The following is a 72089-nucleotide window of genomic DNA, read 5'->3' on the forward strand; positions in this document are numbered from 1 at the left end:
GTGCCAGAGTGTCTATGATAGGGGCTCGCCACCGGTGGCTCCCGACCTCGGATCAAGCTGAGAGGGGGTCTGGGGCGGTTGGTGGTCGAAACTAGGCCAGCGGCTTGCGAGAGTTGGAAGCATCGTTGGTCAATGGGGAAACACGCAGGGAAGTGTGTATGGGGTTTCGGGATTTTGGCTCAGGATTTTGGGTGTCGGGAGTGTGTATGGGGTGCGGGGAAGTGTTATCCGCGCTCGGCTTGGCCGGTGGGGCATCAACGATGGCTGGCAATGGAGATGGAGCCTAGTGGGCCATGCGTGTGAGCGGCGAGAGTAGGAGGAAGACGATGGAGATGGTGGGCTAGGCTAGTCAGAGGTAGTGTGGTTGGCCAGGCTAGTCAGGAGAGCAGGCCGACTAGACTGGGCCGTCGTGTGGGAAGGACAGAAAAGAAAATGGAGGGAGAGCCAGAGATGGGTTGGGCCAAGAGAGGGAGCTAGGCCGTGTGAAGGAAAAGGAAAGAGAAAGGTAGAAAATGTCAACTATTGAGTCCAAGAAGAGGGAAAAAAGATAAATATTTTGAATTTTGGATTTTTTTTCTCTGAAAATTGGGATGTTACATAGGCTAAGGAGAAACAGGCTGAGTGAAGTCATATTTGTTAAAGATAAGAGAGCTTGATTGGTTGTATCTGTCTGGATAGGCTGAACTGAGTTTCTATTTAGTAGATCAAATCTGAGACCGCATTAGCGGATGCAAGAGTAAAGATTGTGATTGGTTGCTTATATAAAGATGATTTTATGACATTGATAAGTAGGGCCGCCAGCATGAAAGGATGCGAGAGCCTGCATCTGCTGGGCCAGGCTACGGAGTGAAGCTTGAATCTCGAGCTTCACTCTTGTTTCAGGCTGAAGGCGTATATTTGCATCTGCCGGCTCAGACTAGAATAGTAGATAGGGTAACCAAACATGTTTCTCCCTGAGATTATATGCATCCACCAGACTAGTTTGGAGTAGGAGTGGAAACAAGGCAAGCCTAGCCAGACTTGGCTCGATAGAAAAAGCGAGCTGTAATATGGGCTCAAGTCGGGCTTGTTTTAGGCTCGAGCTGACTCGGTTGACTCACGAGCATGGGTCCTCTACTATGGAACCGGCTGAAATTGAGCATGTCCCACTTGTCAAGTGGGGGTAGCTAGGTAGCTCTCCTCCATCGCCTCTAGCGTGTGGTGGCAGCGCTTAGGGGATGCACACTTTGCTAGTGTTGGAGCTCAGGGCCCCTAGTGGTGCGCCTAGAGGAGGCCCACTCGATCGGCAGCGGAGTGTAGGTCCACAGTGGCAGTGGAGGATATAGGGGTTCACACACGTGGGGGCACTCGAAGGAGGTGTACTTGGGCCTCGGCTGGTGTCAGAGCACGAGGTCCCTTGGTGACGGCTACGAAGGATGAAGGGGCGCTTGCAGAATGGCAGCACCTAGAGGTGGTGCACTCGGGCCTCGGTCGGTGTCGGAGCATGGGGCCCGTGGCAGCTACGAATGATGAAGGGGCACGCTATGACAGTGGAGGATGAAGGGCCCTGTGGTGGTGGAGGAGGATGAAGGGGCAGGAGGCAGCGGGCGGGTGGAGAGGCAGCGTCATGGCGGTCGCCGTCACGGCGGTCGCTGTCTCGACGGTGGGAGTCTATTATCTACGTCTATGTGACTTCAAGCAAGGGTGGCGCTGGGCGGTGACTCGAGGAAAGCAAGATCCACTCGAGGGGACTCAGCTCTGGCCTCTGTGACCAAGGCTAGGCCAGCAATCGGGCCAACGAGCTGCTCGTGAGCCAGCTCGTGCTCGGCTCATTAGGCCACCGAGCTAAGGAGACGGCTCGGGCTCGACTCATTTGGCCTTCGAGCTGAGCCAAGCCTTTTCAAACCTGAGTTGGCTCACGAGCCTCGAGCTTTATTTCCAGCCCTGGGTGGAGTAGAGATGGAAATTGGACTCGTGGGTTCAAGTACCCGCTGGTTCTGCACCTGCTGGGTCCGGGTTTGGGTCTAGATTTTTGCCCATGGGTCTGATGGGTCAGTTACCCAAAATGGGTCATGTCAAGCTCGAGTTTTCAGTTTCGCCTGTGGGTGCCCACGGGTCGCCTGAAATCATAGCCCAACTCACCAATCAGGCCAGTGTAGCGAAAATGGCCTCACTAGACCACAATTGTGATTTTGGTGATTAATGACAATATAGTCGATGGGAGTAACATGTTTGTCAAGAATATATGTTAGTAGGTCTCATAGATGCAATACATGAAGAAGCCACCACAGCCGGGACAAAGTTGAACTAAATTAGAGAAGTCCTAGAAAGATTTGCCTCACTGGATGGTCCGATGCTCTGGGTGTTTAAACTCACCAAAGTATATTTGTCAAATGGGAGAGAGGCCTAAAGACCTCACCGGAAGGTCTAGTATTTAAGCAGAGTACTCACCGGAGCAATTCTTGCAGAGAAGGTGTTGTGCTGAAGAAAGAAGGTTAAGCCTCACCGGATAGTCCGGTGATCAGTGGGAGTTGCACCGGAGCATTTCTAGAGAAAAGAAGAGAAGGCTCAACCCACCGAATGGTCCGGTGTTTAGAAGGATGAATGCACCAGAGTATTATTATCAGAGAAGGATGCAGCTGCTGAACATCGAAGGTTCAACCCATCGGATGGTCCAGTGTGGATGGAATGAAAACCAGACAATACACTGGACAATGAACAGTACAAAAAGGCAGAACAAAGTTCAACGCAATGAATGGTCCGATGATGAAGGCCATGTAACACTGGAGCATTATTTTCAGAAAGGGTTGTATTGACTCGGTTGGCTGAAGATAACTCATCGGATAGTCTAGTGATGAAGTGATATGCACCGGATATATACACTAGAGCAATTTACATAGAGAAGGAAGAAATGCTCAGATAGCTTAGGATAACCCACCGTATAGTCCGGTGATAAAGATGAAGTATACACCAGAGTGCTAGGTGTTCACAAAGGTATGTGTGGGGTTCCAACAGCTAGTTTATGAGAGTGTACTCACCAGATGATCCGGTGTTAGTACTTTTGTTCTTACCGGATCATCCGGTATTAACAACTTTTTAGAACCGTTGGGTTAACAGCTAATGCGCGAGTTTGAGGCTATAAATACCCACCCACTCGGCCATTTGAAGGTGCTGGAGTCCAGAGAAGTTTATGTACACCTGTGTAGACATTCAAGCCACTAAAGTGTTTAAAGTGATCATCTAAGGCAATTAAGCACAAGATTAGAGAGTGTTTAGTGCTTATAGGCCTAGAAAGAGTGTTGCTAGGTGATTGCTGCCTAGAGAGTGGATCAATGAGTGATCCAACCTTGTATCAAGTGGTACTCGGCACCTTAGAGTCTTAGTAATTCGCCAGTAAGCTTGTTGACCCTGTGACTTGGTGTGGAGCGACGATAAGACGATTGTGCAGGGATGCGGAGACCCTTGACTTGGTGGCTCAAGCTCTCAAGTGATCACAGCGGCAAGGAATCGGAAGAAATGCTAGTGATGAGCTTTTGTCTTAGTGGCTTGGTGGCTCATGCGGGTGGAGGTCTTGTCTTTGTGACTTGATGGCTTAAGAGTTGTGACCGAATGCCGACCGAGAGTATATCTTTTGTGGAGCTTCAACGTGAACTAAGGGTGACATTCATATTATCGATACTATAGAAAAAAAATTATTGTACCAAATTTACTCTCTTCCTTATTTACGTTTCCGCATTTATATTCTCATAATTTACTTTCTTAGATAGGTTACAAGTGCTTTAATCGGTAGAATAGACACACTATATAAACTAGAGCACATCTAAATAAAATTTAATATAAATTTATCTTATATAATTTTTAAAACCAAAATAATTCTAAACATTCTAATTCACCCACTAGGATATCACCGAATTTTATTTGGTTTCCCACCGTCCTGCCACCCCATGTGGCCTCTTTGTCAGTTAGCTCCCTAACTCCAAGGTCACCGATGGATGTCAGACGGGATTTTGCTCCACTGACTCCGACCTGACATGTTGCCAATCTCTAGGCTAGAGCAAATTTAGCAACAAAAACACGTGGTAGGTGTTCCAGTACACGCAGGGAAGGCGTTATTTGTACAAGAGTTGTTAGCTAGTACTAACTACTATGGAGGATAACGCACGGCAAGACGTGGTCAGCGTTGTTAATACGACGAAGGTAGGTGTCGGCGTGCGCCGTGAGGGGGACATGGTCTCGATTGTCCGAGGGGCATACGCTTCGATCGCGCGTTGACTGATGGTGGATCGGTCTGGTTTGGGACGACGAAGGGACGGGCCGAATCAGATCAGAATGTCAGATGACGTGGTGGGGCAGCTGGAGGCAGAGCGGAGGTGGCGGAAAACTTCCTCGTCCGTCTCCTAGTATGATACCATGTCGTGCTCTTCTTCCTTGACATCACCCCCCCCCCCCTCTGGGCACGATATCATAGTTTTTTTAGAAGGAAAAAACCGAGAGATAACAAAAGGGCTGTAAGTAAAACATGGTGCTTGCCCCCAAAAAACGGAAAACATGTATAACATGGTGTTTCAAAATCTACATGTTCAGTAATGATCCTTACAAAGTTGAAGTTGAAATAAACTGCTGCAAAGTTGTACTAACTGATTATAAACTGCTGCAAAGTAGTAGTACAACTTTGCAGCAGTTCGGGCTGTTCAGCAGGGTGAAAAAATAGCCCTCGTTCAAACAGAGCAGTTCAGCACGAACCTACTTGTGCTTGTCCAAAGGTGATTAGAGAACTAGGAGCAGGAAATAAGAACAAGAGACGTTCTTACTTTCTTGCGATCACAAACATGCGAGTAGAAAGAAATACTTGATTGGATGTATAATAATGCAAACGTACGCACCGTTTACATCACAAATTTACACAGAAGATGATGAAATTGATAATAGTACAAATTTTACTCACATGACAAACATACTAATGGTATGATCAGGATCAATTAGAAATAGAGCTAGTCATGTAGACAAGAATCACCCACATCAGGACGCCATGTTCAACTTTTTGCAACCAATATATATTGCTGATGATCGTCCGGATGATATTCTTGACTGGTTTCTGGAAGTTCTCCAATCAAACAGGGGGTATATGGAAATGACTCATACGCACCTGCTGCATACGTATAATTGTAATCTTTTGGGCGTAATTTGCCTAAGTACTAAACCTTAGAGGTGTTCAAATGATAGGTTATTCCGGTAAATGATACCTTAAAGAAGACAACCTCTTTGTAAGGGTGAAATCCGAGGAAGTAAGTGTACTCGTATCTCTCCTCATTCATATCTTTGTTATCGACAACATTATCGTTATCGGAGTCCCATTCAAAATTCTCTTTTGGAAGCATTTCGTCGTTGTCGTCCTCATCTTTGTTGTCATCCTCTAAGATCCAAGGTCCATCAATTCGTTCATGATAGCTCATGCGTATCGCAGGCCACAAAGCAGAGCGCTCAATGTCAATACGATGTTTCAACGCCAAGTAGTTTATGTGGCCACATGATTCATTGAGGGTCCATACCCGAAGTAAGTAATTATCCTGAATTGTGGCAAAGTACACCCCTTTTTCCGACCTCCCAAGAAAAGGCCGTGCTTGTTTACCCTCTTCAATGTCTATTGGTGTTTTAATCACTTGGTACTTACCGTTTGTTAAGGACAACCTGCAAAATGTACAACATTCAGCAGAAATGTAGATAAATCAAGCAGGGGTAGAGTCTTTCGAAAGATACATTAATACTATGCTTATTTAGAATATGGAGATTGATGCCGCCAGAAAACGAGAGAGAAAACCTAAATATGGTGACAAACATTGCAAGTAGTAGCTATAGAATTCTTAGTTAAGAATATGTAGCCATTTAGTAATAGACTATGTGATAGATAATTTATATTTATTTCATTTTTTTTAACTTTTAGCTATAAGCTGAAATAATATAATAATATAGTATAGCTATATGCATCCCACAATATAAAAGATGAAAAAAAATTTATGACATCAACAAACAGAAAGGAAACGTACAACATAATGCGAGAATGGACAGTGGCAAAGGAGCTAGTTTGTACCTCATTATAAAAGCACCACGACAGTCACCACGACAGTGTACGTAAAGTGCTCCCTGCCAGTATACGCTGTATCGCCAGCGCGGCCCCCAATACACCGGTCGCAACGAATCCAATCGCACATCCTCGACTGTCCCCGCAGACTCTCCTTCCCGGACAAACGACCTCCCCTCCCAACGCCCTGTACTCGACGAGAACACATGGAGTGTGCACCGCGATGGTGGCCATTCCATCAAACGATACGGGTCCTCAGGCTCGTCCTCTATCCGGCTCGACGATGGCGCTGTTCTTGCTGGGAAGAAGCCTTCATCGACGGACTGTGCCGACGATGCTTCCGCCGATTCGTCTCTATACTCATCGTCTGTATCTTTGGCGCTTGGTGTGTCACCCGGTGACGAGAAGATCGAGCTCAGGTTGAATGTTGTCGGTGGATGTTCTTTCTTTTTGCGAGGACGAATTGGTCGAGCATCTCTTTTCGCGAGAGCGAGGGCCTCGGCTTCTCAGGAACGCGAGGGACCAAGAACACCTCGTAATGCGGCGACACGGCAGGGTCAAACGCAAGGTACGCGAGGTAGTCCAATCCATCCACGCGAGGGGGCAGGCGTTCCCACCGTCGCGTTGCAGGGTTGACCACGTAGAGCTCTCTGGCGCCCCCGTAGAGCAGGAGGCCGTTGCAGTGGTCGAGGATGGGCCTGAAACCCGTGCTGTACCCGGGCAAGAAGTCGAGGTTACCGTCGATCCGCGGGCGCGCCGGCGAGGGGCGTGCGAAGAAGCGCGAGCGCCGGTAGTCGATGTAGTTGACGAAGACGCGGATCCGAAACTCAAGACCTCAAATCTGATCCGGTCTCGAAATGATTAGCGGGTGTAAAACAAGCCTCAGTCCCGTCGGGGACCCGAGACCCAACAGGGGACCTGAAACCCAATGTGCAATGAGATCTCTGATCTGACCCAAGGAATCTGTTGGATCGTAGCATGAACTCTGTAAGAATCAAAGGAGGGAGGGGGAGGGGCACGCATCGACGCATGAGAAGAGGAGCATGTTGAGCTAGCAGGCGATGGCGCGATGGACGTCAGCGCCTCGCCCTAGAGCACCCTCCCTTGCCATTGCAGAGGTGCCACACCTGAGGGAGTCGAAGTGACGGACGAGGCCAGATGGCAGACGCGCCACCACGTAATGGGTCGATCCGCCAATGGGGGTGACCGGGTGAGGTAGGGCACCAAGGGCCGAGCAAGGGAGAACGATAAGGGATGCACCGCCGCCTAGGGTTCCTCAATCGTGACTTGTGAGCGGAGACTGGGGGTCTATGGTTGAGGTTCATGAGTAGGGAGGCGACAAACGAGTAAGGCTGTGAGTAATGGGCCGTCAGGGTAATGGACTAATGGACCTTAGATTTCGAGACCAATGGGGCACCCACGGGTGTAAATAGCAACCTAAACCCTACCCGGATCGGGTGGCTAACCTGATAACCTTTGGGGATCCGATCCAACCCACTCCCACCCTATCTCGACCAGTTGTTCTCATTTGAGTTTCGAAAAATACAATGCGCCTCTTGATCACCATGTCGCGCTCAAGCTTGCCTTGGTATACCCTGCATGAACTGTATGCAATTGGGGATAACTCTGAAATACCAGTTCAAGCTATTCCACGAGGCCAGTTCCGTATCCCTTTTCGAAGATATCTCTTGTCGTGATCGGCAGCTACAACTGCAGGAAATGTTGTGATTAATTTTTTTTTTTTTTGGCAGTGGTCCTCAACTCATTTATACATGGTTTGTTCTCTCTATAAGAAGCTGCAATTAGGTCCTGACCTTACTCATTGGGAAATGTGTTAAAGCTTATAAATACATGTACACATCAAAATCTTCGTATGGCCATTGGGCCTGGATTTAGTGCTTGTCAGGGATAATTTAGCTAGAATTGATCAGGTAGAAACCTCTAACCATCAGTTCTTCTCATGTCCAGTGGCCATTGGAAAATGTTGCAAGTTGTTTCGGATGTCTGACAAAACAAGATCCTTGCTTGAATTCTTAACTTGCGCTCAAAATCTCATTGCTGATCAGGAGGAGATGCATCTGATAGGAATCCGTGTGCTGTGTTGGGCTTTGTGCATCTGATGGACTCTGAACTATATATTGTTCTTCCACTTTCTAGTACTTGTTTTTTTATTGGATTTGCGACGCTCAATTTTTGCAGCAATCCTTAGTATCTTTTTTAAGAAGAGATCCTTAGTAATTAGGGGCAAAGTGTGAGTATTTCATTGTTTTAAGTACGTTTGCAATGGCATTTTGGGATTGGTATGCCTTTAGTTGGTTCTCGGGATATGCTCCAAATTTAGAACTGATATTGAACTCACTATCTGACATGTTGGTCACTTGCTATCGATCTCTCATCAGTCCGCTGCCTTGGCCAAATGTGTAGTGGCAAGGCTGGACATACTCCTCGATTTGCATCCTAGATTGGAGGTAAATTCAAATATGACATGATATCTAGATCTATCAATTTGTTGATGATAGCGCTTGTACTCTGAAAAGTGGAAATATCTTTTTGCACACAGCTAGAAAAGTGGGCCCCATTCCTCTCTCAAAAAAAAAAAAAAAAAGTGGGCCTCCATTTCAGATCAAATCTAACCTCGTCCAAAGATTAAAGAGCATGAAGGAAGGAATAAGAAACATGCAAAAACTTTCATGCATTTACAAGCTACAACTTCGAAAGTTACAACTGTACCAGAAGAAGGAATATTTTATTCAAATGGATAATCATACAAGCATACAAACTGTTTACATGACAAACTAACTCAGAAGATGATGATATGGGTAGTAGCAATATTCGCATGATAAACTTACTGATAAGATGACCAGGAGCATTTACAAATAGAAAGCGGTCATGAAATTATCAAACATTGGGACACCATTTGATCCAGTGCTCAACTGTTTGCAACCTATATGTATTGCTGATCGTCTGGATGAATTTCTCGACTGGTTTCTGGAAGCTCTCCAATCACGCAGGGGGTATATGGAAATTGTTCATATACACCTGCTGCATGTGTATAGTAGTAATCGTTTGGGCGAAATTTGCCCAAGTATTGAACTTTTGGATTATTCAAATGGTAGGCTATTCCCGTAAATGATGCCATCAAGAAGACGATCTCTTTGTAAGGGTGAAACCCAAGGGAGTCAATGTGTGCATAGTGCACCTCGTCGCCATCTGCATCCAAAATATTATCTTCATCGGAGTCCCATTCAAATTATCTTTTGGTAGCATCTTGTTATTATCCTTATCATCATCGTCATCCTCTAAGATCCAAGGACCATCAATTCGTTCATGATAGTTTGAGTATACCGCTACCCGCGAGACATAGGGGCAAGGTCAATATGGTGCTTCAACAACCATTCTATCTAGTCATTCGATTCATTCGAAATTGACAGTTTTTTTTAGAAAAGAGATTTTACTCGACTTTTATTGAAAACCAATAAAGAGTCATACAACAGACAACTACGAAAGAAAAGAAAAAACGAGCTGAGGAGACCAGCTAATGATTCAATTGACCAAGACAAAGATCATATAGACCAACAGCTCACCCATGAGCAAAAGCAACAATAGGAACTACACCAAAAAAACACCTAGCTAGCCGGTCATAAGAGGAAAGTCTAAAGCTCCACCACTTTTGACATGAGCTATTGATTCATCTCAAAGGATGAGATCCACCGAAGGATATTAGACACAGAAGCATCCAGACCATCCTTTCATCCATTTTAAGCAGGATCTTCTATTTCTGCAAATATGAAATTCCAAAAAAAAGTGCATCAATGGAAAGCGCAGAAAATTTCCTTTCTATCGCCATCTTATTACAAGCCCTCCAAATAGCCCATGCTAGACTGGCAAAAAGAAAGACACCCAATTTTTACGAGCCTTTAAAATTCAAACTAAGCCAATAAGATAAAAGGTCCTCCATAGACTTTGGCTAGGTCGGCCAACCAAAACACTCCATAAGACAACACACAAAACGGGCTAACGGACACCTAAATAAAATATGGTCAGTTGTTTTAACATGCCCACATAAGCAACAATGCTCACTTCCTTTCCAACCCCTTTTTTCATAGCAGCAGCAGATTGCACTCAATCATGTGAAGCCTGTCAAAGAAAAATCTTAATCTTCAAAGGCAGTTTGCTCTCCCAAATCTTACTGATAATGCCTCCAAAAGTGATAAACTTGTAAAGAGATCTGGTTGAAATTTTTTTAGAACTATCTAAAGCCTAGAACACCTCATCTTCATTGTCATTCAAGGTCACTTCTTGAAGCTTCCCATACAACTCTTGAGCTTTCCTTGTTTAAACTGATTTAAAGTTCTTCTAAATTCAATCTTCCAATTATTATTCATGACACAATCCTCCACAAGCGCATCTGGATCACCACTGAGTTTAAACAGCTCAGGATATTGGATATGAATAGGAGCATCACCAAGCCAAGTATCTTTTCAGAAGACAACCTTGTCCCCCATATTAACCTTGTAATAAGCCTCCCACTTAAATATATGTTTAACCTTATATAAACCTTGCTAGAATTGAGAAGTCTCTCTTCTTGGAGTTGAAAAACCGACCATCAGGCATATATTTGGCTCTAAGGATGTTACACTAAGTCTCCTCACTATTCTTAATAATCTTCCAAATCCACCTCACCAATAAATACTTATTCAAAGCCTGAGTATTTGCATTACCTAGACCCCCAAACTCTTTAGGTCTACACATTGCCTCCCATTTAACCATATAGCATTTAAATTTATCTTTAGCACCATGCCAGAAGAAATTAGCCTTGATAGAATCCATATTGCCATGCACCCCTACTGGTAGAAGATAGAAGCTCATAGTATAAGTGGGAAGACTACTCAAACATGAATTGGTCATGATTAATTTTCCCCCAGAAGACATATGTTTGCCCTTCCAATGGGCCAGCCTCTTGTACATCTTGAGGTTCAGATAGTAAAAAGCACTCACACCAAGATGATGATTTGAAATAGGAATGCCTAGATAGCTGAGAGGAAGCACTCACAACTTACAATTCAGCATGTTAACAATATTTCCCTTTCTCTCCTGATCAAACCCAAAAACAAACACCTCGCTTTTATGAAAATTGATTTTGAGACCAGAAAGCCACTCAAAACAATATAAGATCAACTTCAAGTTCAAGATGGACCGATCACTCCCATCAACCATGATGATAGTATCATCAGCATACTGAATATGTGACACACCCCTTGGAATCAAATGGTTCACCACCTCAGAGATTAACCTTTTATCAATAGCCTTATTAATAAGTTCCCCTAGAATGCTAGCCACCAGATTGAAAAGAATTAGGGATAATAGATCCTCTTGTCTCAATCCTTGATAGGTCATAAAATAAGAACTTCTCTGACCATTTATATTTATGCGGACCTGGCCTCCTTTGATAGATCCAAAGTGCAAGGAAACCTTTTCTCTTCAAAACTTCCTACAAAAAGTTCTATTTTACTTTATCATATGCCTTCTCAAAATCGATTTTCATAATGACAGCTTGTCTTCTGCTATGCTTGAGTTCATGTAAAACCTCATGAAGAATCACAACTCCTTCCAAAATGTTTCTTCATTTAATAAAAGCAGTTTACTCTTTTTTGATAATTTGATTAGCCAAATGACTAATTCTGTTTGTCATCAACCTGGTAAACATTTTGTAATCAACATTTAGCAAACAAATAGACTTGAACTGCTTGATGTTAGTTGCATCCTTAACCTGAGGAAGCGAAGTGATCACCCTATAGTTTAATCTTCTAAAATCAAGAACACCTTTGTGAAAATCCCTCACCATATCCATGGTATCACTTTTTATTACATCCCAAAAATTTCTGAAGAAAGAGAACCCAAAATTATTTGGGCCAAGAGCAGTATCTAACTTCATGTTAAACACCACCTTTTTCATCTCACCTTCAGTAATCACTCTGATCAGAATGTCCCCATCAAGGTCCTGAATCCTTTGCCCCATGTTCAAAAAGTTTCCTCATATGAATTAGATCCTTATCATTGGAACAAAATAGATTTTTATAGAAACTCACAACACATTTTTCCAAATCACCTTGCTCTGAAATCAACCCATTCTCAGTTTCCAAAGTGAAAATAGAATACTTTCTTCTTTTACCATTAGCACATCGATGAAAAACCCAGTATTATTATCTCCCTACAAGATCTAATCTTGGCCACCCCTCTGCTACTAGTATATCTCATCCATGAAGTATAAATGTTCCATTTCTTCTTCCAATTTATATCTAAGGCCCCAATCAACAGCCATAAGACCATCATGTTTTGCTCTTTGTTCAAGCTCACTCAACTGCACAATATTTTCTTTTATCCTTTTTTTTTTTGGCTATCACCAATATGTGCTAACTACCACCCTATGAGAAAATTGTCTAGCTTTAGACAGGCACCCATGCCATTTGTCCAAGGAGTAAATTTGATCTAGCACTCTTTCCTTCTACTCTCCCCTATTTTGAATCAAATTCTATCTGAAACCCTCCTGCAACAACCACTGTTTCTCAAAAAAGAAATACTTTGGCCTAAACCTATGCTTATCTCCCAAGTCCAACACAATATGAGTGTGATCTGAACCAACTCTGGTCAGACTGTTTATAATACTAAAAGGGTATTTGGATTCCCAATCACTAGATACTAGCACTCTATCCAAATTTACCATAACCAAGTTTTTCTGCTTATTAGTCCAAGTGAACCTCCCCCCTTTCCTTCTCAGCTCACTAAGATGATTAAGATCAATGAAACCATTGAACAAATTAACAAGTCTTAGGTTGATATTACCTGTATTAATATCCTCCTTGGATCTAATCAGGTTAAAATCACCTCCAAAAACAAGAGGAAGTAACTCCTTGTCACAAATCCCCTGCAACTCGTTGATAAACTCATTTGATAAATCATTATTAGCAGACCCATATACTGTAACCATACCCCATTTAAAATTGGATCTTCTACCTCTCAAGATCACCTTGATACAAAACTCTCCCACCCAATGATCTTCCACTTCAAGAGCATCTCCCTTGATGCCCACAAGAATACCCCCAGAGAGCCCCCTAGGAGTAGCTAGACCCAGAAAAATTCCATATTACCAACTAGCTGAGATAACTCGGGAGGGTCACCGGAGTTGAGCTCCGATGGTCGGACTACAGCGGGGAGCAGTGGAGCATGATACTTGGGCGTCAGGGAGTTCGTTTGATGAGCACGTCGATGTCAGAGGGTGGTGGAGTGGCCTGGCAATGGCGAGCTTCAACGACACAGCTTCAGCGATGGCTAAAGCTTTGTGCGGTGGCCAGGCTTCAATGGGAAACGATGGGAGATGATGAGGTGTGGCGGGGGAACATGGGCATAGGCTTGAATGGCGTCGGGGTTGTGCGGAGAGGCTCGGCGATGGTGGAGGTGCTCGGCGGAGTTTGGCGGCGGCTCGAAAGCTCACGGATGGATGAAATCCAGCAGGATTTGAGGGTGTGGGTGCGATGAGGTAAAAGGAGGTTTGACTGGGGTTTGATTTGTGTTATATAGCTAGGGGGAGGAACGGTTGCGGAGACGAGGGTGAAATCGTGGCGGCGGTTTCGGGCGGAGAGGGCGAGCGAGAGGTTGGGCATAATGGAGGCGGTTGGCGCGGAGAGAGCAGTCATCACAACAGCGGCCCGCCAGGACTTGCAGACGCTACGAGGGTGCACGGAGGGAGCCGGCGGAGGATGGCCACGAGCGTGTCGTCTAGTAACGGCAGCTTCATCGCCACATCCTCCATGGATGCATGGTCCTTGTGCAGATTGGGCACAAATCAACGAACACCGACACTGAGCGGCCTAGCGGGGTGTGTGGGAATGGGAGGAGAAGGGCTTATTCGGCTGCCAATATGTAGGGCAGATAAGGGGTGATTGAATGCGGGTATAAATACATATTGGCTCTATGGATGTGTATAATTTTAGAGAGAAATGTGTTTGGTTGCTTGTATGTACTGTCCCAGTCTGACTCGATGGATGGAAATGTATACCCGTAATCTGGTCCGATAAATGCAGCCTACTGCATTCGCTCATACAGACAGGCCCACTATTGATGTCACAAAATCACATATGTACAAGCAACTAATCAAACTCTCAGCTCTTATATCTGCTCATACGAGCTCAGATTTAGTCAACCAAATAGAAACTCAGCTCAGTCTGTTCAGATAGATATAACTAACAAAATATTTTTTTAATAAATATAACTCAACTCAACCTGCTTAGCATATACAAGCAAACAATCATACCCCAAAAGGTCGATAGTGGATTGGTACTCAAACTCAAACCAAGCCTACATTGCTGATGCATTTACATGCTGCCCAGCTGGGCATAGCTGGACTGAAAATGGGATCAAATTGGGCAGCCACGACCACGACACGGCAACATTTTCAACCCAAAAAATCCTGAGAAATTCAACCAACACAACCAAAGTGGGGTTACGGCGGCTTTGTCGATCTCCAAGCTCTACATCTTTGATTTTCAATAGATGATGTGAGTACGTACGTGCGTCTACGAGTTGTACTGATATTTCTAAATAAAATTTAGGATGCTATATTGCGCATAAAGAGATGTCAATAAGCGTGTAATATGATTGGATAGAACATATATTGTTGATTCTATATCCTTATCTAAATAGTCATCATCTATTCCTAATATGAACTTTAAAACGGTGAACAAAATCTACTAAACACTAATCATATATGTCAAATAATTAACATACAGTTTATTTTTCTATTTGAACGAAATTCACTACTTTGAGATAGGGATAGATGGCGGTTATCTGGGCAGTGCTGCAGGACAGGCATTATAATTTTTTCCCAAAATCCCGAGATATTCGAGTCAACCGCAAGAGGGAGGGGCGGGCGGGCGCGCGCATTCGTCGGCCGCGCGGCGCCACCAGGAAGCATCCCCCGCATCGGCGCATTTCCTCCGGTCCCGTCCTTGCCTACCGTGCCCGAGACGCTCTCCGCCATTTCGTATCGAGTTTGAGGTGAAGGAGGAGAAAGGGGGAGGCCGACCGGAGACCGGCGCGAGTGATGTCGTGGCTCCGCAGCGCGGTGCACCGCGCGGTGGAGGCGAGCGGCGGCCGCAGCTCCCTCCTCACCCGCACCGTCCGCACTTCCCTCGACACCGTCGTCCACCACGCTGGCCAGGCCGTCGCGGGTGGCGCCAGGTTCATCATCGTACGGACCGACGCCCGCGCCGCGCTCGTCAATGGCCTCCGCCTCTCGTCGTGGCCTTGTCGGTTCCCGGCGATCGTTGTGATTTTGGTTTGCACTTGTTCCGCAGGGGAATCGGAACTACAAGAGCGCGAAGGTGACGGCTAAGAGGCTGGAGGAGGCGGCGCTCTCCTACAAGGGGGAGGAGCGGGCGCAGCTGCTGCGCCGGTGGCTCGTCGCGCTCAAGGAGACCCAGCGCGCGGCCTCGGCGATGCGGGAGCCGCAACGCGTGGACGATCCGAATCAAACCGCGCCCCTGTTGGTGAGCATCCCTGGCTGCTGATTTAGTTTAGTTAAGTTTCTGGATTGCATTGTGTGATCTTGAGGCGCCGGTGCGGTGCGCGTGCGCATTGCAGGATCTGTACGTGGATTACGAGAGCGGGGCAGAGCCAATGAACTTTCTCCACGTCTTCCTCTACAGCCAAGCGCTTGAGTGTGTTGTTCTCTCCATGGTAGGTTGGGTTTGTGATTGTGCAATTTGGTTCTGCAAATGTCTCGTTGCCACCTTGTCGGTACCATTGTTTAATAATTCGAAACAAGTGACTCATCCTCCGTGGATCAGATTCTGGAAGCCCCAACTGAAGAAGAAGTTTCGCTGCTCTCGGAAATTTTCGGGCAAGTTATTCAACCATTGGATGTCTAGATACTTGTTACATTTCCCAATTTTGATGATTTTAGGACTTGAGGGAAGATCATGATTTTTTCCACTCATATACGATCATGACTGCTCCTCACATAACGAGTATCGTGCTCAGTGTGATCCAAAAGGGCTGCGTACTACCTGATCACAAGCTCAATGTATAGGGTACCATCTACACATGCCCTCAAAGGACCTGGTGCTGGTGGGTGGTGGCTAGCGTTATCATCATTATATTATATAACGGAATATGCTCCTTATGCTTTATTTGGTCCGTTTCCATGCTGTTATGAATTAGATTGGCACAAATCTTAAAGATTTTATCACTAGATCAATATACTTGATTGGTAATTCACTCCTGTATGAATATCAGTATATCACAAAAGAACATTCCTATTAACCGAATTAAGTACCATATCTATTTTTAATAGATCGTAATAATATTTTAAATTGGCTTAAATGCAAATTCTCCCTGTTTCCTGCCTCTCTGGTAGTCATTGGCAGGATAAATTGGTTTGTTTGTTCCCCCAAAATCTCCTATCTCTGCAGTTCATTTGGCACATTAATATAATAGTTTGTCCCCTTTAATTTTTACGAACTTACCTCCATGCAAACAACACATAATGCTCTAGTTCTTCATTTACAGAATGTGCCTTTCTGGAGGGAAGGATGTGCACAATGCAATCCTGAGTAGTATAAAGGACTTGGCAAAGTTATTTTCAAGTTATCGTGATGAAGTATTGGTATTGATTTCCTTTTTGTTCTAATTCTCGGTATTAAACCATACATTCATATATAAAACTACTCATTGTAGAATCTCTTAGATCCATACTCTTTGTAGCTACCTTACGCACATAACATGCATCATGTATGATATCTACTTTTATGTTTTATTCCTTTGTAGGCAAAACGCGATGAGCTGCTTCAGTTTGCTCAGGGTGCTATCTCAGGGTTAAAGATAAATGCTGACATTGCAAGGTTCTCTCTTTCTTTGGGGAGGGGGTGTTTGTAGTCCCGCATATGCATGTTCATGTTTACATGCTCCAAAACTTATATTTTCTCAATTCCAGATTAGATGATGAAATCATGCAGTTACAACAACAGATAAATGCAATGGATGTGCATCGAGCTACTTCAACCAGCAACCATAATAAAGCATCTCAAACGGTCACTGAGGTAGGCCTAAATTTAGAGTTATTCAATTTTGTACAACTGTGGGTTATCCTTCCCTTAAAGAAAAAGGGGGGCTAATGTTGTCATGTGATCTATTTGTAATATGGACTTGTTTTTGCTAGATTGAAGGTAGATAGCATGACAATGAAAAACTGTGTCAATGATTTGTTTAAAACAAAATTTTAGAAAAGTACTCATTGTGCAAATGCACGAAACATTTATGGAAGCGTACATCAAGTCTTTTATGTCTGCTGAACCATGGCTGTACAAATTTTTTTGTTAGAAATTTTTTCCAACTGACAGATAGAATTTTAAGCACCTCCTAGTCCATATTTGAAATATACCACGTGTTCAATGCTCTCTGAAGGGAAACATTTTTTCTTTTTTAAAAATGCATTCATAAATCTTTTTTCTTGTCTATTCCTTATGCATTGCCTTCATGCCTTGAGTAGTTGACCGAGGTTATTTGTTCCATCCCGTTCCAGTATTGTTCAACTTACTATTCCTCGTTGTTAATTATAGTTAGTATTAAGTAGATTCAGTTGTGTATCTACGATACTATTTGCAGGGTTTCAAAAATGCAGTTGCTGAGGTTCGTCTTTGCTCTAGAATGGAAGAACTTGTATTGAAGAAGAAATCAATATATCCTGGCGACTCATTGGAGACTCATTTTGAGAAGGCATGATACTCCCATTATTTTTAAGTTGATTTGACTTTATATTTTTGCTGCACAGTTCTTCACTCTGGAACTTAAATTTAACATAGTGGAACAATCTAAATCTTATCTGTATGCTAAAACATTTCTCATTCATCCCTTTTTAACTGGTACATGTTTGGTACCTCAATGTCCATTTCCTAAAACGTTGCAGGTCGATAAACTGAAGGTTTTGTCTGAATCTCTTGCAAATTCATCTGCAAAAGCAGAAAAGCGTATCATGGAAAATAGGTTTCTATCTTGAGCATTCTTTGAGCTGTGTATTTACTTTCAGCAACTTAGCATATTTTCCCTTGCCAGAACGTGAATGAATTTAGAAGAAATTCTGACTAATCTAGTGGGTGATTGTTTCCATAGCTTGATGTGATATGCAAATTACTAGGTAGGTAAGTTCAGGCTACAACCAATTTTGCACACGCTTGCATAATTATATGCTAATTGAGGTGCATTTGTCACGTTCTTCCTTAATTACTGTATTAAAATGTTTTTTATTATCATTTAAGAGCCACATGATTTATTTGGTACCAAAATGTTTTACAATGCAGGCTACAAAAGGAAGAATCTCTTATCTTCCGAGTTACCAAAACAAATGAAGTTAGTGGTACAGAAAAGGTATTTTTGTTGTGCTACTAGCTTGTGACTAAATCATCTGTAAACCACCATAGTATTTTCTTAGCTAGATAATTATGTCAACAAGCTAAACAGGAATTTAATCTGCGTCCATATTGATAGAAGAAAAGCTCCCCATAATTCCCCAAAGCAACAAAAGTAACATATTGACTTCAAATATTATATCCGCCAGACTAGTTGCCAAAGGATAAACAGAGCATGATATCTAAGCTGTTTTGTCTTCCAATCCTTGGTCTATGTAATTGGCTTATGCTTCTGTGATCTGTCTGGTTGATGCTGAATAAATAATTCTTTTGTAAAAGGAATTAGTTGCTGAGATCTCTGGACTTGAGAAGCAAAGGGATCAACTTGAGGCAGAACTAAAGAAGGTATTGTTGTCCTTTCTATTTCCACCTTCCTGAAGATCTGTTGTTCATCTTCCATTTCTTCCAATCTATTTCATGTAATGGAAAACTGCTGGGAATTTCTTGCTAAAGTTTGGGGCTCAATAACATATAATTCTCATTTCAGTTCCGAGAGATAGAACTAATAAATTATGCAGTGAGCATTCATGTTATTTTATATAGTAGAGATAAAACAAATTGTGCTTTGATACTCCATGAATTCGTAATGACTGTTAATTTATGATAAGGCATCATAAGTGGTTCCTCAAGATGTAAATACAAGCTATGAATATATAATGTAGCTCTAAATTATGACCTGTTGATGTGATCTTAGTATCTCAGAAATGTAATTATTGTCCTGCATTTAAATATATTTTATGTTAGAATGAGCTGCTTTTTTGGGTGGAGCGGTCTATGAAAATATGACTTACAGTTTCAGAACTAGATGAATACGTTTATATAGAGGCTATAATAACACGAGAAGCTTGCCTGTTAAGAGTGATTCTGAAACTCAGATTACAGGTGAATACTAAATTAAACGCGGCTACTGTGAAGCTTAAAAAAACTCGAGAGGAGCGAGACCAATTTGATGAAGCCAGCAATCAGATTGTGTTACACCTGAAAACTAAGGTAAACTTTGATTTTTTCTAGTTTGAGAAATACTTTCTGGAAGCACAGTTTTCACTTGTTCTTTGTTTTATGCTATATCCTTACCCCAGGAAGATGAACTTTCAAGATCCATTGCTTCATGCAAAGTAGAAGCAAGCACTGTTAGTGCGTGGATCAACTTTTTAGAGGATACATGGAAATTGCAGTCTTTATTTGAAGAGCTAAAAGAAAAGCAGGCCAAGTATGTAGGCTCTCTCACTGAAAAATACCTTGTGATGATCCTTCTCAGAAATTGTACCCACCAATATTTGCTAATATATGTTTCCTGTTGCTTTGAATTTTTGTGGACCGCAGTGATGAATTGGATAGATGTGGAGTCTGCTTTGCGAAATTGATTAAGCATCATGTTTCTGCATGCATGGTACTTCATTTGACTTCTACTTTCTGAAGAAACGATATGCTATGAAGAAGGGCCTTTTGTTTACTAGCTTTTGCCCATCCTTGTTTGTTTCTCTACTGATTGTTCCTTTTGGAGTTCTAGGAAGAGCTGAGCAGTTCTGTCGATCATATCAAAACGCTTGTTGATAACTTAAAAATATTCAGTGACAGGTATATTTCTCATTTGTCAGTCTAATTCCCTCAATGAATCTTCCCTGTGGCTAAATGCTTTTCGCTGCATCACCAGATCGGTGTCAGCAGAGGATGGTGATAATGCTTCGTCTAAGCAATCAAACCCTCGTAAATACCTTGAGCAAGAATACCTGGAAACTGAGAAAAAGGTCATTGGTTGATAATTCTTTACCCTGCTTGCTGAAATTAAACCTGCATAGCTAATAGAAGAGTACAAGAATTCAAGTTCTAGCCAGCATCAGGGAACCCTGATTCCGAAAAGGTTTTAGTGAAAGTTCTAACTCTGCAATGCCTTTTTCATCTATTTCAGGTTGTAGCCGCATTCAGTTTGGTTGACAGTATCAGAGCATTATTTTGTTCTAATCAAGACTGTGAAACGAGGTAGGTTCTCTTCAAGATCTCTTTCTCTGCTATCTATCTAGGCTACATACTTTGCAGTCTGTAACAATGCCAGAGCTGTGCCTATTGTTTGCTCAGGAGAGATGATCCCGAGGTCAAAAGTCTATTTGCCACAGTTGACAAGCTGCGCGTTGAGTTTGAATCTGTGCCACGCCCAGTACTGCAAATCGAGATCAACGAACAGGAAGAGAAAACAAGACGATCCCGTTCCTTCAAGGCATCTGCCTCACCAAGCCATTCAAGAAGCGATTCCCCGATCGCGGCTCAGCTCAGGACACGGCTACCATCAGAGTCTGATTCAGAAATGGCGAAATTCGACCAAGATTACAAGGCTGACGAGATCAGTGGGTGGGAATTTGATGACCTTGAAGATGAGACAAGATCTGGCTTCCAATAATCCGTGTAGGGTGGGAAATGAAACTCATACCAGCAGTAGTCGATGTAAAATCACTAGCACAAAAGCCTGAGAAATGTATAGCAGTCTAGCAGAGCAGTGTACAATATAACCGTCGTTTCTGTTCAGTTTATTTTTTTCTGTCACGCCCTGTGAATGTTGTCGTCTGCAATCTGCACATATGACTAGTATAAGTGAAAACCAACTACGTGTATATGCAAACAATTTTCTTGGGTACTATGCCATGGTGACATTGTAAAAGTCAACCTCTTCTTTTATCCGTCTGCATCCTCATCCTTTTTTTGCCTTTGTTCTTTTCTTCAGCTTTAATTGACAGCAGAAAGATCAAAGACGCTAAAAGAGGGCAAGGGAACAAAAGAAGTTCTAAATCCTTTCTGTGCACAAAGTCGTTGCCATAGCTTTGTCAACCTCTACTTGTCAATTTTTAACCCATACGTGTTCATCCATGCAAGGAGTTAGTAAGAAGTAACAATCTTATGCTCTCAATAGCATATGTTAATTTTTTGGTTCTGACACCATTTCCATTTGAATCAAGGTGTGAAATGCTAGGCAGTAGATGTACTTCCAGTAAGAGTCCAGAGGTCCATCGCACACCACTAGTCGTCGTGAAGCATATTTTGAGCCTGGCAGGACTTGTATACAGGGGCAGATCTGTTCACAGGGTGGTGCACATGATAGATTAAAATTTTGTTTTCCAGTTATCTATTGAATGTAGCAATTCATATGACATCTTTTAATGTAATGAGTAGGACACTCGATTATTTTTATTCTAAGTCTACCACTACTGATATATACGACCATATTCACAAGTACACGTATCTTTAGTTACCGTCTGCTTTGTGAACTGTGATAGTATACACAAGTAGTGCACTACACTACGTATAACAGTACAACTACTACACACCTTCAGGAAGACATCTGATGTGATCTAGGAGACTAGGAGTGACCTGAGCACAAGACAAACCCTACTATCATTCATTCAGGCACAGGCAGCCTCCAAGACAAGGGGGGTCCAGGCTACCACCCCCACCCGCATTCTGTTTTCTTGGATCCCTCCATGCCCTGCCACACTGCCATTGCTTGCCCATAAAAAATTTCAAACCCCTGACACTGCCTCCTCATATTAACTCATCCTCTCCGCCGTTTACCCGGCCCATCATCGGAGCAGGCAATGTGCCCCAGGGCGACGGCCCAGCACGGTGGCGGCGATGCAATGGCGAGAGCAGCCACCATGGTCACCGCGGTTGGTGCTGCTAATGCGCATTCGTTCGGGGACGAGGAGTACATCGACCTGGATCTCAGTTCTTGTGGGGAATTCGAGTTCCGGGTGCGCCGGAGCAGCGCGGACGAGCTGATCTGCCGGGGCAGGATGGCGGCGCCCCCGCACAAGGGGGCGCTGAGGTCGGGGGGCAAGCTGCAGGAAGTTGATGCCAGCGGCGGTGCCTGTGGCGCCGGCAGGAGGAGCGCCGCGACGGTCGCTCCGCTGCAGCATTCGCATTCCGCGGGGTACCGCGACGCGCAGCCGGCGGCGAGGCTGCGCGCAGAGGGGTCCCGGCGCAGGAAGGCCGCGCGGACGGTGCACGCGAAGCTGCAGGCGTCGCGGGCCTTCTTCCGGTCCCTGTTCGCCAGGACCTCGTGCTCCGACGAGCAATGCCGTGGCGCTGCCGTCCGGGCCAGGACCAGGGCGACGCCATCTGGCGAGACCAAGAGCAGCAGCTGCTGCAAGGCGCCATTCGGCCAAATCAAGAACGGCTGCAGCATCAGCACCAGCAGCGGCAGGGCAGCGCCGACCACCCTGAGGAGCAGCATCGAGCAGGAGAAGCTGATGGACGAGGAGGAGCTCGCCGCAGCCGCCGCCCGCCAGCGCAAGTCCTTCTCCGGCGTGATCAAGTGGCGGCACGCGATGTCGACGGCGCCTGCAGCGGCACCGTCGAAGCCGCTGTCTTCGTCCTCGGCGAGGAGGAGCTCCGGGGTCGCCAGCGGCCCGGCGCTGAAGAGGAGCAGCAGCGCCCGGTCGGAGTCGGAGGGGCTCATCCAGGGCGCCATCGCCTACTGCAAGCGGTCGCAGCAGCAGCTCGGGCTCGCCAGGAAGAGCGTCAGCGACGCGCCGCCCTCTGCTCCTTCCTGGCCTAGCAACCCAACTCGATCAGCTCCAGCCTACTACTACTACTACTTGTAATCACATGTGCAAAATGGCTTTCCAAAGTGATCACAATAATGTGAAGTCCTCTCTTTCTCGCAGCTTACGCAGCCAATCCCTGTCCTGTGCATTTCAACCCCTTTTTTATCTCATCTTGTGTGCCAAATTCTCCATATAAAAAAGAAAAGATTTTCAGGACGCCCATGTACGTAACATAACACTTGTTCTCTCTTCACGTTTCCGAAATTGAGAGTGCTGCAGATGACGCCACTTTCGTAACAAAAACAGTATCATGTTGTCTTCATCGGAATTGCCGCGGCCGCCGCTGGTGGTTCAGGATTGCCTGGCCAACTGCCGCCCTCTAATTCGGTGCGAGTAAAGAGCGCAGCAGAGTAGCTACGCCTCCGAGCTAACCTTGCAGTCTCCGTCCTCCACGAGCGCTGCCGGCGGCCAGCGAGAAAGTCGAATCGCGCGGGAGGGAATTTTTTTTCTATTTTGATCTTTTTTTTTACTATTTTAAAAATGAATCAACGTTAAAATTATTTTTAATTTTAATCTTGAAGTCCACGCTATGGACGATGGCACATATATTGACCGTATTCGTGCTACTATAGCTGGCGCGGATATGATCAATATCCGCGCTATCGCCTTTGGTGCGAACCCCAATGATCAAAATTGAGAATGGTCTTTGACTCTGGGATCCACATTAGTGTGGATATTGGTCGTGTTCATGTCATCATGACTTATACGAATATAGTCAACATTCGTGCCGTCGTATGTAGCGTGAACTCAGGATTAAAATTAGAAATAGTTTTATCGTTGATTTATTTTCAAAAATTAATTTAAAATTTTTTTAAAATAGGAAAAAAAATACTGCGGGAGGGGACGCGATCTCATTCTCGCGGCGATGCCGCTGGCTTTTCGGGTGGTGGTGGATTGGCGGAATGATGGGCGGCGGACAGATCGCGGCCTCGCGGGGGCGACGCGATCATGCGAGCGAGGAAAAAAGCTCGCAATTCGATAGGCCGACGAAAGCGTCGACATCATTAAAGGCCGGAAAGGTGAGGTGAGGTGATGAAGGTGCGCAACCACCCGTGGCACTGGGTCGGTCGCCGTGGCTGCCGCAGCCGCACATGATCCGGCGACCGTCTGCTTCTGTTTCGTCACATCGCTCCGGCAATGTGGTGGTACTCTGTACTGGTGGTACTAGGGAGGTTTTAATTCTTTGACCACATTGAATGGCGTGACCTGGACTGTGACAAGAGTGGTTTGTTCCCGTGTCCCTGAAAAAAAACTATATACAGAAAACAAATTCGATTCGGTGGTTTCGAAAATAAAAAATCGATTCGACTAGGTTAAACAACTGGCTTGTGCTGAACCTGTGGCCCAAGGCTTGGGCCACTACAAATGGAATCCGCACAGATTTTTTAAAGGAATAAGCAGTGGTGTAGACGCAACCAAGTCCTGGAGGGTTGGAGAGTTTGATCTTCTTCCACTACTCTCCACACTTCATCTCACCTTTCTTTTCCTCTTTTCAAACCGTATGAAAATTGAATTGTTAATTTTTTATAATTTTAATTATAAATTTAACTATTTATCAATTGTTACACCTCTGGTGACCCGGCTGACCATCTTCACCAGAGGCATCTTGAGCCTCAGAGGCTACGATCATATTTGTAGATAGGGAGGCTTGATCTCATGGCACTAGTCTGATTATGCTCCTGATGACCTAATTGATCATCTTTTTTGGCACAAACGAAGGTGTGACTTCACATGTTTTTACGTTTTTGTGTCGTTTCTCCGACACTAATATGCGCGTGGATTTGCGACAGGGCTTGGTTGTTGTCTGAAGCGCTTGGACAATCATTAGCCATATGGTGGCTCAACTTGACGAGGCCAGGTCCCGGCGCTACCATGCCGAAGAGGAGGTTAAGGACCTTCGAACTACGATAGAGGAGGAGTGTCAAGCGCGGATTGCCTCATAGGGTGTCCTCGAAGAAGAAAAGAGAAAGTGACGTGCCTCTAATGATACCCTCGAAGTGGAGAAGAAGCGGCTGTGCACTCTGGGCTCTGCTCAGGAAGAAAAGAAATGGAGGAGGCTTGATGTTGAGGCTGCTCTCGAGAGGGAGTGAGTGTGTGTGCTTGAATCTGCTGCAGCCCAAAGGGCAAAGCAGGAAGAGCTGACCACCTCCTTCTATCGAGAGAAAGCAGCACGAGAAAAACTAACAGCTGCCCTCGAGAAGGAAAAGGCGGCGCTCAAGCATTAGAAGGCAACTCTAGAAAATGAGTTGTCCAATCACAAAAAAGACGCTTGTGCCATTTCCGAGGAAATGTCCAAGCTGTTCAGCGAGTTGGGATTGGCTGACACTTCCCCCTTTGTAGTTGGGTCTGAACTCCGAGGTACCCTCGAGTTGATTAATCGGGCAACATGTTTCTTGAAGACTGGCACTCACTGCTTTGGTGACTTATGCGTTGAGGTGTATATCAAGGCAACCTTGGTTGCTCTAAGGGTTATCGGTTGTTCTCATGTTGAGACCCTCGGCACGCCGGACTACGAGCTTCCAACAAAAGCTGCCTTGAAGTTTATAGGTCGCAGAGTGAAAACAGTTGCTCGTGCATTCTTCAATAAGTATTGGCATACCCGTAGTCAATCTGAAACCCTTGCTAGCGCCCAGGATGTTGGTTCCAGCGCTTTGGCCTCATCGGCAGCCGAAATCGATGGAGCGCGCAGCGGAGATGCATCGGAGGGGGGCCAAGGGGACAAAGTTAATATTGGTGGAGCCCAGGTATGACTTTCTAACTGTGGCTATGCAAATATGTTTTTTTAGGTCGTAGGATATGTTGTAGGCCAGGGCCTCTGCTCTGATTTTGTAAGGACTAGGGTCTGTGTCGGTCTTTTTATAAGGAAAACTTTTGGTAATGGGACAACCCTTTGTTAGCTTTACTTCTTATTTGTTTTCTTCATGTCTTTCAGCGTTTCAAACAAACTATCAGACGTGGTCCTCGTCCTGTTTACAGGCGGGAAAAGATGTTGTCATCAAGCCCGACACCAAGAGGGTAGTTTTAGATGAAATTCATCTAGTGATGGAGTTTGAAGGTCTCTACATGCGTTGTGTAACATGGCGAACTTTTCTACGCTAGTATCTACAAGGGGAGTTCAAAGACTATTATCGTTGGTGAAGGGCTACTCAGGATGCCTTTGACACTCAAGCCCGTGTGATTTGGAGGACCTTTGATAGGTCGGTTTTAGAGGGTCAACGAAATTTTAGGGGAGCTCAACCTTTTTCTGGGGCTGAGTTCCTCACCCCTAAAGAGGAGCCTATTGAAGAAGACGAGGTTACGATGACCGAAGGCTTCATTGTGACTTTGTCATCGGAGTCCCCTTTCTTAGAGAGCCTGTTTGATCGGGAAATAGATCTGGAAGCTTCTTTTGACGCGAGGCACAACCTCACCTTTCAGTTGGCACGTAGCTTCAGATATAAGGAGATGTTCTCCTGTGATCCTCTCAGGATCTTCAGCAGGTCCCCGACCTCTTCGTAATGTTGTAATATTTTTTTGTTAAATAATGTGTTCACAATCGAACTCATTGTGAACACCAGCTATACCGGCGTAAATATGAACTCCTTCACTGAACTATCCGTTGTGTAGACTTGAGCCGATCGAGCCACTTCTCACTATACATTTGTTTGGCGTGTAGATCTTCTGATCACCGGACCATCCAGTGTATACAATCACACCAGACAAGCCATAACAACTTCTCATAGAAAATGCTCTAGTGAAGCCTCCAGTGTGCACTTCTTCTGAACATCGAACCATCCAGTGAGTTCAAACATTTCCTTTGAAGATACGCATAAGTTATGTAAAATACTCCGATGTGCACATCACTCCAATACCGGATCATCCGGTGAGGCCTTCGATTTTCTCTTCTGAGTCCAAATATTTTGGTGTGAATTCTTGCTGAGCACTGGAACATCCGATGTGTTATCCTTTCTGAGCACCAGACCATCCAGTGTTAATAATTTTTCCCTGAACTCGTTCAATTCAAACTTTCTTGATTTCTCTTTGGTGGATTATACATGTACTACATCCCATAAGATCTACTAAAGTATATACTTAACAAACATATTAGTACAATTGACTAGATTATCAAAATTACATACATGTCTAAAAATATCATGTTCGCTATAGAAGCTACTCCCTCCTTCCCACAATACAGGGCGTATAATTTTTTGTACTTCTTCCCAAATTACAGATCGTATTAAGCATGAAGCATTGAATGCTGCCGTTTCAGCTCCTGCATGGCTGCATGCGAACCGTTGCTCCTGCACTTAATGCTGCTGCATGCATGCTATCTACTCCGAGTATATTTCCTCGTTTCCACGGTTCCACGTTCCAGAGCCATGGACGTCACCGATGGCCAGGACGGCCCTATGGGCAACCAGCTCAACCTCGCCACGAACGACTCCCTTGATCGCGGCCAGCTCCGCGTCCCTCTCGTCGCGCATGTCGCCGGCACTCAGGACAGCAACCTCGACGACCTCCTCGTATCGCAAGTCGACAGCTCCTTCAACGGTGTCCACACTGGCGTAGTCGTCGCGCACCAGGACGACTCCCATGAAGCCACCCACGATTGGCTCAACGAGCTCGACGACGAGGATTTCTCTGAGTGGCTGTCCGGCACGGGAGCTGGTTGCTATCGCTGCTCGCTCGAAGGCCCTTGCGCTCGTTGCCGTCGGTTGACACCGTGCTTTCGTTGCAAACGCGTTCATAGCGAGTACACCATCAGCGCTTGGATATACGGATACGACAAATTTGATTGCAGGGTAATGCTTCCAGAGGAAGGTGCTCTGGCAGCATGGCGTGTCCCGGAATTGTTGTGGAAAAGTTGCAGATGACTCGGTCCATGTCGATGTCATGGCGCCGGACACCGTCGGTGATGCTTGATAACAGAAATAACATTACAAAATTCAATCATGGTTCGGTTACAATTGCAAAAACAGAAATAACAATTCTACGTCTAAGAGACAAATTGTAACGCTTCGCTCACAATTTCTGCCTCGCATTGTAACCGAACCGGAAGAACACCATTCCTCTCCAAAGCTTCCTTCTTCAAATGTGGGATTTTATAATGTTGTCCCCCCTTTTGCAGTAGTATCTCTCTCATGCAAGCTTGGTGAGTTAGGAAAATGCGATTACTCCTATCAATTGGATACTCGTCGTAGGCTTTGGTTACCTTGGCGACAATGTCTTCAACACTAGTGGGAGAGGACTTTTGAAACATGGCCTGGATGGCCACAAAATAACCAAGGTCGAGCACATTGAGATCGGGGGAGTTGGGCGGTTGGCACATCAACCTTATGTCAAAACCATCTGCCGATGCCTCACTACAAAAGTCGACATCATCTACTGCAACATGCGTCTTAGCATTGTCCCGTTGGATGAAAATAGGGGTACCAATATCATCTGCTGGCCATCGCTGTTTGATCGCTGGCAAGACATAGTTCAGGAGATACGCACGGCTATGATCCTTAGTAACCGAATTCATTGCTTTGGTTACCAAGGTACCGGCAGGCCTGTTTACACTACTCCTCTTGGCAGGCACTACCTCTGTAAATGGCCATATTCCAATCTTTTCGGAAAATGCGACATTACCTTCTTGGTCATATCTAGGTCTTGCAACTGCACAGAGGAACATCACTTTCTCTATGAAATTCTTATTCTTTGTGACCCTCTCTGGTTTATCTTCGTCAATCGCCAAATAATACTTCTGACATTTTCGGGTCCTATAGAACCACTTCTCGTCGATGTGCACAATGTTATGCAAACCCAGGAAGGTTGGCTCGTGAGGAATGCTTACTGGGTCTAGCATCGAAAGGCAAAAACAAACACAGCCTTTTTTGTTTTCATCCGTTAGCGAAGATTTTATGTCGTTCGTGTGCCTTCTAAATTTCCCCTCTTTCAACCGCCTAAATAACGTGCTCTTTGAAACACCCAATTCTGTAGCTAGGTCATGCAGAGTCGTTCGCTTACTCAAAGGAACATCTCTGATAGCCTCGCTATTGAAGGCAACTCTTTTGTGGCCACAATTCTTTGGCTTCTTGCTGTCCACGGCATGTATACCACCACCGCGCTTGCCATTCAGCCATATGCGTTGTATAACTCTCACAGGCACCCCTGTCTCAAGAGACACGGCGTTTGTCACTCCATGTTTTAGAATTCCTAATGATGTTCTCTCTAAGAGCATGGTATAAATGGCCCGTCGTTCCGCGTCGTTATATTGCTTCCTTCTGGTTACATTCCCAACTTGATCTACAATTGCATTGGAAAACTTAGATGAACATATGCTTAAATAATTTTGCTACTCATATTCATGAACTACAACTGCATTGGAAAAATTAGATGAACATATGCTTAAATAATTTTGCTACTCATATTCATGAACTACAACTGCATTGGAAAACTTAGATGAACATATGGTAAAATAATTTTGCTACTCATATTCATGAACTACAACTGCATTGGAAAACTTAGATGAACAAAAAAACTGTACAAATGTTTGTCGAATAGTGAGTACATGCATTAACTACTCAAACTATGCGTAAACATGGAATGATAACTTACTTGTTTCGGTTCCACTTGCTGTCATCCCAGCTACGTCTTGTCTGGCTATTGCCATCCCAGCTTCACCACGGCCAGCACGGCCAAGCCTGGTGTTCATTATGCTTGAGTCCCCGATGCCGCCATGACAACGGCCAGCGAGTCCAAGTCGGGTACCGTGACCGCGGCTGGAGCGTCCTAGCCCGTCGTTGCCCTCGCTTGATACCCCGATGCGAGCTTGAACGCGGCCAGCGACTCCGAGACTGCTGCGCCCGCGACCGACTAGGCCAAGCGTTCCGTGGCCGCGCCCAGCGTTGCCCTCACCTGAGAAGAGGAATCCGGTGTTGCCTTCACCTGAGACGCGATACCTGGCATGACCGCGGCCGGCGAGTCCGAGTCTGGTGCACTCGCAGCCAGCGAGCCTGAGCGTGCCGTGTGCGCCGGTGAGCTCGAGCGTCCCGTGTGCGCCATCACCATCTCCTTCTCCTTGATCTCTGGCAACTTCTTGTTCCACAGGTACATCTCCTCCACTATGTTCATCACCTTCATCTCCTCGTCCATTATCGTCAGCTCCATCTGCTACACCATGTTTTCCTTGAGCACGAAACAAAACCAAATAATAGAAATAACAAAATGATGTATACCTTCATCCCACTCAAGATTGTAGTTGAGATCAATAACAAGTCCATCAAACTCTTCAATCTGCTCCCAATTGATTGGTTGGTTGAGGTCAAAATTTGCCATACTCAAATCATTTTAATGGATGAGAGAAGAATATAAGAGAAAAGAAGTGAAGGTGCTCATGGAGAAGGTATGGCCGAGCTATGTATAGGAAGATATGGACATGATTTTGGCGGTGCAGGCCTTGCAAATTCTGGGCGGCAAAACTCAAATTCGGAGCTCACGGAGAATTGGAAATTTTGTTTGCGTGAAAACGCATTTGGATGCTTAGAGCCGGCGGCAAGAGTGCATTTGAACGCGAGAGCTGGCGCACGGTGAAGAAGCGAGAGCGCGGGAGATGAAGGCGGGCGCGCGTGGACGCGGGAGATAGACGCGGGCGCGCGTGGAGCAAATCAAGCGCGAAACGAGCGAGGGAGCGCCTGCATGCGGGAGCGTGAGCGCGAGGCTGCATGGCGTGAAGTGTAAATGCTGTGAGGGCGCGAGGAACGAAGAGCTGCATGGCGTGCGCTACGAAGCCATGCAGTGATGGAGGTGGGAGCTCCGGCGACGTTCAATCGAATGCCTTGGTCTCAGAGAAAAATTTTATACGCCCTGTATTGTGGGAAGGAGGGAGTACTTAGCATGCACCCATACATTTCCGCTCTTGGAGAAATATGTGAGGACAAATTTTTGGCTTGATCCTACCGTATCCTAATTTGAGATGCTGAGCTTTCGCTAAATATCAGAGTGGCCGATTTTTACCTAGTAAAATCACTCTAGTTCTCTAAATTCAAAGACCAAATGAGAAACCAAGTTGAAATATGTCTTGGTTTAGTTGTGATGAGTGATTGACATTAGTATTTATTTGGTTTTATGATCTTCGGTTTTGCATGAGCTTTGATGTGATTTAAATTGATTTGGGATTTTATTTGAGCATATTGATTATGGACTAACTAGAATTAGAGTTGGAGATATATGTTTGCTTGTCTCATGGTGTGTAGGTGAAAGATGCAACTTGGTGGTTGACGGCGCGATGATTGGGGCCAAGCGGAGTGCTTGGTGCCGAATAATCAAGGAGGCCGGATGGAGTTAATGGTGATCCTAGTTAAACATGCGGAGGTCAAGTAAAGCATGAAAGACGGATGGAGACAGCGTATTGACAAAGTCAAGCGAAGGGGATGCCGGTGCAAGTGACAAGGTGGCTCGAGGGATCAAGAGCAGGAGAGACTTACCGGCGGCCAGGATCGCAAGATGGAGTACATACGTAGATATCGGAGTGTTTGCTTAAGGTGTAAGCAAGTGGGGAGTCACACTTTGAGAAGCGTGCTAGGGTTTCACGATTTAGCCTCAAAACCATGGGAGGGCCAGAGGAGTACGTGGCACCATTGCAAAGTTTGCATTGAGGTGAAGCTAAGTCGTGAAGGCGTCACAGCCGTCCGATGAATCGAGAAAAAATAGACCAAAATACCCTTAGTGGTAGGTAGGAGTGTATTACAAAAGAGAGGTATTTTGTTAAATGCTACGAAACTTAGGGCTTAAGTTTCCTAGTCTTATAAATAGAGGGGTAGGACTATGGGAGGAGATGAACCAGCTATTTTGAACCCTTGTGCCATCTATATGAGAGCGTTGTGCTAGGGTTTTAGATGAGAGGAAGAAAAATGGTTAGTCTATGTATTAGGTGAGAGCTTTGTGAGAAAAAATCTTTATAATCTGTCTAAAATATGGTTGATCTTTGCTGCAATAAAGTTTATTTTTCTTCATATATCGTGCTCACCTCCTTCTAGTTTTCCTCTATTAGTTCCCTTGCAAATTTTCAAGTTTCTAGTCTCCGGATTTGATTTTCGTTTTGATTTTTGGGCTAAATTTTTAGCACCTTATGAGGTCATTCTTCTTGTTGCTAGAGACATAAAATTCACATACACATGCTTATATGATGGGGTCTTGAATTTCCTTACCTCTAGACAATCAACTTGAAGAGTTTCGTTGCTCGGTGTTTATCTTTTCTTGTTTCTTTGTAAGTTATGATCTTTAGAGTGCTAAGACACATGAAACTTATGGTTCATATACCATCCATGGAGTCGTGTTGCATCGATTTTTTCTTGTTAAAACTTCTCTCTATTTTTACTTCTGCTTGAATTTTGAGGTGTGTTGGGTGATCCAAATAGGAGAAGGTCATTGATTTCACAAGAAATTTGTTGAGGTATTTATTCACCTCTCTCTAGTCATCAATCTCGTTCCTACAATTGGTACTAGAGCCGGTTTGATCACTTGTTGACCTTAACCGGCTTTGTGATCTGTAGGTGATAATGGAGAGAAGTGGGTAAATTTCGTTCTTCGATGGTCGAGATTTTTTATATTGGAAGGTGCGCATAGAGGCTTATCTTCTAAGCTAAGGAAGTGCAATTTGAGAAATAGTTTATTTCAACTATGTGATTCCTGCTGCTCACACGACTCAGATTCAAATCGAATAGTATGAGACCAACAACAAGGATAGAAATATTTGGTTCACAAGTCTGAGTCAGAATGAGTTTGGTAGGGTCTAGCACCTCCGTACTACCCGTGAGATCTGGTCTACTCTGAGTGTCTTTCATGAATGCACTAATCAGATTAAGCCTAGAAGCTAAAGCTCATATAACCAAGAATATTAAATGTTTGTGCAAAGCCCTGGAGAGTCTTTGGATGCGATGTTTTCTCGCTTTGATGGGATCGTTAACAATCCGCTAGTGTTCTTCCCTATTCTGACCATGAGAGAGCGTCAAGCTTCTCTATGCTCTTGATCGTAGCATATGGGAAGTGAAGATCTCGAGAATTGAAGAGTCACCAAGTTATGACATATTAACTTGTGATGAACTCTTTAGCAAGATTAAGTCTACCGAGATAGCCAAGACGACTCGGATAGGTCTTGGAAACCCAGAGTAGACATGTTGTTGGTTTCTGGATCAAATGATGGCAATCAGGCTAGAGCTAGCTTCTCTTGTGCTAACACTTCATCGAGTGGTTGTTCTTTGTCTTCTTTGGTTTCAATCACAGAGGAGAAGGTAGACACTTTGGATGATGAGGACATTGCTCTCATTGTGAAGAAGTTTACCCGTTTCTATAACAATCGCCGAGACCGAAGGAGGGGCAGTTCCCGTGCCTGCTTTGAGTGTGGTGATACCAGCCACTTCAAGGTGGATTGCCCCAAGCTCAAGAAGAGGGAAGACCGCGACCACGACCACGACCACAACAAGCACAAGATGAGGAATAAGAAGCCTTTTTCAAGAACAACCACGACAAGATGGCCAAGAAGGCAGCCAAGGCGGCTTCTAGGACGTTCGTGACTGCTCTCAGCGACATCGACACCTCTTCTAGTGAGGAGGGGAGCTCGGAGGAAGAGGAGCGGTTGATAAAGGACAAGAAGAAGAAAAATAAGGACTTCACCAACCTCTGCTTCATGGTGAATGACAACAATGACAACGACCTCGAGCTTGATCCCTCCGTGGCATTACCTTCTTACAACCAGCTTTCAAGTCTATACCTTGAATGATTCTCTTGTTAGTCAGGACTAGTTACTCAAGAAAGCTGTGCGTGAGTTGGAGAATCTTAGACCTAAGTATGAGTCTGTGTCTACTGAACTTACATTGCTTAGGTCTAGGCCTGATGTTGAGGAGTGTGAGAATTATTTGATTGTCATAACTGAACTTGCCAAGCTTTGGAATATGCATGCTCAAGTCGCTAGTCGGCTTGAGAGTGCCGAGAAAAAGCTCATTGAGGAGGAGTCTAGGTCTACTCCCTTAGGTGCTTGCAAGAATTGCCCTTTGATTGCAAGGGATGTTGAACTAAAAGACAAGCGCCTTAAGGAGTTAGAAATTAGATTGGAGAGTGTTAGGTGTTCGAAGGATGTGCAGCCGAACTACTCCACCTGCACTACCTTTCAGGACAAGCTCAACTGGGTTAGAAGTAAAGTTTAAAAGCATTTGACTGAAAATAAGTACCTCCTTTCTCTAGTGGAGAAGTGCTAAGAGGGCAAAGGAAAAATGAATTAGATCTTGCCCAAGACCAAGATGTGTGCTGACAAGGCGGGTTTATCTCTTGAGTTGGGTTTTGAGAGGGTGGCGTACAATGGTGAGAGTAAGACTATGTTCACCACACCTACTACCCTAGATACTGAGAAGTCCAAAATCGATGTCAAACCATCACCCATCAAGAAGAAACCTATACCACAACCCATCAAAAAGAAATCCACACCACAACACAAGAAAGCTCCATAACCTAAGGTGAGAGCCCCTACGAGAGAGCCCAATAGCCAAGCTCCCGAGAGACTTTACCATTGCATCTACTGTCAGCAGGAAGGTCACTTGTTTGGTTTTTGCTTTCATCATAGGAGAGATGAGCGGCGTGAGTGGGAGTGAAGTACCCGGGACACGTACCGCCCCTGTCAGTGTACATAAGCCTTTTTCTCACTCTTACCCACAAGTCTCTAGTGCCTTTTAGTCTCTTTCTAGAGGCGTTGTTTGGTGTGGATTTTACCATGACTCATATGGGTTTGGTCCATGTGTAAGAGGCTTTGAGTCCCAATGCTTTGGCGGACCATATTTTCCTTATCATAGTTCTCACCCCCAGTGTGCTAGTATTGATCTGCATTCACCCACTTTTACTGCTTCAGGGTGGATGACCCAGTACTGGATTCCCAAGGGATTTCTGTTTAACCCTAGTACTGAGCCATCCACCTACTATTCTTCTCATATGTAGGTGGAAGGTCGAGGCCTAGAGAACAAGTAGCTCATTGACTCTGGTTATTCGCGCCATATGACCGGAGATGCATTATGGTTCTCCAGCCTCACCCCGATGAAGCGACACGAGTATATCACTTTCGGTGATGATCAAAAAGGAAGAGTGAAGGCGAAAGGTATGGTAAGGGTGAATGAGAGTTTCACTCTCAAAGATGTGGCTTTGGTGGAGTATCTGGGATACAATCTTCTCTCTATATCTCAGTTGCTAGATGAGGACTTAGAAGTACGTTTCAAACGCGATACTTCTCGATCTCTTGATTCTTCTGGCGCTTTGATTTGCCAAATTTTCAGAGTTGGGAGAGTTTTTTGAGCTAATTTTTCTGAGTCTCTTGGTTCTTCTCGTTGTTTGATAGCACAGCCTTCTTCTGAGCTTTGGATGTGGCATAGGAGACTAGGGAATATGATCTTTAATTTACTTACTCATTTGAGTGCCCTAGGTTTGTTCCGAGGATTGCTCAAGCTCAAGTTTGAGAAAAACCTTGTTTGTGCTCCTTGTCGATATGGCAAGATGGTTGCTGCTCCTCACCCACCAGTCAATCTGGTGATGACTGAACGACTGGGAGAACTTCTCTGTATTGACACTGTTTGTCCATCACGGGTTTATTCTGTGAGCGGAGAGTGGTACGTTCTTGTCATTGTTGATGACTTCTCTCGCTACTCTTAGGTCTTATTCTTGTGAGCACGGATGAAGTGTTTTCACACTTTCAGAGCTTAGTTTTGAGATTGTTCAAAGAACTCTCTGGTGCATTGAAAGTAATTCGCAGTGATAATGACACTGAGTTCAAGAATTTTCTCTTTGATGCTTTCTGTCTTGAGCATGTATTGAGCATCAATTTTCTGCCCACACATCCCTTAGCAGAATGATGTGGTTGAGAGAAAGAATCACACTTTGGTAGAGATGGCTAGGATGATGCTCGATGGGTATAGGACTCCTAGAAAGTTTTTGGCTGAGACTATTAGCATGGTGTGCTACATCTCCAATCGAATTTTCTTACGCTCGATTTTGAATTTGACTTCTTATGAGCTACGTTTTGGGAGGAAGCCGAAGGTTTCGCATTTGAGAGTTTTTAGGTGTCGGTGTTTCATCCTAAAGCGTGGCAATCTTGACAAGTTCGAGTCACGTTCTTTTGATGATATTTTCTTGGGGTATTCTCTTTATGGTCATTCTTACATGATCTTTAATCTTGACACTAACACCATCATAGAGTCCTATGATGTGATTTTTGATTAATCAACCCCTTATGCTAGCCATCTCTACGAGTATGCAGGTGACCAAGAGATGAGCGAAAGTATCTTTGTATATGGCGACCTTCCAGCTTTCAGGGATGACGAGGATGATCCACTACTTCCTACTACCCCACTTGCTCCCTAGCTGGTTCCTACCTCTTCTACACCGATAGAGGAATCTGTAGCCTCTACTTCTACTTCAGCTGCTTTTGAGCCTACACTAGCAGTGTTTGAGGAAATATCATCTTGTAGCATGAAGCTCCTCAACACATTCAGCGACAACACTACACAGATGATGATCGGCGACATCAATGAAAGGGTAACGAGATCTAAATCTGCTCATTATGTTCATTTCACTGATTCTACATTTGTTGCTTCCTTTGAGCCCCATGGTGTTGGGAATGCTTTATCTAATTTGAGTTGGGTCAATGTCATATATGAAGAGCTAGAAAATTTTGAGAAACCTGGTTTGGATCCTTGTAGAGTCACACTCAAATGTTCACACCATAGGCATCAAATGGGTTTTAAAAAATAAACAGAGGGAGGATGGGTCTGTAGTAAGAAACAAGACTAGACTGATAGCCCAAGGTTTCACTCAGGTAAACGGGATAGACTTTGGAGAGACTTTTGCACCAATAGCTAGGCTGGAAGCCATTAGGATCCTCCTTGCATTTGCGGCCCTCCTGAGGTTTCAAGTTGTATCAAATGGATGTCAAAAGTGCTATCCTAAATGGTTTCATAGAGCAAGAGATCTGTGTTAAATAACCCCCACGCTTTGAGCATCCTAAATACCCTTATAGAGTATACAAGCTTCAGAAAATTTTGTATGGGCTTAAGCAGGCACCTAGGACTTGGTATGATAGGCTTAGGTCTTTCTTGCTAGGGCAATGGTATGTGATGGGGTCAGTTGATAAAATTGTGTTCACTCTTAGGCATGACAATGATTTCTTACTTGTTCAGATTTACATGGATGATATCATTTTTTTGTGGCTCTTCTTATATATTTGTGGCCAAGTTTGTAGAAACTATGTGCAGGGAGTTCGAGATGTCGATGATGGGTGAGCTCAACTTCTTCCTTGGACTTCAAATCAAGTAGTGCAAGTAAGATACATTCGTCTACCAGGCGAAGTACACCAAGGATATGCCGAAGAAGTTCGACATGAGCGATACAAAGCTATTGGTGACACCGATGGTGTCGGTGAATCAGGAACCAGGGGTCCCCGAATCCCGAGGCTAGGCCAGCAATCCGTCATGTGGCGCCATCCCGTGGAGTCTCCTTCGCAAGGTAAAAAAGATTAAGTCCCGGGAGAGGGTGCTTGGGGCCACAGTCAGTGGTCCCCGAGTACCATGGTTCCCCGATGATCTGCGAAGTCTAAGTACCGGGAAGAAAGTGCTCGGGGAGGTATACGGTGGCCCCCGAGCACCCGAGTCCCCCGACGATCAGGAAAGCTAAGTACCGGGAGAAATGTGCCCGAGGGGCCGCAGGCAGTGGCCCCCTGGCCACCCAAGTATCCCGAGGACCCACTGAAGGAAGCTCCGGGAGAGAGTGCTCGGGGCTGCGTGCAGCAGCCCTCGAGCACTCGGTCCCCCGAGGATCCGTACAAGCGTGCCCGGGAGGGAGTGCTCGGGGAGGTGAACAGTGACCCCCGAGCACTCGGTTCCCCGACGACTCAGAGAGCCCCCCGACAGTGGCCCCTGAGGGGCTCACTGATGAGGTGTCAACCAGTCAAAGGCCCAAGGCCGCATTTAAAGAGCGCGTGTGGCCTGTCACCTCCAATTGCTCCCGCCACGCTCGGTGTCAGTTCTTGCCACATTCTGGCAGAAGGGCGTGGGGTCATTAAATGCACGGGTCCCATCCCGTGCCATCCGGCCCGTCTCGGAATAACATCGTAAGGGCCGAGACGTTCCGTCTGCCGCGCTGCTGCGGCAGGAGAACAAGACAGGACGGGCTCGTCGGGCCGCTCTGCCACTGCCCGGTGAGCCCTCTCCACGGCGCCCGTTGCTAGTGCATTTATGGTGACGGATGACCGGGCGTGGGACGTATTTTCCACCCCCAGTCACTTCGTACAGAGGTGATGATGACGCCCTTTCCATTTATGGTGTCTCGGAACTCGTGCCCCCCTCCCGTTCGAGGCACGCTACTGCCGGTGGGTATTTAAAGCCGTCGGCAGCGCGGACAGAAAAGAGGTCCTTTTGAAGTATTCTGAAGTTTTTTTTGAAGCTTTGAGATCTCTGAGCAAGCTCGACAAGTTAGACAATCTCTGAGAAGTTTTTGAGGTAGCGAAGAGAAGAGAAGAACAAGGAGCCCCAGGCTCTAAGATAGATAAACATTCTTGTAACCAGCAACATCCTTGAGGGATATTCTCAAGGCATTTATAGTATCCATACAAGAGTAGGGTGTTACGCCTCCGTGCGGCCCGAACCTGTCTAAACACCAGCGTATTTACTCCGTTCCGCATTAGATCATTCCACCCCACCGACCATCGCATTCATACCCATTTATTTCTCTGGCGAACATATTCAGGATCATCCCCCCCGCCGAATCTCTAAAAAGGGGTCCCTCAGGATCCCTGCGACAGGAGTTAACCCTCCGACAGACGGCTACCTTGATCGTGCTTGATCCAGATAAAGATGGCGAGAAGTTGGACCAGCTGGAGTACATGAGCATGATCAGCTCCCTCCTTTACCTGATGGTGGTAAGATCTGACATCCACTTTGCCGTATGCTTATGTGCTCGCTTCTAGGCTTCACCGAGGACGTCTCACCGCCAAGCAGTGAAACACATTCTGAGGTATCTAAAGCACACTCTCAAGTATGACCTTTGGTTTTCTGCATCCTCTTCGCTTTCTCTTCGTGGCTTTTCAGATGTGAATTTTGCTGGTTGCAGAATTGACAGGAAGAGTACCTATGGTACTTGTCATTTCTTTGGTACTTCTCTTGTGTGTTGGTCTTCTAGCAAGAAGACTACCGTTGCACAGTCTACTGCTGAAGCTGAATATGTAGCTACTTCTAGCTATTGCTCATAAATTTTGTGAATGGTTGCTACTTTGAGGGATTTTAGGTTAGATTAAGAGTGTGCCACTTTTTGTGTGACAACACCACTGCCATAAGCTTAGCCAATAACCTAGTTCAACACTCCAGAACTAAACACATAGATGTGAGATTTCACTTTCTGAAATACCATAATGAGAAGGGAGACATTGAGTTGAGTTACATAGATACCGAACACCAGCTAGCCGATATCATTATTAAGCCTTTAGATGCAACAAGGTTTGCCTTTCTGAGGGGAGAGCTTGGTGTGTGCCATCACTATAGAATTGTGTGAGGGGAAGTTATCTTTGTACATACTCTATCTTACTTTTATTGCATTTATATGCATTGCATTTGTATGCATAGCATTTGTAAAATAATCATGTTAGCCAGCTTCACTTATATGTTCTTTGCACTTTCTTGTATTAGTTGTGAATTTATGCTAAGTGTAGTGAATGTATAACAATTTGTTCAAGCTTAAACTCTTATTGAAATATGACATAAAATCTGTTGAGCAAACTTGTCTTTTCTAAGAATAAACTTGAAATATGAATATAATCTTTTGTCACCCTTGAGTATTTACTTTATCTTGATCAGTGCTTAAATTAGGGCTAGTTCTATGAAAATCTTGTGCTAAGCCATTTTGTTCAGTTCAACGGATTGAGGATCTTTGACCTTTGCCTGTGTAAATGTTTAGCCCATGATTAACCCTTGGGAGAGTATGCACTCTTTTGTGTCACTAAGGCACTACTTGTTTTGGCTTTGTAAAAAATTGCATATCTTGAATCCTATGTTGAGTTAATAAAATAAATGATCAAGTTTTGAGCTAAAATTGAATCAAATAGTGGCTTAAGGCTTCATGTTGTTTGCAAAAGAAGTGAACCCATGAATGCTTAAAGCTCACTTGAGGATAGTTAAATGATCAAATGAGAAAGTTAACTTGCGTTTTTTAATCTACTAAGAATGTTCTTTTTCATGTTGTTAAACTAAGACTTAGATTGATATATGAGTATTTGCATAGCCCATCAGGTTAAACTTGGTTGCCTTGTTTGAACTTGATATGATACTAGTTTCTCTAATCTTTACACTAATCATGAAACAGTGGATACTTTTGTGGTGACATCTTCTCTTTCTAGAGTTTTTTTTCAATTGGATGAGTTTATCTTGTTTTAATTTGTTCAAACCAAAATCTTTGTACTTTAAGGGTTATGAAAGCACTCATTAAGGGGAAGATTGAGAAACCAAGTTGAAATATTTCTTAGTTTACTTGCGATGAGTGATTGACATTGGTATTTATTTAGTTTGATGATCTTCGGTTTTGCATGAACTTTGATGTGATTTGAATTGATTTAGGATTTTATTTGAGCATATTTATTATGGACTAACTACAATTAGAGTTGGAGATATGTGTTTTCTTGTCTCATGGTGTGCAGGTGATAGATGTAACTTGGTGATCGATAGCGAGATGATTGGAACTAAGCGGAGTGCTTGGTGCCGGACGATTAAGAAGGCTGAGCGGAGTAAAGGGTGATCCTAACTGAACATGTAGAGGTCAAGCAAAGCATGGAATACGGATGGAAACGACGTGTTAACAAAATCAAGCGAATAGGATACCAGTGCAAGTGACAAGACTGCCCGAGGGATCGGAAGCGGGAGAGACTTGCCCGTGGTCAGGATCGTAAGATGGAGTATGCGCGTCAACATCGAAGTGCTTGCTTAAGGTGTAAGCAAGTGGGGAGTCACGCTTAGAGAATTGTGCTCGGGTTTCGCGGTTTGGCCTCAAAACCATGAGAAGATTGGAGGAGTACATTGCACCATCGCGAAGCTTGTATCGAGACGAAACTAAGTCGTGGAGGCGCTGTGGCCATCCAATGAATCAAGAAAAAAATGGACCAAAATACCCTCGATGGTAGGTAGGAGTGTACTATAAGAGAGGAGTATTTTGGAAAAAAGTTATGAAACTTAGGGATCAAATTTCTTAGGCTTATAAATAGAGAGGTAGGGCTATGGGAGGAGATGAATTATCCATTTTGAGCCCCTCGTGCCAACCATATGAGAGCTTGTGCTAGGGTTTTAGAGGAGAGGAAAAGGAGTGCTTAGCCAATTTATTATGTGAGAGCTTTATGAGAAAAATCTTTGTAATCTGCCTAAAATAGAGTTGACATCTGCTGCAATGAAGTTTATTTTTCTTCATGTTATTGTTCTCACCTCCTTCTATTGGTTTCCTTGCAAGTTTACAAGTTTTTCGGTTTCCGGATATAATTTTTGTTTTAATTTTAGGCAAAAATTTCAACATCTTGTGAGGTTATTCTTCTGGTCACTAGAGGTATAAAATTCGTATTCACACGTTTATGTGATGGGTTCTTGAATTTTTTTACCTCTAGACAATCAATTTGGAGAGTTTTATTTATCGGTATTCATCTTTTCTTATTTCTTTGTATGTTGCGATTTTTCGAGTGCTAATATATATGGATTGATCTTAGATAAAACCTAAAATTCATATACCATCCGTGGAGTTGTGTTGCATCGATTTTTTTTCTTGTTAAAATTTCTCTATATTTTGGCTTCCGTTTGAGTTTTAAGATAAGTTGAGTGGTTTAAATAGAAGAAGACTATCGAGTTTGTAATAAATTTATTGAGACGTCTATTTACTCCTCTGATAATCAATCTCATTTCTACACTAACACAGAATGCGAGGATAAGTGAAACAGGAATCACGAAAGCTGATCGTCAATCTCATTTCTACGCTAAGACAGAATGTGAGGTTAGGGTGAAACAGGAATCACAAAAGCGAACCAGAAATCTCATGCTTTAGAGCCAAAGATGTTAAAGCCCCATTGCACGGGCAACTTTGGCGGGCTCTCCCTGCCCTAGCTAGCTAGTTTTTTCCAGTTTTTTCCAGGCAATTGCAAAGGCACTCGAGTAGTGGTAAAAAGCACCGGAGGAGAAGCGTAAAAAGACCTTTGCGTAGCCTCACCTCACCGTGTGATGAGAAGAGTCGAGTTTAGCAGTGCGGTTACGCCTGTAGAAGTAGTAGTAGACTAGTAATGCTACTCTGCTACTGCCTGCGGTTATAAAAATATAAATTTTTTGGTAAAGTTTAGTTAAACTTTTACAATCTTGACTAATAATAGTTTTTAAAATATTTATTTTGGAAACACTACAATTATATAGGTAGATTTGTTTTCAAAATGTTTTTATAATATTATAAATTTATTAGATTTTATAAATACATTCAAATAAAAAATATTGATGAGAGGGAGAGTAGTATATATCACGAGTCCTTTTGGATTTGGTTTCCATGGCGATAGGGATGACTGCATGCCTGGCCCAGTGCGCGCGCGCGCGCATGTGTACGCATGCACCTTTCACTGCTCTACAGTCTCCACAGCCTGTGATGGAACGAACAAAGGCGATGGCAACCGGACAGGACGGCGCAAGGTTTTAGCCATGCTTTTCCGAGACTCTTTCTCTGCGAGGATACCGATGCGCTACACGCTGGTGTGCATGCGTCGTACCCTTCCGTTTCGTAGAGACATTCACAGAAGCGGCCAGGCTTTACGTGTGTCTGGGCTCTGCAGGAGACCGTCGCTGTATGTGTAGCCAAAGTCAACTCCTCCCGGTCGCTGAAGAGTGAAGGCTCTGCACAGAGCACAGTGTCTTTACTGTTCACTGTTCATGTTCTGATCTGACTGTCGATAGCTTCTCGGCTACAAGAATGATTTAGCCATCTGCTTCACACAAGACACGACTTATTATCAGTTTTCAACGCTAATCTCCACATTGCCCAAGGGCTTCTAAAAGTGCATATAATATCCACTTGTTCCTAAATTTGTACGGGGAAAGATTTTGGTGTCGAGATTTTGCCTAAAAATGGACACATTTGAGTTTAGTGAACGGCATCAAATTTCACATTTAACCAATACTATATAGGATGACAACACCTGTAAATACCACCCAAGAATAAATTTGGATGAATAAAAGAATGCATTAATTTTAACGCTAGTGATTCAGTTTGAATGTGAATATGCTTCATAACGAAACCAGAAATTAAACTCAGTTAATTCCAACCTTTTAAATCCCCCTCTTGAGCCACCTTCTCTTTTCTTCCTTCTCGCCAACCCAGCATCTCTCTTTTCCTTCTTCCTTTTTTCACCAAAGCCCATCAATGTACCATGGCCCAACCCTTCTGAGATTCAGGCTGTTTAGATTGCAATCTACGGTTGTCATGTTCGATTTTAGTGAGTCACATTTTATTAGCCATTTTTTTTATTGATACCACAGCTCTACTTAACTTCTTAGCCACCCGACTCACTTGTGAATATAATTTTTTTTCGAAGTTTCCATAAATTTAGCTGACTATCTTTTCCCCTCACAAAGTATGACAAGACTTTCCCTCCTCACTATCTGTACTTGGCCCGAAGACGGAGGTGAGTGACAAGACCAACCTAAGCTCCCCACAGCTCCTCCCTTAAAAACTTCAATAAAGCTTTGATCGCAGCCTGATCTACATATGCAGAATATACTTTTAGGACATATGAGCTTGGTGTATTATATTTATGTAATTTTAAATAAATTTTAAATATCTAATTATGTGAAGGTAGGAAGGTATCGTTCATGGTGTGAAAAATAAATAAAAGAGATATAATTTAGTGTCGAATAATTATACGGCCTGTCACTTATATAGCATCGGGTTAAAACCGATATTAACCCGTCATTGATAACAAGTCATCAGTGACATGTATAATTATACCCATCACTTATCACATTGGTGACGAGTCATAACTACACCCGTTACTTATGATCTGATCATATTTGACGGATCTCCCTGCATCAGTCATAAGTGACATATCATACTTATAACTTGGTATATGTGATATGTCTTCCTGCATAAATAATAAGTGATAGGTCATGTTATGATTCATCAATTATGATAAGTTATAAGTGACGGGTAATCTTATCATCCGTCACTTATGACTCAGACCTGGCCAATGTATGTGCAAGCCTAGTAGTTGGAGTCTGCCAGCTACTATGCGCGCACAATAGTCTGACGATTTTCTCCGATTCCACTAGATACTCTTTAATATTTTGTTGATTTGAAGTTTGAATTGGTACTAGGTCTTTGAAGGTTTGCATTTTCCCTTTTCTCCTCTTCTAACCCCTATTTGGTAGATTTGTTGTGCTTTGAGTTGTAATCGGATATTTTGCATTTTTATTCAAAATTTTAGTATAAGTGAGTTCTGTTTATGTTAGATTTAATACTTGGTTTTCCCGATCTACCACGAGATGTCACAGATCTAATGTAATTGTATGGAATTTTAATCGCATGCTTAATCACGTAAATAAGGTAATTGTTAAAGAAGAATGAATGTTTTTATAGATGGCGGACAAAAGTTGGATGTACCTTAAGAGCCGGACTTATCCGGAGTACCTGAGCAGAGTGAAGTATTTCATGAGTGCTGCTTTGGCGGATATAGAAGATCATGGTAAAACAGTAATGTATTATCCATATCGTGATTGCAAGAACGATCAGAAGTTCCCCAAACTAGAGAATGTCCATGCACCCTAGATCATGCGTGGATTTAAAAAGAATTATACATGTTGGAACAAATATGGCGAGGAAGGCTTTAACGATGGAGAGATGGATTAGGGCCTCCATACCGACCATGTGGATCAAGGACTTACACCCGGTGATATAGATCATGATATTAGGGACGAGGACATATAAGGTTTCAATGATAATGATCTCAAAGACTTTATAGAGAATGTGGACCAGATGGTATAGGATGTCGAGAGGCACGATGAGTATAATAATAGTGAGTTTACTAAATTTCAGGAATTTGTGTGAGATTCTAAAACGCCCCTGTCGGAGGATTAACTCCTGTCGCAGGGATCCTGAGAGACCCATTTTTAAAGATTCGGCCGGGGGGATGATCCTGAATAAGTTCGTCGGAAAAATAAATGGAAGTGAAAGTAAACGCAACGGTCGGTGGTGGGGGATGATCGACCTAGTGCAAAGGGAAGTAAATGCACCGGAGTTTAGACAGGTTCGGGCCCACGGGGGCGTAATACCCTACTCCTGTATGGATGCAATAACTTTCCCTGAGGGGGATCCCTCAGGGATATGTCTGGTTACAAGAATATATTGTCTAACTAAGAGCTTGAGGCTCCTTGTTCTAGCTCTGTTCAAGCTTGCTTGTGATGTTTTCATCTAAGTGTGGCACGGTCGACTGCTTGGGCTTGTCTTTTTTCCAATTGTTCTCTCCTCCGATGTTCCGATGTTTCCCTCTCTCCTTCTCTATGTATGCCCATCCTTTTATGCACTCGCCGGCCCACGACATACCCCGAACGGCAAGGAAGGGGCACAAGTTCCAAGACGCCACGACTGAGAAAGGCGTCATCATTTTCTCTGGGCGAAGTGACAGGGGCGGTGGAAAAACGCGGCGCGCGTCTGGTCACTCGTCACTGTGGATGCCCTGGCGACGGGCGCCGTTGAGAGGGCCCACCAAGCAGCCACAGAGGCACCCGGCGTGCCCGCCCTGTCTTGTTCCTCTGCCACGGCAGGGCGGCAGGCGGAACGCCTTGATCCTGGCGACGTTATCCCGAGATACACCGGATGATACGGGACGGGACCCGTGCAATTAATGGCCCCACGCCTCTCTGCCAAAGCACGGCAGGGACTGACACTGCGGCGGGAGCAGTTGGGAATGTCAGGCCGCGCACGCCCATTAAATGCGGCCTCAGACCTCTGACTGGTTGACACCTCATCGGCGGGCCCCTCGGGGGCCCTTCTGGGTCGTCGGGGCACCGAGTGCTCGGGGGTACTGTTCACCTCCCCGAGCACTCTCACACGAACCTTTCGGGGAACCGAGTGCTCGGGGGCTGCCACGTGCAACCCCGAGCACTTGTGCACTGACCCTCGGGGAACCGGGCGCTCAGGGGCTGCCGCACGTAAGCCCCCCGAGCACTCTCTCTCGGAACTTAGCTCTTCTGATCGTCGGAGGACTAGGGTGCTCGGGGGCGACCGGCACCCCCCCCCCCCGAGCACTTTCTTCCCGGTACTTGGGCTCTGCGGGTCATCGGGGAACTGGGTGCTCGGGGACCAGAGGCTGTGGCCCCGAGCACATTCTCCCGGAACTTAGATTTTCCTCATCCCGCAGGAGGGACCTCGCGGGATGGTGACACGTGGCGAACGGCTGGCCTGGCCTCGGGACTCAGGGACCCCCGGTTCCTGATACACCGACAGCCCCTTTATCCCAACTGTAAGGAGAAGTACACGCGGATATTTGAGAACCTAAAGATTCTACAGCTGAAGGCAACTCATTATTGAACTGACAAGAGTTTCGAAGTATTGCTGGATTTGCTAAGGGACATGCTACCGAAGGGGAACTTGGTGCCCGTGAACGTCTACAACGTGAAGAAGATAATTTATCTTTTAGGGCTGAAAATAGAAAAAAAATACATATGTAAGCAGGATTGTATCTTGTTTCATGGAGAGTATGCAGAGCTTGATCAATGCTCTATTTGTGGAACCCATCGACATAAGCGTAGAAATGACAGTGGTGACAGGAATGGAGGCAAGAAAAGTAAAGGGCCTCCTAGGAAGGTGGTGTGATATTTTCTTATAATTCCCGATCTGAAGCAATTATTTGCTAATAGAAAGGAGACCTAATTGGTGTGTTGGCATAAAGAGGGTTGTAAGAACGATGGAATGATACAGCATCCGGCGGATTCTGCTCAGTGGCGAATCATTGATTCCACATTTGGTTGGTTCACTGAAGAATTGAGAAATATTAGGTTTGTTATGAGCACAAATGGCATGAATCCATTCGGTAATATGAGTACTCACATAGCACCTGGTCTGTTGTATTGTCGATCTACAACCTTCCAGTCTGGCTTTGTAACAAGCGGAAATACATTATATTATCGATCTTGATATCAGGACCTAAATAACCAGGCAATGATATCGATGTGTACCTCAGGCCTTTAGTCGATGATCTGAAGAAATTCTGGTCGGAAGGCATCGAGGTTTGGGATCACTACAAGCAATAATACTTTACCTTGCTTGCCATATTGTTCGTCACCATCAATGATCTGCTAGCACTTTATACCTTGTCAGGTTAGAGCAAAAGAAAAGGTCAAAACTTTCCCCCATTGCTCAGATGACACATATAGTTTGAGACTGAACAACTCAAAGAAAATAGTGTACATAAGACATCGACATATCCTTCCCATGAAACACACATATCAAAACATAGACAAACAGTTTGATGTCATAAGGGAGAAAACGTTATCTCCAAGGCATTTCAGCGGGGAAGATGTCCACAATCAGGTTAAGAATATCAATGTTGTCCTTGGCAAGCAAAAACAATCATCTAAGCATGACGAACAAAAAGAAATGTGGAACAAGAAATTAATACTATTTGAGCTAGAGTATTAAAAAAAATTAGATGTTCGCCACTCTATTGACAACATGTATGTAATGAAGAATATCTGCTAGTGTTTGATCGGTACATTGCTCCAAATGAAGGGAAAATGAAAGGATCATGAGAACTCACGGGCTGACCTTGAAAAAATAGGCTTAAGGATGGAGCTCTATGCATACGATACGGATAAAGGAAAACACCTACCCTAGTAGCTATCACTATCTCAATGAAGGAGAAAGAAAAATTATGTGAGTTCTTGCATAGTGTGAAAGTTCCCTCCGGTTACTCGTCCAACATCGCAAGACTTGTTTCGGTGAAAGAGCTGAAAATGATTTTTTTTTCATGATGAAGTCTCATGATTGTCATATGATGATGATGTCACTACTTGCGATAGCTATTAGGAACATTCTCTTAATTAAGGTTTGCAAGACTATCCCAAGCCTATGCTTTTTCTTCAATGCAATTGAACAAAAGGTGCTTGATCCAGACTCGCTGGAGGAGCTAAAAAGAAGACACTTTGAGACTATGTATTCTTGAGGTCTATTTTTCCACTATTATTTTTCGATATCAATGTACATCTCACTGCTCACCTTGTGAAGGAGATACACTAACCTGGCCCCGTGTTCCTGTATCATATGTTTCTATATGAGAGATATAAGGACGTTCTCAATTTGTACGTAAGGAATTGGGCCTTTCCTGAGGGATGCATTGTGTAGGGTTACGCAGTGGAGGAGGTATTAGAGTGGTCTATTAATTATATTGATCCAAATAACTCAATTTTCATACCTAAATCTCACAATGAGGAGAGGCTTGCAGGTCTAGGGATCGTGGGGAAGATGGTAATAACTCCTGATCCGAAGACATATGACCAAGCTTATTTTCTCGTGCTGTAATAAATGAGTGAAGTGTGCCCATATGTCGATGAGCACATGCAGATGCTACTTGAAGAGAATCCAGGGCAGACAAAAGCTTAGGTTGCGAGGCAACATATGCAAAGGTTCACAACTTGGTTCCGAGATCGAATCAGACAATCGAGTACTCCTGCAAGTGCTCTGATAAAAAAAACTGGCATCGGGCCTTATATAAATAATTATGAGATATCAAGGGTACGATATAAATGGATACACATTTTACACGATTGCCCAAGATGAGAAGAGCATATACCAAAACAGTGATATCTATATAGATGCTTATGGTAACGACATGAAAAGGGGCACATACTACGGTCAAATAGAGGAGATCTGGGAGCTAAACTATTTGGGTTTCAAGGTAGCCTGTTTCGATGCCATTGGATACATGGGGAAAAGGATGTCACTAATGACAAGTATGGATTCACTAGCGTTGATCTCAAACATATCGGATACAAGTCTGAACTCTCCGTACTCGCTAAAGATGTTCGCTAAGACTTTTATGTGACAGACACAACAAAGAAGAAACACCATGTGGTTCTCACCGAGAAAAGATGCATCGTCGGAGTTGCAAACGTCGTTGATGAGGAGGAGTTTAATCAATTCGATGAAATCCTCCTTTTGCTACTGCAATCATGCCACGCCTTTCGCCGACCGAGAAAACTCCATACCTGCGCTCTGACCATAATGAAGGGATCCATGTCAAGAAAGCACAAAAACGGTAAATTTGAATTTGAGTGTCAAATTTGTAATATTAATGTCAAATTTGAATTTATATATATTAAAATTGTAATATTAATGTCAAATTTGAATTTATATATATGTATATATAATCTGTATTATTAATATCAAATTTGAATTTTAGGTTTGAAGTTATTTGAGTTTGTAATATAAATGTCAAATTTGAATATATATTTATATATATAATATGTAATATTAATGTCAAATTTGAATTTTAGATTTCAAGTTATTTAAATTTGTAATATTAATTAATAGGTGACGGCTGATACTGTTAACCCGTCACTTATTATAGTGAATCGGTGATGGATTAAGAATATAACCCGTTACCTTTTACTATATTCACTCGTCATCTATTATAAGTCATAGGTGAAAGGTTAATATTATCACCTATCACCTATCACCTATAACTTCTTATAAGTGACAGATGGTTATCATAGGTGACAAGTAACATTCTTCACCCATCACCTATGATCTTATTGTATATATAGTCTGAGTCCCCGCGTACCCTCTTCCATGTCATTTTGCTTAAGTCATTCCCGCTCGCTCGGGCTAGGGTCGCCGCCGCACTGTATCCCTGCCAGCCTCTGGTCCCTGCCTCTCTCAGAGGCCCTCGGCCCTCCACCGCGCGCAGCCTCCATCGGCCCCGAGCATCTGGCCGCTGAGCACCCGGCCGCCATCAACGCCCTCTCCTCCGCGTGCCACCGCACTCGGAGCACCGCATCCCCGTGATTCCTCCCCGACTCTCCTCCTTGGTGACTCCTCCCTGATCTGGCAGCTTTCCTCAACCCCAGCCTACCTGACGACCCCTGATGCCACTCCTCCTCAACGACCACTCCTTCCTTTCCCTCTCCACCTGGGGCCACAACTCCTTCCTCTCCTTCTCCATTCCCAAGGTTAGTGACACCCTCTCCTCTGTCAGCAATGTAGAATACAATCAATGTTGCTAACTGTTTTGAGTTCATATGTGTGTTGAGATTAGGCATGTTTCCCTCTTCTGTACTGGACAGCACAAGTTCATATAAGGCCGATTACTCAATGATGATGAATATGTGTGTTGAGATTAGGCATATTTCTAAGTACACTAGTGTAGGCTTGTGGATTCTCTAGTTCTGTGATAGAAATTGCTAGCATTTGGAGATTTCTTGGTGTGTTTCAGTTCTGTTCCTGTTCATTGAGACACCCATGTCATTTTGCTATCCTGTGATTTCTCTAGTTATGTGATTGTTACTGTGAGCCTAGAGTTTTATCGGGGTGTATTCGGTTCTGTACACCGAGCTATCTAGTGCAATACATGTTAATTTGGTCCCTGGACGAGTGCTGCTATGTGTTCAAAGCCTGCTCAACATATTGAATACTTGGTAAAATGGTGTGTTATCTTCTCTATACTGCCATTTTGCAAATTAATATTCTGTTTTATCTCTGTCTCGACAGTATCTCATATCTTCTGTTCAGAGCTTGTGCACTTTGTTATGGCATAGAAGCACGATACATGATGATGCTTTAAATCTTGAGAACTATGTCAGGTTCTATTCACTATTTGAGGCTTAGAAACATTAACTAGTCTATGATGCATTCACTAGAACAATTAGGGATCATGACTTCAATAGTCCCGGGGCCAATTGTTATACAATATATGAGAGCACTTTTACAAAATATATGTTCCTGCTATCTATACTTATTGTACACATGATGATGGTTACTGCTCATCTTCGCTTACTGTATTTTTATCCCAACTCAGCATATATAAGATATGTGATTTTTCTTGTTGTGTTTCTAGCTACTTTCTTTTGTTTTCATGAGCTTACACTTAAAAGCTGATGGGTCTACCATAATAATCACAGTTATCTATTAGAAACATTCCTTTTGGAGTAACTTTAAGCACAATGAGCTTGTCCCATATGCAATCAAACTACCATGATTATCCCATCATGTATAGATGATTTTTGCCTATTGATGTGTAGTAGGGTAAGGGAGGTGAAGCATCATTTTGGTTCTAACCAACCACCTTCTTGATTTTTGATTATTTGAGCTCAATCTAAGAAAGCTTTGTTTCACACAATAACTGATACATACTTGCAATAGAATATAATTATAAGAATCATTTATGTCTTTGATATACCACAATTATATTACACTTGATCAAAAGAAAGTCCTTTGAATCTACCTTGTTCTTAACTTCGATTCCTTTTCTTTCCTCTAAGAAACCATAGGGCAGAAGCAGATTGTCACCCCTCATAAACCAAAAGCATAGAGGATGCTAGCACTAGAGGCTGCCCTGTCACAAGATGGGGCGGATAGGAGCCCAAGTTCGTGCCCGTCATCCTCCTCCGGCAATAGTGAAAGTCGGTATCACAGCCTGAGCCCTGTTCCGTGTGAGCCTCCGAGCCGACATTGAGCAAGTAGTGCATACTATGATCCCGCCGAAGAGGTATTGAGATGAGTCAATGCATTTTATACTTTTTAAATAGTGGATTATTTTTTGTTTATGTCAACTCCCCTTCTTTTCTCTGTAGATGAAGGAAGCACATTCTCCAAGCTAGTCAGCTGGTAGTAGTGCACGAGCTTAAAAGCCAAGGTCACAAACAAAATGGCCGATGGACAAGGTCATCGTCACGGGAATCGATGCTGGCGGGATGCCTACAAATGAAAAGGTTTTGAATATATTTTGAAGGGTTGCCGGGCTCATTACTCGGGAGAGGGTGCCAATAACGACTAAGTTTGATGATTTTAGTGATGAATCAAAGAGGGACTTGTTCGATAATATCGTCAACGAGTATCTGGAGCATCCTAGAAATATGAGCGAGCATCAAACGATTGACGTGGGGTCAATGCAGCAATGAAAGCAATCGCAAAACTTCACAAGAGCTTTAAGAGCAAGCTAGTTAATCGGTTATTGGCTAAAGGGGTGGCACCCTTCAAGATCCACAAGCACTTGAAAGAGGAAAATTAGGATGATTTTGTGTAGATGAAGAGCTTAGAGCAGTTCACAAAGGAGAGTGAGGAGAAGAAGCATCTTCGGGCTAGGAACAAGGACAACCACAGGATCGGTGGAACCGGGTATGCGGGGAAAAGGGCCAAATGGCAGGCAGAGGACGAAAAGTTAGCCAGAGGAGGCCACAAGAATCCTTGGTTGTAATTCCTGGGACGATTGCTGTCATATTTGCGTGCAAGGGGTGAGCTATCCAAAAGCGGGGAAATCACATTCAGAAACAGCGAAACCCAGTCAGTTGTAGAAAAAGTAAAAGAAAAGGTAGCCAAAGCTAGCCAAGGTTCTTTCACTAGGGTCAGGGAACATGATGTTCTCTTAGTGGCATTGGGAAAGCCAGAGCACCCAAGTCGAGTGCGAGGTGTATCCAGTTCCCAAGGCTGGAAATACGGCTTTCCCGAAGACCTCAAAATGTACAAGATGAGGAAGAGGTTGAGTGCAGTGGACGTGAATGCATTGACACAGGACATCACCTAGAAAGTTTATGTAAACATCACGAGGCATCTTGTAGAAAAGGGAATAGAGATTTCCATCCCAAAAGAAGCTAGCTCCAGAACTGCATGGAACAGTAGTTGCACATCCAAGGAGGTTGATCAACTAGCAGCCCCCATGACTGAATCAGATATGATTGAGATGCTAGAAGGTCCCACGCCCTGCAGCCTTGTAATCAACCTGACAGGTATTACATCGAGGTCATAAGGGGCTAGGTGCATCCTGACGTCCGTATCTTACATACGGTCCTGATACGTGCCGGATGTGCCGTGGTTATGGTGGACCCAGTACATAGCAATGCCACTGATCACGTGTTGGAGCTCCCCCCCCCTCCCAATGATGAAGTCACAACTCTGAGTGAAGCCTTTATCAAAGGATCCAGTTAAAGAGGGGTGACATCGTGGTCTCCAGTGCATCCCAGTCTAGACAAGCTTCAAGTGCAGCGCCGCCGCGTCCCTCACCTCCAGAGAAGGTAGCTTCACTGCCTTCTCCTCCACATCCTACAGCCTCGCTTACAGCTCCAGTTCCGTCTCCCCCCAAAAGCCCAAAAAAGAAGGAAAAGGGAGCCGAGAAGAAAGGCTCTAAGAAGAACCTACCAAAGAGGTCGAAGACCATTGTACCGGCAAAGAAGTCCATGGATATTAGAGTAGCGTGGACTAGTGCCAACATGAAATTCCAATATGGGAAGCCCTTGATGACGGTAGATGACCAAACAAGGGCGGAACAAGCTTGTGTCAACCTACATAATTACTACATATAGACTTCTAGAGACACCAATGCTCAATCTATAGTCATATAGTACAAACGGCGACACTTCTTAACTGAAGACAACTACTTTCTTATGGGTTTCAATGACTTATATGACCTCTTCATCCTTGATGCTATGGACGTATCGTTACAACGGATCTTCACATTAAGTTCCTTGAACTGGACATTCTTTAATTAATGCCACTTAGTCTTGAATCTAACTATATCCTAATCTGTAGATACTTGATGAAAGAAACAAAGAAGAGCAAGGAGCGCATAGAATTTCTTGACCCTGAGGCCATTACAATCTCAGTCATCCAATTTCACCCCGACTACACGTTGGAATATATGGTCAAGGCAATCCAACAATATTCCAAAATAGACTACCTGTTGGGAGCCCAGAACACTGGTGACTATTGGATCTTACTGGTCATTTGCCTCCAGTGGAACTTGGAATGCCATCTCAACTAATCAAGACTAGTAGGACAAAAAGGTAAACCTGGAGAGCGTGATTATAGTGTTGTAGAAGGACTCATCGATGCGTAAGTTTTTTCTGACTTAGTTTACATATTTGACATTTCTAACATTCAAATGTTCCCTAATTGATCCCTCTTTATACATGGCTTTTGACAAGTACCTTTGAGCCGATCCTAACTACAACGTGAAAGATAGCCTCCGACTGATACACAAGATCGGGTTCACGGTAAATGCTACCAAATGCTCTCTGTTACTGCTTTCTTTCCTTTTGATCTAACAGTAAATTTTCTTTTCCTCAGTGACACCAACAACCACACGGCAACGCCTACAGATTCTATGTTGCGTGGAACATGCTTCTCATGATCCAAACAAAGGATATGAAATCCCCCGATATAGGTTCAATACAAGATTATTCGTAACTAATTTCAATAATTAGTTTAATTTCATGATAATATAACATTGGTTACACGTCAAATTATGTAGGATTTTTCAGCTTGTTTTTTCGATAACGGTACACTACCGAAGATTTGACAACGGATTCCCGAGTTCATGGTATCTGAAGTCATCAGCCCACATGCCGAGTTGCACTATAGAAACACTAGGTTGTGAGGTCTTATGTAGTATGAATTGATTGGAGCTTTGTAACATTTGTGACTCTGTGATGAATTAATCAAAACTTTGTAAACTTGGCGATTCTGTGATGAAATGAGTTTTTATATAAGTGTGTTTGTCGATATGGATTTGGATGCATTACTATTGTTTGCAGGGAGAATACGACTGCCAAATCCTGGATATGCTCTAGGATGCAGTCAAGAAACAGGACAATCTTGCAGGGCAACCTACACGTTACCCGTCACTTATGTCTTAACATAAGTAACAGGTAAATGGGTCACCGGTCAATTATGTTTTCAGAAAAATGATGGGTGGAGAAGTTACCCATCACTTTTGTCTTCCTCCCCAGTACATGGGAGACACTCATAGGTAACGGGTCACGGTTACGACTTGTCACCTATGACATCATTGGTGACGGGTCTTTACCCGTCACTTATTACTAGTCATTAGTGACTTTAGCGAAAATGACCCTATTAAGTCAGGATTGTGATTTTGATGATTAATGACAATATAGTCAATGAGATTAACATATTTGTCAAGAATATATAGGTCTCATGGATGCAATATATTAAGAAGTCACCACAGTCGGGACAAAGTTTGGTTGAATTAGAGTAGTCCTAGGAAAAATGACTACACTGGAAGGTTCGACGCAGAGAAGTTGTGAACGCTGGAGTGTTTTCTTGCCAGGTGTTTTTTACACGCCGGATGATCCAGTGATGTGGAGATATGAACGCCAAAGCATTTTTGAGTTGAATCTAAAGGATGGTACATGCCAGAAGGTCCGGCGATTAAAGTGTGCAAGCTAGAGTATACACCGTAGCAATTGTTGCGGAGAGGATTGCAACGGTGGGAAGACTGAAGAACTACATGCCGGAAGGTCCGACGATTGGTACAGTGCATGCTGAAGTATACATTGAAGCATTTGTTGCAGAGAAGATGTCAAAGTCTTGTTTGGTGTAGTTTAACACACCAGATGGTCCGGCAATGAAGCAAAGCAACGTCGGAGTATTTTGCACTGAGGAAGGCATGAGATGGCTTCTTTGAACACGCGAAAGGTCTGACGATGGAGCTGGTGAACACATCGAAACATCTGGTGTTAACAGAAGTTTTGAGTGGAGTTTCAACGGCTAGTTTTGGAAGATGTACACACTGGATGGTTCGGTGAGTACTATGTTGTTTACACCAGATCATCCGACGTATACAGTGAATTTGAGTCATTGGAGCAATGGCTAGTCTGCGGGGTTGAGGCTATAAATACCCATCCACTCAGTCATTTGAAGGTGATGTAGTCCAGAGAAGCTCGTATACATTTGAGAAGACATCTATGCCATCAAAGTGCTAAAATTGATCATCCAAGATCATTAAGCACATCATTGAGAGTGATTATTGCTTATAAGCCTAGAGAGAAGTGTTGCTAGGTGCTGCAACGTAGAGAGTGGATCAAGGAGTGATCCAACCGTGTACCGAGAGGTATGCCGGTGCCTTGGAGTCTTGGTGACTCGCCGGTAACTTGTTGACCCTACGATTTGGTGGGGAGCAGTGGAAAAAAGATTGTGCGGGGATGCAGATGCCCTTATCTTTGTGACTAAAGATTCGAAGTGAAGACGGTGTACAAGTGACCGAAAGAGAGGTTAGTGGTGAGACCTTGTCTTTGTGGCTTGGTGACTCATCGTACTTGAGGCCTCATCTTAGTGACTTGATAGCTCAAGAGCTATGACCGAAAGAGACTTGGTGATCAGGAGCATATCCTTTGTGGAGCTCCAACGTGGACTAGGGGTGGTTTGTGTGCCAATGATACTACGGGATAAAAATCCTTTATCTGAGTTTGTCTCTCTATCTTATTTACGTTTCCGTATTTACTTACTTGCAATTTACATTTCTAGAGTAGGTTGTAAACCTTTTGAATGGTAGAGTATACACACTAGATAAACCTAGATCATATTTAGATAAAAATTTATATAGGTTTATCTTGTGAAGTTTTTAGAGCCACTAGTTTTTAAGTGTCCTAATTCAACCCCCTCTTAGGACGTCACTGATCCTCACACTTGGTATTAGAGCCTCGTACTCTTAATAGGTTTAACCGCCTAGAGTTGTGACATTCGAGGTTAGGATGGATACTCATAGCGCTCCACATTTTAACGATACTATTCCCCCGATGGTATATTCGAATGATTTGTTATTTGCAAGCTAAAGGTTTAAACGTTTAGAGAGTCACCGAGTAAGGGATGAGGTAACACCTCACAAACAAACAAAGACAATTAGATGCATTGGCAAATAATATACTTTTATCATCTTTATGCGTTGATGCATTTAATCATGTTTATTCTCTCACCAATGCACATGATATTTGGACTAGTCTCATTGAAATACATGAAGATACAAAGGATGTACACAAATGAGAAATATCATATGCTAGTAACTAAGCTCATGATATCACTACCCCATAAAAATGCTAATGATATGTACTCACATTTGAATATTCTTGTTAATGAGATCAATGGGCTATGTTTGATGATCAAGTGATGAGAAGAATACTTCAAGCTCTTCTTCTGAAGTACAAGCTAATTGTCTCCATCATCTACGACAACCATGAACTGAGCAAGATGACTCCAAACCAAGTTCTTGGCAATATCACTACCCAAAAGATGACCATGAACATAGAGGTTGAAGCTTCTATGTCATTTGACACTAAAAATCTTGCTCTCACAGGCAAGCAAGCGCAATGTGTCAACACATTACGGCAAGGATGAGGAGGCAAGAGTCAAGCTCAAGCGAAGATGATGGTAATCAAGATGAAGAGAGTAATGAAGAGGATGATTAAAGCACATCAAGTGATAAAGAGATTGATCCAAAGATGGCCAAGCTCATATCACAAGTGGAGAAGAACACATAAAAAAAATCAATGCAAAGATTAATCATCCAATCTCCTTGAAAGACTTGGTCAAAACAAAAGAAGACCAAGAACAAGAGAGACACAAGGAAAATAGGCAAAGCATTCGCAAGCATATGAAAATAGGTAAGCGAAGATGAAGAGTCAAGCTCAAGTAATGAAAGTCTCACCATCCATTGCTCCAAGAAAAGCTCTTCCTAAGGTCATCATCACACAAGTCATCATGCAAGCTATCTCACAAGTGTCTTATGGCCAAATATATGAAAAGTGATGATAAATCTGTTGAGGATTCACCCTCTAAAAAAACCTTCTTGATTTTATCAATGAGCAACAAGGGTCCTAAAGAAGTAAGCTAAAGAACTTAATAAATTAAATGCCCTTAATGACATTCATGCTACATTTGTTTCTAATTATGAATAATTATTGAGCAAATTCAATTTGCTAAATAAGAAACATGAAAATCTTAAGGCTAAATTTGAGTGCATTGAATCTCAAACTAAGGTCCCTTTGAAGCAATCTACATCTTTATTTGATTTCAATGATAAGGTAGATGTTTCCACTTCTTATGATGATTTGATTGATTTATCTAGCTCATCCCTTTGCAATGAGATTTGTGTTGAGAATATTATTATAGAACCACCTAACAATCTCATTGCACAAGAGAAAGATGAGCTCAAACAAGAAGTGGAGAAGCTCAAGAAGGACTTGGCAAGATTCACTACTATAGAACACCACATAGGTAGTGCCCCCATGAGTGCCGATTTGGACGTAATCGCTACTGTTGATGTATCAGTGCCGATTCTTAAACTCCCACACGCGAACCATGACTGAGGCCCTAAGAACCGGCACTGATAGTAACTATCAGTGCCGGTTCCATATACCAACCAGCACTAATAGTTGCTACAGTATAAAAGCCCACCCCCAAGCGCGACCAGAACAGAGCCCCCGCAAGTCCACTCAGAACAGCGCTGGCCGCTATTTTTTCCGTCTTTACAGTTGGAGGATTCAGGATTTGGAGGAGTCAAGTTCTCTAAGGTTAGTAAGATGATTTATATTTCTTATATGATAGATTTCCTTGGTAGATTGCTCTAGGGATGATGGTTGGTGCTTGTTCCATGGTTATAAATTTAGAGATGTAATTGAGATCTAATTTAGGAAAAATTTGTAACTTTGTCATTGTTAGACGTATAGAGATGAGGTACATTTGATTCTTAGTTGGATTTAGTTGCTAGATTGCTCTAGATTTGAATTTAGGTGATTGTTCCTTGGTGTTAAATTTTGGAATTAGCAAGATCTCCAATATTGATATAAATTAGAGAAAGATCGCAATTTTTCCATTATGGATGATTTAAGGAGTAGATTAAAGTCACATGTAATTAGATGTAGGTGCGTACATTAAAATCTAGAGACAATTGCAAATTTTCCACTACTTGAACCGTTATTACCATTAAAAAATTACAAAAATACCACTAGAACTGTCATTCGAGTGGCATCCTTGCAAAGAATAAAAAATCAATGAGGTATTTAAAAATTCCCATAAAATCTTGCTCCAATTTTCTAGTATGTGGATTGCGTTTATTTTTAAAGTCTTGAATTTAAATAATAATTTAGTGGATTTCCTCTGTTCATTAATCAACGTAATGAATTTAATAGAATATTATGTTTTAGGGATGGCACGCCCACCGACGGGTCACAACCGGACACGACAACCTTTAGAAGGCGGGTCCTCCAACTCGGCCCAAGTACCAGAAGAAGATGAGCCCTCAAATAGGGACCAATCAAGATGCGAGGTAATTCAATGAATTTGTTCTAGATTTTGAAATGATTAATGATTATAAGATGAATATGTTTAATTATAATGATTTGCAGATGGACCGGTTATTAATGTACAAGTATCGAGGGCCAGAGTTCGTTGTTGGCGCTGAGGCTTTTCTGAGGGCTACCATGGCGTATAAGAAGCCATAAAGGAAGCATGCCGATCATTATATATATTGTCCGTGTTTCAACTGCAAGAACGAGAAGCAGTTTTCAAACATCGAGCAGATTCGTGCACACTTGATTCGCAGGGTTTTCAAGGCTGGCTATACCCATTGGACTGAGCACGGTGAACTTAAAGATGTTTGGCGTGAAGGGCAACCAACAGTCGAAGAAGACATAAGTAACGATATGATGGCTAACGAAGACTTCGATATGTCAGCATTTGAAGATACTTTTGTCGAGAACGATGGAGTGGACACTTTAGTTGGCAATAATGAAGACAGTTTAGAGCAAATGTTGCGTGATGGGGAGGGTGACTTCACCAGTGAAAGACAACATCAAAAGTTCCAACGCATGGTAGAGGACTCTAAAACACCAGTTTACCCAAACTGTAAAGATGAGAATAGCAAGATGCATATGGTGCTGACACTGATGCAAATGAAGGCTAGCAATGGTTGGGTCGATAAGGGCTTCAATGAATTGTTAGAATTCTTGAGTGAATTGTTTCCAAGGGACAACGTGTTGCCCAAAAACACGTACCATGCCAAGCAGGTTGTCTGCCCGTTAGGATTAGAAGTAGAGAAAATACATGCATGTGGAAACGACCGCATGTTGTTTCACGGCGAGGATGCAAACTTGGAAGCGTGTCGCGTTTGCAATGCATCGACGAGCAGAATGTTGATGATATCGAGAGCGATGGCATGAGGGTGAAGAGAAAGAAAAAAAAGACCCCCCATTAATGTGGTTTGGTATTTCCCTATAATCCCCCATTTAAAGCGATTGTTTGCTAACAAAGCAAATACCGAGCTGATGCGATAGCACACCAAACAACGCAAGAAAGATGGAATGCTTAGACACCTTGCTGATGGCATGCAATGGAGGAGATTCAATTCCAAATACAAGGAATTCAGAAATGAAGTGAGGAATATAAGGTTCGAATTGAGTACGGATGGGATGAATCATTTTGTCAACATGAGAAGTACTCATAGCACTTGACCTGTGACTCTCTGTATCTAAAACCTTCCACCGTAGATGTGCATGAAGGGGAAGAATCTTATGATGCCTTTGCTGATTAGTGGGCTTAATCAATCAGACAACGATATCGATGTGTACCTCAAACCGTTGGTTGAAGATCTTCTTGTATTGCGGAAAGATGGCGTACATGTATGGGATGAGTACAGACGTGAGAATTTCACTCTGCGTGTGATGCTGTTCATAATGCTCTCAGATTGGCTTACTCTTGGTAACCTATCAGAGCAGACTATAAAAGGGTACAATGGATGTGTTCAATGCTTGGATAAACAGGGGGCAATGGCTAATAAACAGTCAAAAAATAATCTTCATGGGTCACCGTAGGTTCCTTCATCTGGATCACCCATTCATGCTTGCCAAGGATTTTGCTCAAGTCTGCTATGTAATGGACCCAGACCCAGCTAACAAGGAGGAGCGTCACATTGTTCTTCAATGAAAAAGAAAGATTGTCAGTGTTGAGGATGTTATCGACGAAGAAGACTATGACAAATTCGATGATCTACCTCCTTTTTTAGAGAATGTCGAACTTCCTCTCATTAATGACACTGAGAAAGCTACCTACATACGCCACGATCATAACGAAGCATTAATCGTTTAATGAAAGCAACTTTCATGTATTTGATGAAATTTGTATAAATTTACGGTAAGATTTAATTTGTATCGAGTACATAAATGGATGATGTAAGAATATGCTTTAGTTTATATCGAGGGCATGTATGGAGTAATAATATGCTTTAATATATATCGAGGGCATGTATGGAGCAAGAATATGCAAATTTACCTGATCATATACCCAGAACACACAAACGCTAAGGCTGGCTAATGCATGGTTTTGGAAAGATTTAGACGTAAGAACCTCCCAAATCGGAGCCACAACGTGAAAACTGTGGCTAAACGAATTTTAAATGGCTAAAAACGATGAAAACTATTTTTCTGAATTTAAATCTAAAATTTAAAAGGCCTAATATTTAAAATATCTAGAATTCCTTTTCAACATAAAACTAGTTAAAATGACTATATACAATTTTATTTGCATTTTTCTATGACTTTTTCAAGTTTTCAGCCGAATTTAACAATATAAGAATATTTCTAGGGAAAAATACTTATCAGTGCCGGTTTAAGTAGCAACCGGCACTGATACTCCATATATCAATGCCGGTTGGTATATAGAACTGGCACTAATACATATATCAGTGTCAGTTGCTACCTAGAATGGTCACTGATACGAGTATCAGTGCCGATTATCAAATAGAACCGACACTGATACTTCTACTATATATATATATAATATATATATATATATATATATATATATATATATATATAAGCCTTCGCTCCATTCACCCTGACCTGACGCCGCATACTCCCCAAGGGTCACCTTCTCCCCGAGCGTCGCCTCCTCTCCGACGGGCCGCCTCCTCTCCGACGGGCTGCCTCCTCACCGAGCGCCGCCTTCTCTCCGACGGGCCGCCTCCTCCCTGAGCGCCGCCTCCTCCCTTATCGCCGCATTCTCCCTGGCCGCCACCTCATCCCCGATCGCATCTCGATGCGCCGCCTCCTCCACAGCATCCACCTTCTCCTCGGTCGCCACCTCCTCCCCAACCACCAATATATTAGGTTTAGTTCAAATTGTATGCAAATTTGAGATATTTTGATGATCATGGATGATGGATGGAGGATGCTCATGTATGTGGGTTTAGGGCAAATTAGAGGTATTGTAAAGTGGATGTGTGCTCCATGGTCGCATGGTGGCAATCAAATTAGATTTTTCATTTGTATTTTTGTGCTCATGGATGTGTGCTTCGGTACTGAACATTTTACCATAGGTTCACAAGATACAATGGAATTTTTGTGAATTTTTGCAAAATTGTTAAATTCCATTTGTATTGCCAAACAAATTCATGAAATTATCATCTATGTGAACTAAATTGAATTTGTTGTGATGCACACTCCAAGAATTTTACATAGGTTCACAAGTTTTTCTAGAACTTTAAGCAATGTGTGAACCATGATATAATTATTGGATCCCAGTAGAGTCAATGAACAAAAGTAGAATGCAGCTCGTATAACCTAGGTATAATGTAGCAGGAATTTGGGGAAGATAGCGGAGAGATTGTAATTAGGAAGAGTAATTGTTCAATTACAATAGTTTGCCATGCACACGCATCTCTCTGCCAGCTATAAGTAGTAGCCAGTGAGCTAGATATTAATGTCTTCATGAATGTTGTGACATCGAACATATTAATTCGTCATTTGTGTGAAGTTTCATATGTCCAGACTAGTTAATGTCCAGACTAGTTATTGTCTTATAAATTTTTCTTTTTGATATTTGACTAATCACATATATATGGAATCAAGTTCTTGAAAGACTGATTTTTTGTAGCTCAATTGTTCTGGGTAGTTAGGTCATTTGATTGAACTGCATTGTATCTGCGTGATCTCGTCCACATGGTTTCTTGGTAGAATGATAAGTATTATGTGACAATTATACTGAGTCATCTTAAGAGATGAATCTCTTTCGAGCTTGCTATTCTAGTTCTGATGTGTAAGGAAGGTTTGAGATTATACCTAGTAATGAAATGTTGAAGGAGGAGGGTAAGATAGCTGTGGGTGCTTATTTTCCCTCGTCTGCAGCTCTGTGATGTTATTTCTAATGATATAATATGATTTGATGTCATTTTGTGCATTTTGGTTATAACCAGGGTGCTCTATTGTTTTTCTTACCAGGACCGGCTAGGTGCTACCGCCAGATCAAGAACAAGCCATACCCAAAGTCAGCAAGTCAAGAATGAGACTAAGGAGAAAAAAAAAGATCATGAACCTCTCCAACAAGACCTCCAACATCTACATCAAGACCAAAAGTAACCACTACAAGCTCAAGAAAAAGAACAATAGCAAAGTGGTTATACACATGGTTGGTAGAAAGGACCGGAGGTGGAACCAACGTATTTAGGTGCTTAAGAAAGTCATCACCAATATAAAAGGGCTCTAATCGATTTGGGTACCAAAGAAGACTTGAGATCCACAAATCGGCTCGGGGATTTGGAGACTTGGCTCACAAGATGAAGTGAAGATTTAAGGATTAAGCGCATTAATGAAGATCATAATCATCATATACCCACATTCACATCCAAAGGTAAACAAGACAATTGTACTAGATACTAAATCCTCTAAATTGATGAATTCACTTACCTTGTCTGGGATTGTATGCTCTCAATTCAATTTATTGCAATGCCTAGTGTAGGTTTTCATATGATAGGTTGTTTATGTTTCTCTCTTTCTTATGAGCAACATACATGGTTTATTAGTAGTAGGTTTCTTACATGACACTAATTTTACAATTGGTATCCTTTATGTGCTATGAACCAATCTATAGGGTTCCCTCCTCGTTGTTATCAATAACAAGTGCATATCTTTCACAAGTATTCAATACTTATCTACACACATTTACAGGGAGTATATCTTATAGGTTGTGATTTTGAGACTAACATGTGTTTCAAGTGATATCTTTTGTAGTCTCATAGAGTAATCGATAAGTATCCGGAGGTATACAATTCTTAAAGGTTTCAATTGGTATCTTTGTCAAATCTTTTGTTCATTTAAGCTACCTCCATGCATAATATGGCTTAAAGTTCCTATCTTGACATACTGTCTAGTTGTGCATATGTTTCTTTCTCATCATATGTGTGCACACAAAAAGGGGGACTTTAGACTATATTATGTGGTTTTCATGAATTGTGATCTATGTGCTTTCATCTTAATTGATATCCACATATCTTTTAAATTTAATCCCTAATAGTGGTATCACTTTATTGGATCATAGTTTATGGAGCTCTCTCCCATGTCCTCTAATGTTTTTTCTCTTGAGTTCAACATATATTTATAGCCTTTTTGGGAGATTGTTGACAAAGGGGGGGGGGGGATTGTGATGATCAAAGCAAGTGCAAGATACATGAAGGTTGACAAAAGTAGAGAAGCTCTTGCATAGATTGATCAAGGGAGATAGTAACATTAGAGAAAGGGAGAGCCACAACAAAGAAGGACTAAGTGGTAAGAATATGTATCCAAGCAATATGGTAAGACTCTTTATAATTGGTATCATTTATTGTCACTTGTTTTGGTTGTGTTGTCATCAATCACCAAAAAGGGGAGATTGTAGCGAAAATGACCCTATTAGGTCATGATTGTGATTTTGGTGATTAATGACAACATAGTCAATGAGACTAATATGTTTGTCAAGAATATTAGGTCTCATGGATGAATACATTAAGAAGCCACCGCAGCTGGGATAAAGCTTGGTTGAATTGGAGAAATCCCATAAAAAATGACTACACTAGAAGGTCCGGCACAGAGGAGTTGTGAACGCAGGAGTGTTTTCTTGTCGGGTGTGTTTACATGCCGGATGATCTGGCGATGTGAAGATATGAACACCGGAGCATTTCTGAGTTGAAGCTTAAGGATGTTACACAGCAGAAGGTCCAGTGATTGAAGTGTGCACACCAGAGTATACGCCAGAGCAATTGTTGCAGAGAGGGTTGCAACAGTGGGAAGACCGAAGGACTACACGCCGGAAGGTCCAGCGATCGATACTATGCATGCCGTAGTATAAGTTGGAGCATTTGTTGCAGAGAATTTGTCAAAGTTAGGTTTGGTATAGTTTAACACACTGGATGGTCCGGCAATGAAGCAAAGCAATGCTGGAGTATTTTGCACTGAGGAAGGCGCGAGATGGCTCATTTAAACACACAGGAAGGTCCGACGACAGAGCGGGTGAACACACCGGAACATCTGATGTTCACATAAGCTTTGAGTGGAGTTTTAATGACTAATTTTAGAAGATGTACACGTCGGATGGCCCGGTGAGTACTATGTTGTTTACATCGGATCATCCGGCGTATACAGTGAATTTGAGCCATTAGGGCAACGGTTAGTTTGCGGGGTTGAGGCTGTAAATACCCCCTGCACTCAGTCATTTGGAGGTGTTCGAGTCTAGAGAAGCTCATGTACACCTGAAAAGATATTCAAGTCATCAAAGTGCTAAAAGTGATCATCCAACACGATTAAGCATATCATAGAGAGTGATTAGTGCTTATAGCCCTAGAGAGAAGTGTTGCTAGGTGCTGTAACCTAGAGAGAGGATCAAGGAGTGATCCAACCATGTACCGAGAGATACGTCGATACCTTGGAGTCTTGGTGACTCGCCGGTAACTTGTCCCTTCGACTTGGTTTGGAGCGGCAGCAAGAAGATTATGCGAAGACGCGGAGGCCCTTGTCTTTGTGACTAAATCTTCGAAGTGAAGATGGTGTATAAGTGACCGAAAGAGAGGTTAGTGGTGAGACCTCACCTTGGTGGCTTGGTGGCTCATCGTGCTTGAAGCCTTGTCTTTGTGACTTAGTAGCTCAAGAGCCATGACCGGAAGAGACTTGACGACCGGGAGCATATCCTTTGTAGAGCTCTAACGTGGACTAGAGGTGGCTTGTGTGCCACCGATACCATAGGATAAAAATCCTTTATGTCGAGTTTATCGCTCTACCTTATTTACGTTTCCGCATTTACTTACTTGCAATTTACCTTCCTAGAGCAGGTTGCAAACATTTTAAATGGTAGAGTAGACACACTAGATAAACCTAGAGCACATTTAGATAGAAATTGATATAGGTTTATCTTTTGAAGTTTTTGGAGCCATTAGTTTTTAAGTGTCCTAATTCACCCCCTCTCTCTTGGGATGTCACTGATCGTCACAAGTGATGTGTTCGAGGTGACGCGTGCGTTACATGTCACCCATGACCTTTTTTCACGTAGTATTTTAGTCCCACCTTGCTAGTGGAGTTGGAGGGAGGGAAATTTAAAAGGGTTTCTCTCCTCCCCACTTAGCATGTATGGATGAGAGGAATAGGAGAACACACATGTGCGCTCGCCTCGCTGGGCTATGGCCGGGGTGGGGGCGGGGGAGGGGGCGAGTGTGCAACACTTGCGTGAATGGTCTGCCGAAATCGGGTCCAGTTGCTTGCGCATGTATGGCTTTCTTTTGCAGTTTTTTTTGGTACGTGGGCAAACAGATAAGTATATGAAAATTATGTTGGTTAAGAGTCTGATCATGGCACGTAACAGAGTCCGATTGTAGCGCACTTAAACCGCACAATTCTCCCTCTATATATATCTGTCAGCCGCCACCACAAAGGAATATACATGATTAGGGTTTTACCAATTTCTCTTTGTTATGCCATCGCACGTAGTCTACTCCATCCTATTGCGTCGGCATGCACCGAAGAATGGGAGTGCAAGTCTCTGGAACTCCTCCCTCTTGGGATCTTGTACCGAGAGATGGCGAATAAGATTTTTGGGAAGAGCTCATCATGATACTCATGATCTACTTCCTCTACATCATCACGATCTACTTCATCATCTTTGTCATCATCTACTGCTTCGACATTATGAGAGCCTCTACATCACACGTCGCCATCAGGTACGTACATTGTTATCTAGTCGAACCCTAGTCGAGTGATAGTCAAATCTAGTCGAGACTCGTCGGAGCTAGTAGAGTCTTACTCGAGTGATAGTCAAATCTAGTCGGAACTAGTCGAATCTTGTCGAGACTCATCGAAGCTAGTCGAAACCTAGTCGATATTCATTATCTGTATCTATTCTTGTTTATATTATATCAGAAATTGAATTAAATTAAATCTGAAAGTGCTATTTTATCAAACAAATACATTATAGAGTAACTATTCTGGAATGTTTTTGCTTTCCATCTCCTGTTTTTACTATTAGCATTCTCTTAATGGTATTCTGCGCTTGTGTCATGCTATTGTCGCCTTATGTTGTTGTGACAATGCAGTCAGACTAAGTGATAGGTAGGTTCTTTGTTCATGCAAGATTTAATCACATACTTGATTAAGTGTTGAATCACCAACTACAGTAGAGATGAGAATTTTAATAATTAAAAAGTGTTGAATCACCAACTATAGTAGGACGAGGATTTAATAATTACTAATTAATATAAATATAATATATCCTGATGATGGAGTACCATCGTGTGTGTATATATATGTTATCTTGTATGATAGATTTAATAACCGTTATAAGACAAGTACGGTTATTCCAGACAGTTCATCATGTTCTATATGAAACTATTCCCTAATTAGAAAAGAATCCTCTAGATAATACAATCCAGAAATATTATGCTTGAGACACCGTGTATGGTACACCTCTTTAATCTGACTATATAAGAAGATGAGGGGGCAATCCAAAGAGGAGGTGAGAAAGAGAGCCAAACATAAGCAATATAATGTCGGATAGAAGCAAAAATAACCAACTTAGACCCATAGTAGACTCAAGCCACAACCAGATTCATTCGGCATAGCTTTAAGATCTTGAACATAAGAAAACTTGTCAAGATTCATAGGAGTAGATTTAGACACACCTCATTATAATTGTCTTCTCATGAGATCAATTAAGGCAGCACATAACATAGGATTGTTATCCTACGAGAGATCCGAACCTATATAAAATCTCATTTGTCCTTCTCTTCCATACACAATTGATAACCAAGTATTCCTACTTAAAATAAATATTTTCATAATCAACTTTACCAATCATCGATAGTTGACGCAATCCGTGGGGATACAATAAGACATGTCTTTATCAATTAAGTGAATCAAATCTGTGACAATGGGCTACTCCGATGATGAGTTCTATGACGATTTCAGACCCAACATCTATGTGAATCCCTACAGGTTGACAGAGATTCCTTGATCCCCAATGGTGAATTTTGGTCATCGAGCCTAGGAACTCGAAGGTCAAGATGATTACTCACGTGATAATATGTCTAGTAGATTGGAAAATCCGATTATAACCATGGCCTCAATTTCTGGTGGCCTTCTCCACCAAGTAGTCGCCAATATAGAGTAGGGGATTCCGAAGGATAAACCTCGCTTCTCCGACTAGGGGTGTCACACGTTGAGTAGTTAGCGATGGCTACGATGGAGGGTGGCGGCAGTAGCGCCATTGGAGTCAATCAGGGTGGTGGTGGAGGGGGGGGTGCAAACAAGGTCGAATGAGAACGCATCGGGGAGGGAGGAGGAGTGCCAGTGAGGCAGGAATCAGGGGTGTTGGGTGTGATGGCGGTGTCAGGTGTCAAGGTGCGATGGCGTCAATGAAAATGAAGATCGAGGGAGTAGGAGGTGGATGAGGATAAGGTAAAATGAGTTAGATCTGGAGGGTTGTATATAGATCTAACGGTCAAAAAATGAATGAGACAAATACAATATATTAAATAACATTTTGGAAATTTACAATATAGGTTCATTTATTACTTTCTTAGAAACCTCTAGTACAACACACAGATGCATCCATATACTTATACTATCACACATACATACACAACATCTACTAAAGACTGAAGATACAAAGCTTGAAGATTGATAAAGTCACTACAGACGTCTTGTTGTCGATAGATACGTCGTCCTACATTGAAAGAAAATTTCAACTTTGTGAGATACACAAGTAGCACACGAATTTAATCACTCATGGATAGATGGTACAAACACCTCCACTAACAACTAAAGCCTGATTCTCAAGTTTATTTGTTACTTAAGAGAGAAAAAAGAACAACTTTTGTAGAAATTTGACGTAGATCACATGGCAGCACAGGGGACTTCAAGTAGTGCATTACAGCACGGACGGATGGCGGTGAGTGGATTTTTAGAAACTCTAAAAATGCAATGATATTAGTCATACTATAGTTTATAAAACTACAGCTTCCCTACTAATCAAACATCTCAAAGTTTTTCGTACCACAGTATTTTTTAGAAATCATGGTTTCTCTAAAAGTTCCAGAAATATTTAGGACATGTTTCTTTCGATTTTGAATTGTGACTTTCAGTTTTTACAATCTAAAGTTGAAACAACTAAATAGCTTTTTGTTATAGCTTTTTACAATCTACTTGTTGGATTGTGGGAATCCAAAAAGTTGTTTTTGTCGGTTTTCACAAATTGTAAAAATTTATTTTGCTGAACTGTCCATCAAAATCTTTTATAATCTATAATTAAAAACTTTCTACAATCTGACTTTTTACGATTTATAATTTACAAGCTGGTTTTCAGAATCTTAACTAAAACAAATATGATCTTAATGTAAAAAGAACCTTAATGTACACAATAGAGAGAAAGCGCTGATGCGCAATTTTTTTACCGAAATATTCGCTCATAAAACCGCGTGTGTCTCAGCTAGACCCGAAGTGGAAAGAGACCAAAACTGCGCTCACCGTGGCAGCTGCTTCCTTAGCCATCTAGTTCCGTCCCCGTCAAAATTCAGCAACCGGCAAAAAGTCCGTGAGGTGCTGAAATTTTGCTAGCCCGGCACGGCAATGTTGGCATGGTCATGCTCACTCATGCTCGTGCACGTAGTAATAGAGGAAAGCGGCCAGCATCAGTCGTCAGATGGCGTACATCCTCTTGAACTCGTCGATCCACACGCTCTCGGACATACCGGAGCAGGAGAAGGACCGGGAGCGGCTGAGCGAGGAGCTGCGCATCCGCTTGGACTCCAGCCGGTGCGCGATGACCCAGTAGAGCATGGTGCCGATGGTGGTGACCAGGATGGTGGCGCCCATGATGGTCACGGCCACGGCCAGCCACCGCTCGGTGCGGCCCACCACGACGAACGACAGCGCCAGGAACGCCACGCTGATGAGCACGCACGCCACCCACATGAGCTTGTTAATCACCGCCATCATCTGCTTCTTGGCCTTGCGCTCGCTCACCACCACCGATGTCTGCACCACCACCACGGCCAGCGAGATGAAGAGCGCCACCGAGTCGAACACGAAGAAGATGATGAACGCCGTCTCGTGGGAGATGTTCGCCTCCCCCAGCGCCTGCCCCGGGGCCAGGCTGCCCGGATCGTCCGCGTACTCCCCGGGCACCGTGAAGATGGCCGCGAACGCCACCGTCGCGATCAGCACGGCCACCACGGTGGTCGAGTTGATGGCGTTGTTCAGCCCCTCCTCGTGGAGCTTATTGATGCGCTTCGTGATGCCCTGCATGCGCACGCGCGTCTGCCGCGTCTGCTCCAGCTGCGAGTGCACCTCGTGCTTGATGTCGCTCACCTGCTGCTTCAACTCGCCCGCCTGGTTGCCGCCCTCGGGGCTAATGGCGCGCGCCGACTGCACGCCGTGCTCTGCCAGCAGGCCGGACACGTCGGCGTTGCCCATCTTCTCCGCCGTGTCCAGCGCGGTCTCGCGGGACCGGTTGATCGCCTTGAGGTCCGTGTCCGGCAGCTCAAGCAGCCGCTTTATGATCTGCAGAACGCGATTTTTTTCACGAACTCGACGCATTAGTCAAAAGGGTTGCGTTTACTTGCATGCCTGCGCACTGCAACTCACCTGGTGGCGCGCCTTGCGAGACGCGATGTGCAGTGCGGTGTTGCCCTTGTTGTCCGTCACGTTGAGCAGCGACGGCTCGCCGGCGAGGAGCGCGTCGACAAGGTCCAGTCTTGTGCCCTTGGCGGCCATGTGCAGCGCCGTCTGGCACTTCTTGTCCTTCCGCAGCGCGATGCTGGGCTCCGCCTCCAGCAGCGCGCGCACCACCTCCACGTGCCCGTTCCGCGCCGCCGAGTGCAGCGCCGTCTTGCCGTTGCTCCGCGCGATCAGAGCCAGGCTCCCGTCCACCTCAAGCAGAAGCCTCACCACCTCCATGTGCCCCTGCGTCGCCGCCGTGTTCAGCGCCGTCGTGTTCGACGCGTCCACCGTCATCGACAGCTCCGGAAGCGCCTGCAGCAGCTCCTTCACCACGTCTGCATGGCATTAAACGACATAAATGTGCCATCTCGAGTTGGTTTCACAATGACACGAGCTGGCCTCAATGGCGATGACATATCAATACCTACATCCCCTTGCTTGGCAGCGATGTGGAGGGCGTCGTAGCCGCTGCGGGCCTTGATGCCGGCGGTGGCGACGTCGTGGTACTTGATCATCTCGTCCACCAGGGCCACGTACCCGTACTCGGCGGCGACGAACAGCGGCGTCTCCCCGGCCTGGTTCTGCTTCGAAAGCAGCGCGCCCAGCTCCGCCGGGGTCTTGCCGAACAGCATCTCCCGCACGGAGCCGAGCTGGCCGGCGCGCGCCGCCGCGTGCATCGCGGTGTCGTCCCGCTTCCCGGTCAGCTGTTTCGTCATCTTCTTGCGCCGCGTCGCCGCCCTCGGCGAGTCCATGGGCTCGGGCTGCGCCGGCGGCCTGTCCTCGCCGGGTTGGTTGTTCGCTTCCATCAAGCTCGGAGGCACGTCAAAATGCAGCAACAATGGCTGCAGTAACAAGATGAACCACCAAAAGACCCCATTACTCCATTAACATTGTTTAGCAACATTTCTTTCTCACTTTTCTTATCTTTTTTTGCCCACTTGGCCAATTCACCTACCAAATTACCCAATCCTAGCTCTCTAAA

General features: G+C 43.6%; 3 protein-coding genes and 1 pseudogene across 5 annotated transcripts in view; 2 read left to right on the forward strand and 2 right to left on the reverse strand.

Annotated features, from left to right (window-relative positions):
- Positions 1-4839: 4839 nt before the first annotated feature.
- On the reverse strand, positions 4840-13046 carry LOC133914766 (uncharacterized; annotated as a pseudogene).
- A 1902-nt stretch (positions 13047-14948) lies between these two features.
- On the forward strand, positions 14949-21189 carry LOC133916375 (uncharacterized). The gene is made up of 18 exons (XM_062360018.1): positions 14949-15305; positions 15412-15603; positions 15698-15793; positions 15904-15956; positions 16625-16721; positions 16883-16956; positions 17049-17154; positions 17720-17830; positions 18021-18097; positions 18412-18478; positions 18799-18864; positions 19402-19509; positions 19599-19729; positions 19843-19909; positions 20030-20097; positions 20174-20267; positions 20429-20499; positions 20596-21189. Exons 1-18 carry the CDS (start codon positions 15159-15161, stop codon positions 20912-20914), a joined length of 1944 nt encoding a protein of 647 aa, XP_062216002.1. The 5' UTR covers positions 14949-15158; the 3' UTR covers positions 20915-21189.
- A 733-nt stretch (positions 21190-21922) lies between these two features.
- On the forward strand, positions 21923-23387 carry LOC133914378 (uncharacterized). Its single transcript, XM_062357494.1, has one exon. The coding sequence runs from the start codon at positions 22104-22106 to the stop codon at positions 23109-23111; it is 1008 nt and encodes a 335-aa protein (XP_062213478.1). The 5' UTR covers positions 21923-22103; the 3' UTR covers positions 23112-23387.
- Positions 23388-68956: 45569 nt separating this feature from the next.
- The window catches only part of LOC133916376 (ankyrin repeat-containing protein At5g02620-like), a 3967-nt gene continuing 834 nt past the window's right edge, over positions 68957-72089 (reverse strand). Inside the window, exons 1-4 of one of the 3 annotated variants that reach the window (XR_009909485.1) lie at positions 71532-72089; positions 71033-71442; positions 69914-70948; positions 68957-69113 (exon numbers count right to left, since the gene is read on the reverse strand). The exon at positions 71532-72089 is cut by the window's right edge and continues 557 nt beyond it. Coding sequence is in view for 2 of the 3 variants with exons in the window: in XM_062360020.1 (XP_062216004.1) it covers positions 70085-70948; positions 71033-71442; positions 71532-71913 (1656 nt within the window). In the remaining variant the exon portion in view is untranslated. Of the gene's footprint in view, positions 69114-69152; positions 70949-71032; positions 71443-71531 lie in introns of those variants that run through there. The other 2 variants (XM_062360020.1, XM_062360019.1) reach the window with 2 other exon arrangements.

The sequence above is a fragment of the Phragmites australis genome, chromosome 4 (genome assembly GCF_958298935.1).
Source record: "Phragmites australis chromosome 4, lpPhrAust1.1, whole genome shotgun sequence".
Lineage (NCBI taxonomy): Eukaryota > Viridiplantae > Streptophyta > Magnoliopsida > Poales > Poaceae > Phragmites > Phragmites australis.

What these genes read in the sequence shown, in the direction of transcription:
- LOC133916375 (XM_062360018.1), top strand. Translation starts at nt 15,159, where the DNA reads ATGTCGTGGCTCCGCAGCGCGGTGCACCGCGCGGTGGAGGCGAGCGGC. An exon ending in GTTATCGTGATGAAGTATTG is followed by an intron (nt 16,722 to 16,882) that starts GTATTGATTTCC and finishes ATTCCTTTGTAG; the next exon opens with GCAAAACGCGATGAGCTGCT. An exon ending in TGGAGACTCATTTTGAGAAG is followed by an intron (nt 17,831 to 18,020) that starts GCATGATACTCC and finishes AAAACGTTGCAG; the next exon opens with GTCGATAAACTGAAGGTTTT.
- LOC133914378 (XM_062357494.1), top strand. Translation starts at nt 22,104, where the DNA reads ATGTGCCCCAGGGCGACGGCCCAGCACGGTGGCGGCGATGCAATGGCG.